The sequence below is a fragment of the Elgaria multicarinata genome, chromosome 10, assembly GCF_023053635.1.
Source record: "Elgaria multicarinata webbii isolate HBS135686 ecotype San Diego chromosome 10, rElgMul1.1.pri, whole genome shotgun sequence".
Lineage (NCBI taxonomy): Eukaryota > Metazoa > Chordata > Lepidosauria > Squamata > Anguidae > Elgaria > Elgaria multicarinata.
In genome coordinates, this window is record NC_086180.1 from 78,367,163 (window position 1) to 78,437,552 (window position 70,390).

At 47.6% G+C, this 70,390-nt stretch overlaps 1 protein-coding gene across 1 annotated transcript; it reads left to right on the plus strand.

Moving 5' to 3' along the window:
- The first annotated feature begins 870 nt into the window (after positions 1-870).
- RELL1 (RELT like 1) lies at positions 871-26,021 on the plus strand. The gene is made up of 7 exons (XM_063135532.1): positions 871-1,004; positions 13,249-13,473; positions 15,472-15,543; positions 17,070-17,127; positions 18,309-18,557; positions 21,663-21,919; positions 23,181-26,021. Exons 1-6 carry the CDS (start codon positions 911-913, stop codon positions 21,880-21,882), a joined length of 918 nt encoding a protein of 305 aa, XP_062991602.1. The 5' UTR covers positions 871-910; the 3' UTR covers positions 21,883-21,919; positions 23,181-26,021.
- Positions 26,022-70,390: the final 44,369 nt, after the last annotated feature.

The window sequence follows — 70,390 nt, forward strand, 5'->3', positions numbered from 1 at the left end:
TGTATGTGCATGCAAGAAGAGAAGCATAAGCTGTTGTGACTGGAGAGTATATAGGATATACTCCAGGATATATTTTAGAGCCATTATAGCTTGGAATATTAATCAAGATCATTGAATGCAGAGAAAATTAAGGAAGTCCATAAATGTAATTCTGTGTGAAACAGGAGCGGATGGGGTGACTGAGTGGCATAAGAGTTTTGTGGCACCTCATAAGACCAGCAGATTGAACTGAAACTAACTCTCCTCAGATGCATCCGATGACTAGAAAGCATCTGAGGAAGTGGTCTCCAGTCCACGGAAGGTTATGTAAGTCAATGTTGATAGTCTTGAAGGCGTCGCCAGACTTTTCGTGGTTGTTTTTAAATACACCGAGGGAAAGAAAAGGCAGCTGTTTCACAAGTTACAAAAGCAAACGCTTTACTGTCAGCCGGTTTCTCTTGGGTGTGTGTGGGGGAGAGCATTTCCCAGGGGCTGGCTGGTGGCTCAGATGCCAACGGGGCTGTGAATCCGTTCTGGGTTTCAGTCAGAACGAGTCAGAACTCTAAAGGAGCTATCCAAAAAGTGGTGAAATGTATCCCCAAAATGAGTCCAGCACCTTGAATAACGCCTTTAGAGTTCGGACTGAAAGGCAGCATGGATTCACAGCCCCACTGGAATCGGAGCCACCAGCCTCCACTGCATCGCCTTCTCCCCCCGCCCCCAAACCTATCTAAGTTTCGTCGGGAAATGTGCCTCGGGCTGCACAACAGCCCCGTCGCCGGGCATGCTCAGTCGGCCTCTGGAGGCGAGACCAGGAGCCGGGAGGAGGAGGAGCCTTGCAGAACCGCGCCCGGCTGAAGCGGCTGCGTGTGCCAAAGTGTCCGCGGACCGACGGCGGGTGCGAGGCCCCCCTTTCTCTCTCCGACTAGCGATGGCTCCTCAAGGACCAGCCGCGACGCCCGGCGCGACCTCGGCTGCGTTCCTTCCCGCGACGTCCGCCCGGGCCAGCAACCCCTTGGCTCTCGGTGGGTGCGTGGGAAAAGGGTTCTCTGTGCAGACAGTTTGTGGGCGGGAAAGGCTGGAAACGTGGGGTGCAACTGCCCCGCTGCGCCCCTTTGCCGGTCGCGGTGCTTCCCTCCCCCTCGAGAGCCTCCCCGGCTGCTTGCTTCCTCTCACTTCTCAACTTCCCCCAGTCGCTTGGGCTTCTGCAGCCGCTTTCCCCGCGCTTCCAAACTTGCCCCCTTTCCGTGCTGACCCCAGCTGCCTTCGAGGCCTCCTGCCCCGAAGCCCCTTCTGTCTTCGAGCCCGGACCCCACCTCTTCTCCAGCTCCTGCCCCTCATGGACCTGGTCTAGCGGTGCCACTTCCTTATTATTACTTTTTACTGGCCTAGCCTGCTGTGCAGAAACTAAGCTTTTTCTGGCACAGAGCTCAAGAGATGGGATAAGCATTACTTGATAAATAAATGACTGTATGTCAGGCTGCTGTTAAGCCCACAGGAATAGGGGCTGGGTGTGGGTTTTAAATGCCAATCCTATTCCTGTCTAACCTTTTCTTTCGTTTTTGTATTTGCTTCCCAGTCCAGGCAGGATAATTAAAAACTCCTCTTAAAAAATCGCTAACGGCTGGGTTTCTTGTTATTTCACTTGCATAACGGGCAATTTCTTAGTCATCTCCAACCCAGTGCCCTCCAAATGGGTTGGACTACACGTCCCATGCTATCTGATGAACATTGCAGTCCAGCACATCTAGAGGGCAGTAGATAAAATAGAATAACATAAAATAGAATAACAGCAATAAATAAAAGTTTTTAAAACTATCAAAACGAAGCAGATATAACAGCACTAAAAACATTAAAAGCAACCAGCTAAAAGCAGTTTCAACATATTTACAAATCACCTTACAGACTAAAGGATGTGTTATATATTGTTGAGCTCCAGAAGCTATTTTTGAATATGTTTCTACTGCGAAACATGTGGAACTGTACTTCACAGCATGTCCAAAGAGTGCTCTCCTAGAACCGGATAGCCACAGCTGTTCTCACGCTTGTAGTATTAAGATTTTCAGATTAGTTGGCTATGACTCCCAGGCAGATATAAACCTTGATATCTCTTTAAAAAAGAAGAATTTAACTTCTGGCCTTATGTAGATTGAATCTTGTTCAGTACACTCTTCATCTAGAAATCATACTTCAGTGTCTTCTTTTCCCATCCATATTTTTCTCTTCATTCTTCCCTGCCATTATAATCCCTTTTCTCTTTCTTGCTGTGTAATTACTTCAGAGCATTTTCAGTTATTGTCAGGCTTACTGTGAAGTATTGTCAGATTCTGCTGTTTACTGCTCTGAGCTCTCATGTTATAGTGATCTGAGAAGATTTCACATATTTTGAACGGAAGAGCATATTTATTTATTTATACATATGCCCACATTTCATAACTGGTGAAATAGGCAAATATTTTGTGGCAAAGTGTGTATTTAAGTCTTTTGGATTTGAAACAATTGTTAAAAACTGGCTTTTATTTATATACAACTATGACCTGCTACATAGCTTGGAGTGCTTCTGTTCAGCATTCCAGCCAGCCATGCATTTTTTTAGGATATTCAATACTGTTCATTCCTTCACACACCCGTCTCCATTTTCTGTTTTTAATTCTCCAGTAGACACGCTGCATTCTGTGGCAACTGAGTATTTATTGTGTTTTGTGTTGTGCTTTTTTGCCCCATTACTTTTTCCTCTCTAAGACCTTTTTTTCTTCCTCTACAAACCTTGGGGTTTCCCCAAGCAAGCTGATACCTCCATCTTGTTTCTCGGTAGCCCCATTTTGTCTATATAGCAATCATCAGTTATAACTCAGCACATGAATTCGCTGTTAGTGTATACAAGTATATATTCCGTTCCATTCCATCCTCCCTCCCCCCTTTCCTCCATATTTCTGTAGTCAATCAACATTCCATGCCATGGAATATGCTCAGCTCTCATTGACCTGTTTTGTCGTCAACCCCCCCCCCCCCCGTTTTTTTTTTTCTTATGCGTGTTTTTTTCTTCTTGTGCAAATCCCAGCTACATCCAGTTATTTCATTTCTCCAATGATATCTATGGACAGTTCAGTCTTAGGGATGTTTTAGAATAGCTTTTCAATGTGAGCCCAAAATTGACCAATCCAACCAATGAGATCATTCTTTCAACCCCTGCATATCTCTTGACTATTACTCCAGTTTAATATGGAGTTAAAAGATGTGATTGCCATGTCTGACCCTCCATTTCCCCCCTAAACTACTTTTCTGGATCAACTGGATCCATTTCAGTCAGGGTTCAGCTGGGATTTTAGCATAGAAACAGCCATGGTTGCTCTATGTCAGGAGAGAGACAGGGTAGGTAGTTGACCTTGTTGATTCTCCCTGAACTCTCAGCAGCTTTCGGTACTGTTGTCCATGGTATCTTTCTGGATAATTGACTGAGTTGGGAGTGGGAGGTTCTGTATTGGTTGGCTTCAGAAGTTGGTGCTTGGAAAATATTGCTTGGCGCTGTGGATTCTCCAGTATGGGCTTCGCAGGGGTCAGTTTTGTCCCCCATGCTATTTAACTTCTGCATGAAATCTTTGAGTGTGGTCATCTGGAGTTTGGAGTATGCTGTCATAAATAGGCTGATGACATGCAGCTCTATTTCTCCTTTTCATTTCCATCAGGTGAGGCTGTGTATGTGCTAGATCACTGCTTGATTTCGACAGTGAACTGGATGAGGGCTAGTAAACTGAAAATCAATTTATACAAAATTGAGATGCTGTTAGTGGATGGTTCTTCTTACTGAATGGAGGGTACTTAGCCTGTTCTGGATAGTGTTGCACTCACCTTGAAGGAGCAAGTTTGTATCTTAGGTGTTCTCTTGTAGCCATCTTTGTCACTTGAGGCTCAGGTGGCCTCAGTGGCATAGAGTGCCTTCTGCAAACTTCAGTTGGTATCCCAGCTACATCCCTATCTGGGCAGGGATAATCTGGCTTCAGTTGTCTATACTCTGGTAACCTCCAAGTTAGATTACTGCAACACACTCTACGTGGGGCTGCCTTTGAAGACGGTTCCGAAGCTTCAGCTTGTGCAAAATGTGTTGGCCAGATTGATAACAAGGACAAGAAGAACATATAACACGGATTCTGGGCGTCTTGCACTAACTGCCTGTATGTTTCTAAGTCTTTTTCCAAGTGCTGTTTCAGACTTATGCAGCTTTATGTGGCTTGGGACTGCAATACTTGACAGAGTATGTCTCCTGGCATAAACCTACCTATACACTATGTTCATCATCTAATGCCCACTCCTGGTGTCTGTAATCCTATGGGCAGTTACTTGCGAGTAAGTTATAGGAATAAAGGAAACTACCTTATACTAGATCATTTGTCAATCTAGCTGAGTAGTATCTGCTGTTATTGGCGGCGGGTCTCCAGGGTCTCAGGCTAAGGGCTTTCTCAACACCTGCTACCACATCCTTCTTTAAATTGAAAATGCTGGAGGTTAAACCTGGTAACTTCTGCACACAAAACAAATGCTTTGCTCCTGAGCTTTGATGCCCCCTGCCTCTCCTGAATCACATTTGTAATGTGCAGGTCAGGCAGTTCTGTGGGGTTTTTTTTGGGAAAAAGTCACCTCTCCTAAATTATTGGGGATCTATGTAAACAACATTTAAAGAGCTAAATTTAGTTGCTGTAAGAGTTTTCTAATGGACAGATGTAGTTGAACTGAATTATTTGATTGGGAAATTCAGTAAAGTGCACTTAGTGTGGTTTAATGTTATATTCAAAGCTTTACATAGTAATTATTTTTATTGGAATACTCTTAAGTATTTTAAGACATGAAAATTCAATAGCATATACTGGCCTTACATTATTTATCTTTTAAGAAAAAAAATGAAGACATTTTACATTGCTAACGTAATGTAATGTTTAACTATGCTATACATTGCTAGCATAGTTAAACAATGGAATTTGCTACGACAAGACAAAACTTCCTGACTGTAACAGCAGTACGACAATGGAATCAGTTATCTAGGGAGGTTGTGGGCTCTCCCACACTAGAGGCATTCAAGAGGCAGCTGGACAAGCATCTGCCAGGGATGCTTTAAGGTAGATTCCTCCATTGAACAGGGTGTTGGACTCGCTGGCCTTGTAGGCCCCTTCCAACTCTGCTATTCTATGACTCTAAGAGGAAGGGATGCCCATCAACCTGGATTAGGCAAACTTTAAAGAGGCTATCAGTGGCTACTAGTCATGATGGCTGTGTATTACCGCCAATAAGCTAGACAGTATGCTTCCAAATATCTGTTGTTGGGGAACACGAATGGGAGGGTGTTATTTGTGCTCACATCCAGCCAGGTTGGGGAAGGCAGATCTGTTGGTTGGGGGGGATCTTACTGTAATTTTGCTAAGATTTTGAAACCATCTCCCTGCATACATTAAACTCTAATTTACTTTTGTTGTTTTTAACTGTATTTTATTGTTCATTTTTTCTGACATGCTGGCTGTTTGCTGTAATAAACTTGATTGATTGATCATGATCAAACTTGCCTTGAAATGTTTTCTTTTGTTACTAAAGATAGTACTATCAGTATGCTGTTACATTTTGTTTTCGTTTTTAAACCGGCCTTCAGTGCCAAATTTAAATTTAGAAATCTGAACTTTTGTTTGCAGAGCTGATGGTATAAATATTCAGAATTATCTGAATATTTCAGTAAATTACTCAGGATTGGTAAAAGGATGACCATCCACCCCTTGTGACATGAACTTATAAGTCAGAGGGACTTGAAAGGGGCAGGGATTGTGGAAAGTCAGTCAGGAGAGCTTATTCTGTTTTGATTCCCTAGCCTAATTAAAGTTGATTTGGAGCAAATATTGAATTTTTAGTTAGAACAGGAAGGACAGAACTTCTTGTTTGTCCCCCACCCCCTGGCCACACACACTGGGTCTTCTGACCATGGATTAGAAACGTTCCTTGAGTTTGTAAGGTTGAATGAGAAGCACTTGACAGTTGGGCCGTAGCTAGACCTAAGGTTTATCCCAGGATCATCCCTGGTTCGTCCCTGCCTGAGCGCTGGATGCCCTGTGTGGACAATCCTGGGATAAACCTTAGGTCTAGCTATGGCCTTGGTGATGTTGAGGAGGAAGAGCCAGGCTTTTTTCCACCACATCAGGCAAGAAATCCACGTAACTGACTGGTTTGCTGGATGCCAAAATGGAGTTTTGCCCTTTGAAAGTGAAAGGTAGTCATTTCCAGCAGACCAATAACAAGGCTCAAGTTCATCACAGGGATAGTATCCTTTTATGATATTATTATTATTATTATTATTATTATTTATTTATTTATTTATTTATATAGCACCATCAATGTACATGGTGCTGTACAGAGTAAAACAGTAAATAGCAAGACCCTGCCGCATAGGCTTACATTCTAATAAAATCATAATAAAACAATAAGGAGGGGAAGAGAATGCAAACAGGCACTGGGTAGGGTAAACAGGCACTGGGTAGGGTAAAACTAACAGTATAAAGTCAGAACAAAATCAAGTTTTAAAAGCTTTAGGAAAAAGAAAAGTTTTTAGCTGAGCTTTAAAAGCTGCGATTGAACTTGTAGTTCTCAAATGTTCTGGAAGAGCGTTCCAGGCATAAGGGGCAGCAGAAGAAAATGGACGAAGCCGAGCAAGGGAAGTAGAGACCCTTGGGCAGGCGAGAAACATGGCATCAGAGGAGCGAAGAGCACGAGCGGGGCAACAGTGTGAGATGAGAGAGGAGAGATAGGAAGGAGCTAGACAGTGAAAAGCTTTGTAGGTCAACAGGAGAAGATGATTATTATTATTATTATTATTATTATTATTATTATTATTGTTTTAGCCTGGTTATAGCCTCTTTTTGAAGGATTTTAAACAAAGATGTAAATAATCTTGACTCTTGGTAGCCTCTGTGTGGCTGTTGAAACTAAACTGTTTCCATTTGTATTAATTTACAATGTTCACATTAATTCATTTTTCATATGGGTTTGCAAATGAGTGCAGTTCAAAATGAAAAAAAAATGTAAGAAAAATGTGCTTTCCATTCTCTTTGCAATTGTAGAAAGCCCCCTTGTTTCTTTTAACACTTTTGTGAAGAATGCTTTTCACAGACAATTTTATTTTTGAATCCATTAATTGGTGTGTGTGTGTGTGTGAGAGAGAGAGATTTATGTGCTTTGCTGGAACTACTGATGTAGGTATTTTCCATTTTGAAGCTCACGTTATCTGAAGCTAACGTTATCTGACATTTGCTTTTTAATCTTTTGCCAAAGAACAATACTTTTTAATTTCTTTTTGAGGCATCCTTCGAATAATACCTGGAAAATTAGGGACAGGTTAGTAGTCAGGATTATTAATACTGGATTATGCTGCAATCTCACACTGTTTAAAATTATTTTTTGAGTGAGGATCCTGCATATATGGGAGAAATCCTGGAAAATATGCAACAGCGTTTACATTACCACTTTACATTGTAATTATACAAAAAGTTTAGTGACTTTTTGGTTGTGCAGGGTGCCCATGATCTGAAATTCCATGTAAGTTTCTGAGCTGTGTAATTGTTTACTAATATTTTGACAAGCAGTGAGTTGTATCTAAGGTTTTCTCTTTACATTCTGCCCAATAACATCTTCCGGGCAGCTTACGGTATCTATAAAATATTAAAGTGCAGAAGAATGCCCACCACGTCAGGGCATTTAAACAGAAGGTTATTTCATATAACTGTCAGAATCAAATGATAAAGTTTTTCCTGCCCTAAACTATAGCATATTAGGTAATAGTGGTTGATTTTGTGTTTAAATGTTCTCCCATTGCCCATCTCACTCCTTTTCTCTCTTCCTCCTCCCCCCTCTCCCCATTCATTCTTAGTATATTGTGAAGAGCTACAATGCTGGAAAAACTCTGTTTGATTCTGTTCAACTCAACCAATGACTGTCATACTTCATAATTTTTTTTAGGGAAACTGCTCTCAAAAACTGTTGCCTTGGCTTATCATATGTAGTGCTTTGTTTATGCCAATAGACTCTGAATAATAATAATAATAATAATAATAATAATAATAATAATAATAATAATAATAATTTATTACCTGCCTCTTCCTCTGGATCAAGACAGGGAACAAAACTAAATAAAACATAATACATAAAATTAATTAAAAGAGCATATAAAACCAATACAATATTAAAATAACAATCACAATATCTTAAAATTCTTAGGTTTAAAATTCATCTGGGTAGGCCCACCTCTATCCCGGTGTTTGCTCCTCGGTGGTGTCTGTGGGAAGGCTAACATTGATTCTTCCATAGTACTGTTTTCACTACTACTTCCTGTTATGTCTACTTCCATTGCCATCAGGAATTACTAGAGTGACTTGGTTCGGACGGAGTGACCCATGGGTAAATTAACCCATAGTTGGTCAGGGCCATGAGGAAGCATCTTGCCTTTTGCCTCTTCTGCTTTGTATCCAGTTTAGCAAATAACCCTATGATTTGTTGTTGGGTTACAACTCGTGTGGCGCAGAGCGGTAAAGCAGCAGTTTCTGCAGCTGAAACTCTCCCCACGGCCTGAGTTCGATCCCAGCAGAAGCTGGTTTTAGGCAGCAGGCTTGGGTCGACTCAGCCTTCCATCCTCCCGAGGTCGGTAAAATGAGTACCCAGTTAGCTGGGGGAAAGGTAATAACGCCCGGGGAAGGCAACGGCAAACCACCCTGCTATAAGGCCTGCCAAGAAAACGTCAGCGAAATCTGGCGTCCCTCCAAGAGTCAGTAATGACTCAGTGCTTGCACGAGAGGTTCCTTTCCTTTCCTTACAACTCTGGGCTGTTTCTCCCTCAACAACCAAGAGTATTTGGTTCAGATATCAAGGCGAACAACTCAGGAACGGGGCAGGGAGCATTCCTGAGGCTGGACCACCCATGGGTTTTCATCATGTGTGAACCAGGTCTGTGACTTCAGACGTAATAGCTTTCTTTTCAATTATGTAATGCATTTCGATTTTCCAAAGTGCTTTGTTATCTCAGTAATCCTTACAACATTCCTGTAAAATAGCTTTATACTCACATACTTTTGTCCCATTGATTATAAGTAAAAGGTGGATCAAAGTAATTCAACAATAGGAATCTGAGCTGAAGTGTAGATTCTGTTGCCTTCTATTGTAGTCTTTTTCCGTTGGAGTTTTGTTACATTTTAGGAAGTAAAAGTAAGCTTTTCCTATGTTTTCTAGCTTTGAATAGCAAATTCAGAAGAAACAGAAGAAGTGTTGAGTAAATTGATCTCATCTATTCCCATCTCTGCAAAGTCCAAATGTAACAATAGAGTCATCACCTTTATCGGGGTCAGCTTAAAAAGTCAGAAGTGAAATCTTTCAAGTTCATCAAAACTCTTCATCCAGAAATCAAAACTTTTTCACTATTCCCTGATTTCTTAATTACTCTTAATGAAAATATTGTCTACACTGAATTAATATAAACACAGTTATGCATATATTAATTAAAGCATATATACACCACCTTTTTTCTGAAGTGTTCAAGGTTGCTTACAAAAAGGATCAAAATTAAAAATGTAACAATTAAAAACAGCCTTTCAATTTGCATCTTAAGCACTAAATAAAACACAAAGCTAACAGAAAATAAATGCAACAGCAAGGCTTAATTGCTGCTCTTAGTTCAACCAGTGCAAAAATGACCCTTCTTAATATCTCTTGAATTGATGAAGAGTTTCCAGGGAGGCTGTAGATTAGCAAAGCACACTGATTCTAGCTAACTTGGAGACTCTCTAGTATTTAAATCTATTTATGAAGGGAAGATCTAGTCCTTAAGGTGTATAGACTGTGCCCCAATTTGGGCACATAGTGGTTGTGTCATAACACCATGTAAGATATAAGTACATATCTGATGGAATGCCTAAACTATTAAGAAATAGGGAAAACCCATTGTTTCTGTCCCAGTTTTTACCCAGGCGTCTTTGAGGCAGCATATTTGATATTTGCCTAGAATAACAAGTTATCTGGATTTATTTCTGTTGCATTAGCCCATTTAATAAACAGTGCATTGAAAAGTTATTTGGCAAGAAATCAAAATAACTAAGTAACATATTCATGATTGAATATGCAAGCTTTAATAATAACAATAACAATAACAACAACAACATTTCTATACCGCCCAATAGCTGAAGCTGTCTGGATGGTTTAGATAAGATTAAAAACAATTAAAAGCAATATACAAAATTTAAAACCACAAAAACATGCAACATCACTGAAACATATATCTATAAATAACTATAAACAGCCATAAAAACAGATCCAGGATCAATGAAGCTCATCACATATTGCTAAATGCATGGGAAAAGAGAAAAGTTTTAACGTGCCGAATTTTTTTAACCTGGTGGGCTTCATTAGGGAGATCATTCCATAATTGGGGGCCACCACAGAGAAGGCCCTCTCCCTTGCTGCCATCCTCCGAGCTTCCCTCGGAGTAGATGTTGAATGTAGTGTATGGGTAGGTTCATGTTGGGAAAGGCGTTCCATCAGGTATTGTGGTCCTGAGCCATGTAAGTCTTTATAGGTTTGGAGTTCTGACCATTGGAAGGCTGAATATAACCCTAAAGCTTTAGTTCGTTAATTATGTGAAGCTAAGTTTAATTGGCAGGGGTTTATTTTTAAGGGTACACTTAATATTTGGGGTTAAAAATACGTATTTATTGTAATCACTTTTCCCTGCTGTCTTAGTGATGGAATTTTCTGACCTAGATCACATGTAGCAACAAACCATGCTTTAATTAACCATAGTTTTTTGAATTGTGATTATGTACAAACTTGGAACTGCAGGTTAATCATGAGTTGTTAATCACGAGCTGGTTTGCACTACACAACAGTCCACTGTGGGTTAATTACTTGTAGGGGCTGTTGCGCTGTGCTGGGCGCCATGGGTGTCACTTTTGCATGGTGCCCAGCTTGCCGTGAGTTGTTATGTCATGCAAATCCAGACGGCAGGGGCTATTTGAGGGTTAGATAACGCTCAAATAACCCTAAAAAAGGTCATAGATTATTTGAGGATTGTAGAAATGGTGCCTACAGGTGTTGCACAATACAACAGCCTCCATGGGTAAATTAATACACATTGGTCTGTCATGTCATGTGAACCATGTCATGGTTTGTTGTTGTGATGTGAACAGTGGGTTGTTTAAATCATGGCAGCAGCACCTCCACCCCCCCCCCCCCCATGGCAGCCTTTTAACATACTAACACTGCAGTGCCACAAAGACATTTGGCATACAGAAAGGCAGCGGGTGCAGGAGGAAGGAAACAACCCAGGTATTGAGAAAATAACCATGGTTTGTTCAATTATCTGCCAGATAAATCCTGGGTAGGGCAAAAAGTCATGGTTTAAATGAACTATGGGTTAGCATTACGTGTGAGTATCTTATTAGGACTATTTTCTCTTAACTTGCAGGAAATGATTCTTGCCATTTGTCTGTCAATCAACTTCCTCACTATTCATTGTGTATATTTGCTTGCAGCTTCCTAACATGGTAGTCTAGGGAAATGAAATGAGACTGATACTTCTGTTAAAGAAGGGAAAGCCTTGTGACAACTCAGTGTGGCACTTCCTTCTGATGGAAGAAGCTAATTTTAGCCATTTCAGAACAGCTGTGCAGATATGCTTGTGGTTTGCAGCATGAAAATCAGGCTAGTTTTAATCATCTGTCTTGGTTAGTTTAGTTGACCGCTAGCCACATTTGCACTGAGCTAATTAAGAGTGGTTTCTATGTACAGTAAAGCCATGAAGTGCTGTGCAAGGCCTCATTTTGACAGCTTTAATCGTGGTTGAATTGTTTAGTGTGATCTGTCCAACAAAAAAGGATGACAACTGTAAAGGTTGAGCAAGTCTTTCTGTGACCTGTACCACCGGATTTAGTGTGGACCCAAGCCAAGACAAAAGGGTAGGGTGACCATATGAAAAGGAGGACAGGGCTCCTGTTTCTTTAACAGTTGTATTGAAAAGGGACTTTCAGCAGGTGTCATTTGTATATATGGAGAACCTGGTGAAATTCCCTCTTCATCACAACAGTTAAAGTCCAGGAGCTATACTAGAGTGACCAGATTTAAAAGAGGGCAGGGCACCTGCAGCTTTAACTGGTGTGATGAAGAGGGAATTTCACCAGGTTCTCCATATATACAAATGACACCAGCTGAAATTCCCTTTTCTATGCAACTGTTAAAAAGATACAGGAGCCCTGTCCTCCTTTTCATATGGTCACTAGGTGGCAAACCTAGTAAGTGCTGTGAAATGGGGTAGCGATCAGAGTGGAGAGGGAGCTAGGAAAGTTTTCCACTGTAGACAAGATGGGCTGCCATGCAAAGGTCAATGGGATACATGTGTGGAGCGTGCTGGACAACTGAGGGGGAAAGAAGCCCCACCAAACCACTGTGTGTCCAATCGTCTGCTGGAAGTAACGTGGGTTGGCAAGTGAACAACCAACTCACAGTGCTCATTACCTGTAGGATATTTATAATAACCTTGTGTTGTTGCAAAACTTAGCTAGATGGGGCAAAATCACATGACGCACTGGGGATCCCGGGATCAGGGAAGGATGATCCCTCCCTTGCCCCGGGATCTCGCCCTACCCTTTGAGCCCGGTTTTTCTGCGGTCCCGGGCTGAGCCCTAGACCGCAGAATGTGTGTCCGGGTGTTGCAATTTGTCCTGGTTCCTCCCGGTTCCTTGCGAGGAGCCAGGATCCGTGCATGGGGCGCAGAGTTCCTCAGGAGCACTGCGCCCATCGGAGGTGGGGTGGGGGGAGCGGGGAAATAGTGTTTTTTTTAAAAAAAAGCTTACCTTTTGCACACGAGCGCTTGTGCGCATCTTCCCCTTTAAGAAAAAACCCAAAATGGCGGGCGTGACATCTCTCCCTCTGAGGTCGTTGCGCACCACGTGTAAGCAGAGGGGGGATCTCGCGATAAAAACATCATGAGATCTTCACCCCTCAGTCGTGCAATAACAGGTAGGTCTAGCTAAGGCCTAGGTCCGTAACTCGAAATTAAGACCCTAAAAAAGAAAACAAAAAAGGATTAAATACTTAGCTACATTGTCCAGATGTGACCAGACGGATGAGTTGATCTGTGTTCTTGCTAGCTGATGGCTTTTACTTTCTATACTGAACAATGCTGTTAGAAGTATATAATATTGTGACTGTACAAATCTGACTAATAAGATAGCCTTCCTCTCCCCACCTTTGTTTTCATAGAGAGTCCTGAAGTTTTGGCAAGCCACAGCATTCAAAATAAGACAAACCCTGGTAATGGATTTCCAGGAGATACTGCACACCCTGAATATATTGCTTATTTCCTGATTCCTGTATTCTTCCTCATGGGGCTCCTGGGGATATTCATCTGCCATATACTAAAGAAGAAAGGGTATCGTTGTAGAACAGAAGCCGAGCAAGAAGAGGAGAAACTTCAAGAAAAGATAGGTAGGCAAGGATTCGCTTCTGTACCAATATGATAATGTGTTGGCTCCATTTTATGCGTTGACACCAGCCTTTCCCAACCTGGTGCCTTCCAGATATTTTGGACGACAATTCCCACGTTCCTGACCATTGCTGGAAATCTGTTCCTGTGCTCAGCTGCGCTTTGTGGGAAGTCAAGTGCAGTGACAATTCCTCACTTCTGTTTCTTTGGTGAGGGTGGTCATCATTTTGGGACTATGTCAGGCTGTGCATGGGGCAAGGAAGGTGAACAATGCCACTTCCGTAGCTTGACATCTGGCCAGGACAGAGATGGCTCTCCTGATCCCTTTCAGGAAGTGAAAGTGTGCTGCTGGATCATGGCCTTTGTCTTGCCCAGCCCAGCCTGTCTGCTTCGCAGGGCAAATTTCCCCCTGCTCGACTTCAGCTCCTAGTTACCATCAGTTAACTTTGGTGCAAATATAATCCTAGATTGGGGTGGGGATTTGCCTTGGAAAGTCTCTGGGGAAATAACGAGACGTTCTTAACTCATTCCTGCTCCCTTAGCCATAGTTAAGAGGTTAAGAGATGGTGTTGGCCTTTAATAGTGGTTGTCTTGATTCTTCCTCTAGTTGTGTGTGCAAGTGGTTCAGCATTAGAGCACTGCAGAGGTTACACACTTTGCTTTGCTTCTCAGAGAGTCATCAGACAGGGGAAAATCACGTTTCCTTACTGTCACTTTTCCTCCATTTCTGTCCCACGATACGTCCTCTTTCTTCACATGGGGGAAGAAAGAGGAAGTAAACAATGACCACGTAGCCCATTCAGTGGACATTTTTATTGTGCTGCCTTTGCTGCACACAGCAGGAAATGGTGGCGCATTTCACTCCCCCCCCCAACAAAAAATGATTTATTGGGGTCTTACTTGTTGTGGAAAAAAGACGTAAAGTAGTGGGAAATGTGCAGGAGCTGTACGGCATCATCAAATGGACTCGTGAAAAATTGTGAGTGGCCAGTAATGAGTGTTCAATAAAACATTTGTGTGATGACGCACTCACTGTTGTAGAGGAGCATCGCAAAGCATGGAGCTATTGTAGCTGTGCATATTCTTCTACTGGGGTGCTTGCTCAGGGGCCAGTTTCCACTCTTGCCACATGGGAGGTGGTTAGTCACAAGGCTGCAGTAGGTTTTCTTTCATTTTTAAAACGAAAAGGTTCAGGACTATCTGATAAGAAGAACTGTTGCCAAGTGCAGCTTGGTCCCCTTGTGAAGAGATGCAGTGACCTCCAATTTAATAGCAGAGGCAGATGGAGTCCAAAGTCAGAATATCATTTTAGAATAAATAAAGGTAGTCTTTAAATAATAGGATGCATCATGTGAACACACAGGGCTGTTATCAAGGATTATGTTCTCTTAGGTTAGGGTATCATTTTAGAAGCAACGAAGCAGAATCTAGGAGCAAGTCATGGTCAAGAATGTCAGGGGGTCTGAGGCTTGAACCAGGAAACCCACAGTCTGTGACTTTGACCTAACCTAGTGATCTTCCTGGGATCAAGGATTGCAGTGTCAGCTTCTGTGATTTGGCAAGCAGCATGACACCTCTGGATTGGCCAAGCCTTGTAGTAGAAGAACAGCAGCTTTTGCCAGGCTCCGGCTATATCCAGCTTGTCTAGCTCAGGTTCCCAGCTCCACTTGCAGTGGCTAATTTCAGGCACACTGAGATTTTTAAGAACCTTCCCTTCTAGCCGTAGTCTACCTCTGGAAAAACGGCAGAGACTTGTGGCAGGTAGGGAAGTATGAGCTGCATGTATTGTACATCTGTTTTGTCTTTTATTTTTAATATAAAACCTTCATGTGGAAATTCAGCCTGCATTCAGACTGGAACTCTCCTCTTTGTAGTGTTTCTAATATGTACAAAGAAGATCATTGCTTCACATAATACTTTTTGTGGAATTCTTTTATCACTTCACATAGTTTCTTTCCAAGAATATACAAGAATTGTCAAATTTTTCTTTTCATTCTCAGAGTTAAATGACAGTACAAATGATAATGGTGACACTGTGGGACAAATCGTTGACTACATTATGAAAAACGAAGGTGTGTATTTTTTTTTTTTTTAAAAAAAATGAACGTACATATTTAACTGCTAGAAATTTTAATCCTTTGCAGCTCCTTTGGAACTGTATTGGGAGCTTTTAAGGCATTCATTATAGCTCTTAATTCATGACATGCATGCTATTTTTCATTTTCATATACGAGAACAAAAACTTACTTTTGCAAATCCATTGTGTTTCTACAATAATTTGCATATGTATAGCTGGTTACAAGATCACAATGAAGAGTGTTCACTGAAGAGTAAATGGAAAGTTAAAATCCTATATATACTAACAATGAACTTATTCTCTGACTGGATTCTTACCTAGCTAGAACAGCATCATCCACACACAAGAGGAGGACTAAAACCAGGCTGGCTTGAAACCAAGAATAGCCCCTTGACAAGCTAGCTTTCTCTTTGCAATGAGATTTGATGTGGAAATTTAATCTCTGCAGAATTCTGAATCCGTATGTATCCCAGATGGTTGTTCTGAACTCTTGAATCTGCTTCAGAGTAGTTGTTCTGGCCCCCGTCTTTATGGAGGTGCCTTGGCGCTGGGAGGTGCCTTGCACCCACACTTGCCTTCCTTCCTGGCATCTGCCCAGGAAGGAAGGCAAGTGCAATTTTTCCTGCCTGGCGCCTCTTGAAAAGTTTTTTAAAAAAGAAACTAGGTGGGGGAAGAAAGGAGCGGGGCCATTCTTCCCCCCCTTTTAAAAAATTTATTGAGCCCTATTTGCAGAGCTCCGCAGATTCGTATAGGGAGGAAAATGTTTCCTCTATCTGGTTGCCCATTCTTCCGCATTTGTTTAAATTCAATAAGCTCTATATATGTGGACCTCCGCAGATTCATATAATTAAAAATACGCGAGAAGGCGTGCAGACTGAGCAGCATTGGAGGTTGCCTGGTCCTCCTCATCCATCCGCATTTATATTATTTGTTTCTGCGGAGCTCTGCAGATAAACATCATAAAATTAAAAATAAAGGAGGCGGGGGGGAGGAACAGCACTGTTCCTCTGTGCTCCTCCCTCCCATTTTTATGTATTTTTACTTTTTTAGGGCCGTGGAGCCGCCTCCGCTGTCAAAAAAGTCGGGGTAAGTGCCTGACTATTTTGGAGCGGAGTTTCCAAGGTTTGCCCCCGAATGGTTTCACATTGGCGGCTGTGTCATGTAAATGACTTGCCGCTTCTGTGAAGCAACCCCGGGGCAAACCCTTCATGTAGACCTGCCCCAGAACTCTTGAATCTGCATCAAAGATGCTGGGGAGTACCAGCTTTCATATGTCAGTTATGAATTGTTTAATTACAATACAGTTTTCCATACAGTTCAATAGAATTTATGTAAGAGGTGTGCATAGGATTACACCCAGACATATTTTTCGTTATTCAGACAGTTTCTGGGCCATGCGTAGAAATATTTTTTCCTATGGTTTGTTATCTTATTGCTTGCAATATTGTTTAACATCCAAGTTAAGCCAACCAGGTACAAAGAGATTGAACCCCAAAATGTTAAATATTATAATCTTTGCAGCTAATGCTGATGTGCTGAAGGCCATGGTGGCAGATAACTCTGTGTATGATCCAGAAAGGTAAAGCCTTTTTTCATTTTAAAGCTTTATCTCAGGCGTGGGGACGGGTTCGGGTCGTGGGGCAGGGATGGATTACCTTCTGGCTTTGCACTGAGGCTGGATGGTGCCAGGGGGTGGCCCCTTCCTCCAGAAGCCCCTCCCCCAAACCCTCCCCCCTGGCATCATAGTGGTGCTTTTCTCCGTGCAGAGGTCCTTTCACTCTTTTCTCTCTTTGCACAGAGAAAGTGTAATCCCTCTTCTTGAGGTTGTTGCAAAAGGCAATTTGTTTGAAGTTCACTGATATTTAGGATTTCACAGAAAGAGTGTACTGTGACAGTGATTCCACCCCACCCCACCCAACGTTCATGAATACATGTTAAAGAGGTTGGTAATACCACACTCATGGCTCATTATGGTAGAAATACCAGTATGGCCTTTCAAGAATATCTGTCTTCATATACTCAAGTACAGAGAAAGATAAGCAACACACAAGCCCCTTCCCAGAGGAACTTAGAATCTAAATTTTGGAAGAGGGGAAGACAAGAGGGGGAAGGGAGAGGCAGAAAGATAGTGGCAAGGCTAACGGGGAAGAATATGCATGAATGAAGTTACACATACTTGGGTGTAGGGTGTGTACAGACACAATGTTATTTTGAGTGGTGGGGCTGTTTTGGAAGCACAGTCACTAGTATTCAAGCAAGCCTTTGGCAAGAGCTAGCTGTTGACACTGGATTGGCTGGTGTCTGTGATGTCAGAACCCCCCTCCCCCATTGCTAGCGTTTTTCAGCTCTTTTTTATTTTTATAATAGGATATAAAATTTAAAGTATGTGTATGATAGATAGATAGAGAGTTAGAGAGATAGAGAGATTAGATTAAAGGGCAGGCATGTGGAGGAATAGCAAGACTGCCTACTGAACCAGCAATCAGTTCACTGGAATGAATGTATCTCATTTACATTGCAAAGGGAGAAGCTGGGTTCACCTTGTGAAAAAGAAAAAAAAGCCCACTGTAATTCTTCTTTAAAAGTTAAATGGTTAACCCAAAGGTTTTGTGAAAATGGTGGGTTTTGAAGAGAGAAAAATGGTATCGCATAGATGTTCTGGAGAGTGTTCCAGCAGCAAGGGAGGAAAGGCAGAGGTGCTTAATTCATTAACTGCCTTAACTCTAACATATTCTTATTGTATTTTATCCTTAAAAATAGCCCTACTAGTCCAGGCAGTCCAACCACTCCAGGCAGTCCAACAAGTCCAGGTTCTCCTTTGTCACCTGGAGGTCCTCAGTCAAAACATACTTGCCGAGGCCATCACTTGCATACCGTTGGTGGAATTGCAGGGACAGGTGCTTGTTCTCGCTGCAGTCACAAAAGATGGCATCTGTTTAGTCCAAATAAGAAATCTAAAGAAGCAAGAAGAGCCCGGCATGGAGAAGTCACAGTGTTGTCTGTGGGAAGGTGCGTTCATCTCGTTTCGTTTTAGATCGCCTGTTGTGCTGTGTGTCTCCCGTCTTCAGCCAACGTCCTTTTAAATGTTGCAGCTGCTGGACTCTATATGAAATCTGCCCGGTTGTGGTTGTGTGATGTAATTAGCAGGCGAAGAAGTGGAATAGAAAAGTGGACTGAAGCGTATTTTCATTATAGATAAAGGATTTTCTGATTCCCTATGCTAGCCTTGTCGGGTAGCTAAGTTTCTCTCTGGCTAGAGAGAAGACAGCTGGAAGATTTGAAGTGCGGAGACACAACCAGAGGCAGACCACAGCATACAAGAATTCTTCAATAACTTTTACTGAGGCTTTTAAACTTAGGTTGATCAAAGATATATACAGCATACACGGCACGTAACATAATACTCACAGCAACAGCATATACACAGGAGAGAAGTGAAGAATACATTTTTAACACTGGACTTATATACATTATATTATCTGTACAATCAATTTAGCCACTGATTGGCAATTAGATCACTCCTGCCAATGCTCAAGCAACTGGCCTTGACATTTAAGTTGTCTCACGCAATCTTCTGCAACTTTTTCAGGCAGTGGGTGAGTCTAAAACTGTGGACAATGGAAATCCAATCCCGGACAAGCCTTCCCCAACATGGAGCCCTCCAGATGCAACTCCCATTATTCCTAGCCAGACATTGGCAATGCTGGCTGGGAATGATGGGAGCTGAAGTCCAACACTTCTGGAAGGCTGTCATAAGAACATAAGAAGTGCCCTGATGCTAGATCAGACCGAGGGTCCATCTAGCCCAGCACTCTGTGCGCACAGTGGCCAACCAGCTGTTGACCAGGGACCAACAAAACAGGACATAGTGCAACAGCACCCTCCCACCTATGTTCCCCAGCAACTGGTACACATAGGCTTACTGCCTTGGATACTGGAGGTAACACATAACCATCAGAGCTAGTAGCCACTGATAGCCATTGTCCTACATGTGCAGTCAGTTTCGAGCTGTCAGCAATGCTAAGGAACAAAACATTTCACTTGTCACTTCTGTGTGATTTCTGAAATGGTACTATTCTCTTGAGTTACACATTATATTTCTTTAGCACTAGTATTTCCGCTTTAAGTCAGTGTTAAAAATGTATTGAATTAAAGGAAGCATGTGATTTGTACAACTGATTTAATTTTATTTTGCTTAAACTAAGCATAGGGTCTCCCCTTCAAACATCGATACCCAGCTTCTTTGCTGCGGGCCCTCTGGGCCTTCTGAGCCAGCTTGAAGATCTCCCCTTGTCTGTAGCGCTCGCCAGGATGAGCGGGCACACAAATCGATAGTGTGTTTGTGAAGCTCCCTGTGAAATGAGAAGATTGCCCAATAGTTTCTGTGAGAGTGCAGAGGACACAGAGGCACCCCCTGTTATCGTGCAGGCTTTGAAGCTGGGCTCTCAGACTGATGCTTATAACTGATTTAGAGAAAAATATAAAAATGGTTCGTGTTTTAAAGCTAACTCACTTAATTGAATGATGATAAGCTCAACCTTGCTTTATCAGATGTACTAAGCTTGTAGGTCGTGTGTGTGTGTGTGTATATGTATTTCTGTGTTTGTGTGAGATAGGAGGCTAAAGGGCAAAAGAAAACACAGGGGAAGTAAGATTCAGAGGGATCACAGCTGATTTGTTTTCATGTTGGTAGACTAACATAGGGAGACTTCTGGAATTTTTCCTTCTGGAGCAGTGATTCTGAAACATTCTACCTGCTGGGAAACTTCCTCCCTCCCCCAACATCGTTTTGTTTGCTGGTAGTTATTGTTTCATGACAGTGAACCACAGTATCTCAAATTATCTGTGTTACATCTTTCGGCGTAATCTTTTTTATTATTTCCAAACATCAGTAAATAAAAAACACTAACAAAACAAACACGTCCACGAAAATAAGACAAAACCAAACAAAACACCAAATAAAATGTTCTTCCAATATTCTCCTCAGCAAAAATATATAATAATGTTGTCATTATTATTGTTTTTCTTTATCACTGTCAAATCCAAATCTCTAATTTCTCTCTCCACATTTTCTACACTATTGGTTGAATCCACAGATATACAAGTCATTTTTTCCTCGTCCCTTCATAAAGTTTACAAAAGGTTCCCATTCAGTTATAAATCTTACAGTCGATTTTTCCCTCATTATTGCCGTGAGTTTCGCCATCTCTGCTAGCTCAAACATCTTCAGTAGCCATTCCTCTGTTGTGGGCACTATTTTCCCCTTCCATCTTTGTGCATATATCAGTCTTGCAGCTGTCGTCATATATAAGAATATAGTCCCATGATTCTTTTTCATCTGCTCATCCATAAATCCCAAAAGAAAGTATTCTGGTTTCAGTTGGATATTAATTTTTAGGATTTTTTGGATTACAGAATGGATTTGTATCCAGAAAGTCTTTGCTTTTTTGCAGGTCCACCATGCATGGTAATATGTCCCTTCTTGCACTTCGCATTTCCAGCACAGTCCTGATGCCCCTTTATATATTTTGGCCAATTTTGCTGGTGGCATATGCCACCTATACATCATTTTGTAAAAAAATTCTTTAAGATTGGTACTTAACGTAAATTTTAGCCCTCTTGTCCACATATTTTCCCATTGTGCCATTGGTATACTATGTCCCATATTCTGGCCCCATTTTATCAAACATTCTTTCATTTGTTCTTCTTCCTCCATCTCAAACCTCAATAAGAGTTTATAAATTTTAGCAATAACATGTTCGTCGTTCATACATAATGCTCTTTCAAATTCTGACTTTGTTGTTTCAAAACCACAGACTTTTTTTTATCAATTTTAAACCTTTCTGACATTTGCATATATTCAAAGCATTGACATGGGTACCCTTCTTTTGTCAACCCTTCTCTTGACTTTAATTGATAATCCCCTTGCCATGGTTCTAAAATATCACGGTATGTCCACCAATTGTAATTGCCTTTCAATGTGTTAAGTCTTCTTGTCACTTTCAATTAAAAAACAGATTTAGAGAAAGCATGCCTCATTTTGGGAGGGTGTGTAAATTTATTCTTCTGGAAAAAGAGCTGGGATCCTATTAATAGTTCAATTCCCCCCTCCAGATTTAGAGTCACAAAGGTGGAACATAAATCTTCTTCAAAGGAACATAGAAACTTGGTGTCTGTGAGTGGTGTAGACGGTGTCAATGGTGAGATGCCAGCCACGCCTGTCAAAGAAGGCTCTAAAGAGGTGGCAGTTTCACCTGCTGCCAAACATGACTCAAAAGAACTGAATTACACTCCTACGAAGCAAGGAATCAGAGTGAGGTCTGGTTCAGAATAACGGTTGGTTATAGCAAGTTATGGAAACCCCATGTGCGGTCAGTATATTGTTGTTTTTAATCATAGGGCTTTAAAGTTATTATAAATCCTTTAAAGACTAAAGATGGTTGCATGCATTTCTTCGAAATTAAATGATATAAGATGAAGAACATTACATCTTTCATTAACCTGCAAATGCTGCTTTCTATATGTTTCCCTGTATCTAGGTATTTTAGTATAGACAATGTCCCTTGAAAGAATCAATGTTAGGGTAGTATCCAATGCGACCCTTGTGTGGGCAACCCAGGGCTGCTGGCGGTGACTCATGTACGGGTGGCCTTGCCAACAGAGTGTCCTGTCTAACCCTACTGCCCCTGTTTTGGGAGAAGAGGTTTCAGGGAATCAATCAGAATCAGATTCAGAACTAGAAGACGCAGCGCCAGACACCAGCCAGCCTGTACCAGCGGGGCAGGAAGCTTTCACGGGCGATTCCCCAGCTGGGAGTCAGCCCTCTCCAGAGCTTATCTCCTCAAGGCCAAATCCTACACACTCAGTGGGAAGTGAACTTTCTTCCGGAGGTGAGCATCCCAACAAGCTAGCTGATGCTAGGGTCTGCCAGAAGCTCAAATGCACGGGGTGGAAGGAAGGCGTGAGAAAGTCGGTTTGATTACACCAGAACCTGCCTCCGCACCAGGCGCTCTGAAGTTACGGGCGTTTGGGAAGTGGCTTCCTATTCTTCTTGAACCAACAGTTGTCTTTTAGTTTGCATAGTTTTGCCTAGGGGGACGTTTCCAAGAGGTTAGACTATTCAGGTAGAAGAGACGTTTGTTGCTTAATAAAAGCTTTGTGGATTACTTAGCAAGCCTCGTCATTTGCCTCCCATCGAAAGCAGGAGTGTTCTGAGAAACACGACAGATGCATAAGTGTGGCCCATGCTGCTGGTGGCCGTGATATAGGAGGGGAAGTGCCACAATGAATGGAAATTATTGTTTCCAAAAGGGGCAGGTCGTACCCCTTCCAGAAACAAGCATTTCAACTTGTTTCTGTGCTTCCCTGCAGAAGAGCTACATGATGGCTGCCAGTGGTAGGGGCCATGCACACGTTCTGCCATGCGCACACTGAGGCTACATGTGGTGACCCTGGGCTGCCTGCGCAAGGCCCATGTTGGATATGACCCTTAAATTGCAGAATTTAGATGTTTTCTATAACGATCAGGATTTTCTGCCAGCTTTAATATTAATATTGTAGCGAGGAATTGCTGCACAGTGAAAATTAGCAATTTGTTAGTAATGCATACTTTTTCTTTCTCTTTTCTTGCAGATGGATGCTTTTAGAAAAAGCACACAAAGATATTTGGAAAAATTGAAATTTGGGACACTAATGTCTGTTGTGCATAGTTTCTGTGACTGAATCTCCGCAGGGTTTGGTCCCAGGTATTTAACATTTTTAGTAACTCAGAATGTAATGACATTTTAATAATTTGACGACTACTGGGACATATGGTCAGCAGTTTTATATTTAAAATATTATGTATTTTTTACTTCTAATAAAGCAAAACCTGGTGAAATCATTCATGGAATGGACAAAACAAAAATCAGTTTGCCAAAATGTTTACTGCTATATTGCAATGTAAATGCGTCACATTGCATTAGATTTTTAGAGGAGTAAAGTCTGTGCTGAATGGCATAGGAGAGGACCAAAGTTGTGAGCCATTTTTAATTTATTGCTAGAATACCAATGACGGCTATATTAAGCACTGCCTAATTAATTTTTTTTCTGTATATTTACCATAATTACTATTTTTGTGCTCAAAGCAATCTCTACAATCTCTTAAGAAAATGTAAGTGCAAGTACACACATACATGTACATGTGATGACAAATAGAGTCATTTCATGGGTCTTGATAGATGCTATATTAAATCCTGAAAGAATCTCAAAGCACCTTATCCTACCTTACAGATTTGTAAATCAGTGAATATAGAACCTGTTTGTGACTTTGTCCTTGTGTGTGCATTGATCTTAAGAAGTTGCTTTTTTTGGTGGGGTTTGTGTGCTGCTTCTCCAGGCAAACTGTGAAGGCTAAGATCCTTCTGAGCTCTTTAATATATGCTGCCAATAGTGGAGAATTTTATAGGCTATTATTGCTGAACGGTCTCTAGACAACTGAGAAACACTTTTCATGACACTAATTTGGCATTACTGAGGAAAATATCAGCTCTGTCAAGGCCCGTTGACTTCCAAAGTAAAAAAAGAATTTTTTCACAATGAATTCCAGGTCTGTCCATGGCTAAATATATAAGACACACAGATCAGGGCGCTGTTTAGTATTATAATAAATTAAAGCATCATGTCACTAGAGAGCCAGTGTGGTATAGTGGTTAGAGTGTTGGACTGGGAGTCAGGAGATCTGGGTTCTAGTCCCCACTCAGCCATCAGCCCAGCCTACCTCACAGAGTTGTTGTAAGGATAAAATGAGAGGAGGATCATGTATGCCGCCTTGGGTTTCTTGGAGGAAAAAAAGGCAGGATATAAATGCAATAATAATAATAATAAAAATAAATAAATAAATAATCTAGAAACCAAGCAAAACTCTTTGGTTCAGACGTGTTTGTACTTGGGGACTCTTCCTCTACCTTTTGAATTTAGCAGAAATTGAACACTCAGGCATTTTGAAATGTATTTTGAAATTCAGTTTGGTATAGCAAAATGGAAATATCCTAATAATAAAATGTGTGAAAGAATATTTTACAAAAACATATTTTGATATCCATCCTTTGTCCAATATCCACTACATTTAACTAGGGAAAGGCTGAACAGTGAAGTGGGGAGTGGGAAGCACTCATTGCAAATACGTTTGTCCTGCAAAAAGCAACTCTCGGGTCATCTTTAAGGGGAGAGGATTTAAAAGGATGAAAATGTTTCCCCGTTCAGAGTGAGCTCTCTCCAAATTGGCTTTCAGATATTATCACATCATCAAATTTAACCATGTGGCACCTTAGTCATCTTATGATATCATAATGGCTATAGCCCAAACCCAACAAAAGTTAGTCTTATGAGTGGGACTTGCAATCCCCATGTTGCAGTGGGGATTGCTCCTGCTGGGTGCTCCAGTCATACCCACCTCCACAATACTCCATTCCATTCCCCCTGATTTTATGTGCTTCTCACCAACAGTCGGCACGTTGTGGCAATTGAGCACACTGAGTTCTCATTGGGCTGTTTTGGGGGGGTTCCACTTTAGAGTTTTTCTAAATACTTACGTGAAGTTTGTACTTATGCGAAGTTCCCCAAAGCTGCTGAAACTTCCCTTTTTGGATAGTGCCATTTTGGCTATGTAAGGATCTACAGACACTTCTGAACTTTGGAAAGAGAGAGAATGCTAAATTAGTCACAACTAACATGTTCTATTAACTTCACTGGGACTTAGGTCCAACTTCTACTCATGCATTGCTTTTGTGATCCCTGATTGGCTAGAATCACGTACTGCAAAATCCCTTTAAATATATTACCAAAATTGCTGCAATTCTAAAATAGGGTTGAAAGATGAAAGGGCAGTTAGGGAACATGATCCTGTATTTAATAAAGAATATTTTAAAATGCTGTTGTGCTTGTACAAAAGCCTACGGGATGCAAAAAATGTGAACCTGGATTCTAGAGGCCAGTCTACATGTGGAAACAGGATTGTTCCATATGCAGTCCCACTTGTACAGGGGAATGAATGGGTTAAGGGGGAATTCTGCATCTAGCACCTGATTTATCCAGCTCGGCATTCAATACCTTGCGAAGAAAGACTGATTCCAGGCAATCCACCAAATGTATGATCACCTGCACCAGAGCAGATTGCACTGACCATCTATTTGGTGAAGAAATCTTCAACCACAAATTCATGTATATAGAGTCTTCTGCTGTTGACAAAATTCTTTGGATTGTAGAAGTGGTGTTTATATCTGCTTGAGTATAAGAGAGTATATCACAACCTTCTTAGCACACAAGATACTGTATCAGCATGACTGTATGATTGATATATATGGATTGCCATAGTAAAGCATAGAAAAGCTCACTTTTCACATGTGTGTGCATTAAATGTATTTTAACAGTATGGTTTGTATAAATATTTTATACTACTTGAACAATAAAAAATACAAAATCCTTTTTTTAAAATTCTGTTTATGTGAAGCCATTGAAGATACTGGTGGGGGAAGTACTGGCAGGTGAAGCCATTCAAGTAACTGGTGGGGGAAGTACTGGCAGGTGAAGCCATTGAAGCTACTGGCAGGTGAAGCTGTTGAAGATACTAGCAGGGGAAGTACTGACAGGCGAAGCTAGTGAAGCAGTTTCACCTTCCAGGAGGTTTTCTTGCCAGCAGCTTCCCATGCCAGCAGCTTTTGTTGCCAAGGGGGAAAGCTGGCAAAGCTACTGGCTTGCAAAGCTACCGGCAAAGCTAGTGGCATGGGAAGTAATGGCAGGCAAAGCTTAATTATATATAATGTCTTTTGTAAAGATAGTCAGGGCCCTCCTTTCTCCGTGGTAACAAAAATGCTTACATCTGTGTCATTTTTAAGGATAAAAAGATCAAACTTGGCATTGTAATAGCTCTTAAGGAGGCCTTTAGCCACACTAAGATTGAATCAGATCTGTTCATGCCTAGATTTTAGGGGTTTATTAGAAGGGAAATAAAAATACTTACATCTGAGTAATTTTTACGGATGAAGAGATCAAACTGGGCAAAGTGATAGCACTAAAGAAGGGCTTTAGTCCCACTGTGTTTAAATCAAATCAGTTTATCCCTTGATTTTTTAAGGAATTTTTAAATTTCCCCACTAAACCTTTCACAGTAGTCCGCTAATATGAAAGTCCATCTGGTTGCATTAGTGGTAGGTTGAATGATGTCCCTAAGGAATTAAGTGATTAGGGAAAGTATACTGGCAGAGCAAGTACTGGCAGGTGAAGCCATTGAAGCTACTGGCAGGGGAAGTACTGGCAGGGGAAGCTATTGGAGGTGGAAGTACTGGCAGGTGAAGCCATTGAAGGTACTGGCAGGTGAAGCCATTGAAGCTACTAGCATGGGAAATAGTGGCTGTTGAAGCTACTTGTGGTAGAAGTACTGCTAGGCGACGTTGCAGAAGCTACTAGCAGATCCAGTACTGGCAGGTGAAGCTGTTGAAGCTACTGGCAGATCAGGTACTGGCAGGTGAAGCCCTTGAAGCTACTGGCAGAGGAAGTACTGGCAGATGAAGCCCTTGAAGCTACTGGCAGAGGAAGTACTGGCAGATGAAGCCGTTGAAGCTACTAGCAGATCAGGTACTGGCAGGTGAAGCCATTGAAGCTACTGGCAGAGGAAGTAAAGGTAGGTGAAGCCATTGAAGCTACTGGCAGAGGAAGTACTGGCACGTGAAGCCGTTGAAGCTAATGGCTGTGGAAGTACTGGCAAGTGAAGCTATTGAAGCTACTGGCATTGGAAATAGTGGCAGTTGAAGCTACTTGTGGCAGAAGTACTCCTAGGCGACGTTGCAGAAGCTACTGGAAGATCCAGTACTGGCAGGTGAAGCCGTTGAAGCTACTGGCAGATCAGGTACTGGCAGGTGAATTGAAGGTACTGGCAGAGGAAGTACTGGCAGGTGAAGCTGTTGAAGATACTGGCAGATCAGGTACTGGCAGGTGAAGCCATTGAAGCTACTGGCAGATGAGGTACTGGCAGGTGAAGCCATTGAAGCTCCTGGCAGAGGAAGTACTGGCACGTGAAGCCGTTGAAGCTACTAGCATGGGAAATAGTGGCTGTTGAAGCTACTTGTGGTAGAAGTACTGCTAGGCGACGTTGCAGAAGCTACTAGCAGATCCAGTACTGGCAGGTGAAGCTGTTGAAGCTACTGGCAGATCAGGTACTGTCAGGTGAAGCCGTTGAAGCTACTGGCAGAGGAAGTACAGGTAGGTGAAGCCATTGAAGCTACTGGCAGAGGAAGTACTGGCACGTGAAGCCGTTGAAGCTAATGGCTGTGGAAGTACTGGCAAGTGAAGCTATTGAAGCTACTGGTAGGTCAGGTACTGGCAGGTGAAGCCATTGAAGCTACTGGCAGATCAGGTAGCGGCAGGTGAAGCCGTTGAAGCTACTAGCAGAAGAGGTACTGGCAGGTGAAGCCATTGAAGCTACTGGCATGGGAAATAGTGGCAGGTGAAGCTGTTGAAGCTACTGGTGGTGGAAGTACTGCTAGGCAACATTGCAGAAGCTACTGGCAGATCAGGTACTGGCAGGTGTAGCCTTAGAAGCTACTGGCAGAGGAATTACTGGCAGGTGAAGCCGCTCAAGCTACTGGTAGAGGAAGTACTGGCAGGTGAAGCCGTTGAAGCTACTAGCAGATCAGGTAATGGCAGGCGAAGCCATTGAAGCTACTGGCAGAGGAAGTACAGGTAGGTGAAGCCATTGAAGCTACTGTCAGAGGAAGTACTGGCACGTGAAGCCGTTGAAGCTAATGGCTGTGGAAGTACTGGCAAGTGAAGCTATTGAAGCTACTGGCATTGGAAATAGTGGCAGTTGAAGCTACTTGTGGTAGAAGTACTGCTAGGTGACGTTGCAGAAGCTACTGGAAGATCCAGTACTGGCAGGTGAAGCCATTGAAGCTACTGGCAGATCAGGTACTGGCAGGTGAATTGAAGGTACTGGCAGAGGAAGTACTGGCAGGTGAAGCTGTTGAAGCTACTGGCAGATCAGGTACTGGCAGGTGAAGCCATTGAAGCTACTGGCAGATGAGGTACTGGCAGGTGAAGCTGTTGAAGCTACTGGCAGATCAGGTACTGTCAGGTGAAGCCGTTGAAGCTACTGGCAGAGGAAGTACAGGTAGGTGAAGCCATTGAAGCTACTGGCAGATCAGGTACTGGCAGGTGAAGCCGTTGAAGCTACTAGCAGATCAGGTACTGTCAGGTGAAGCCGTTGAAGGTACTGGCAGATCAGGTACTGGCAGGTGAAGCCATTGAAGCTACTGGCAGAGGAAGTACTGGCAGGTGAAGCCGCTCAAGCTACTGGTAGAGGAAGTACTGGCAGGTGAAGCCGTTGAAGGTACTGGCAGATCCAGTAGTGGCAGGTGAAGCTCTTGAAGCTACTGGCAGGTCCAGTAGTGGCAGGTGAAGCTGTCGAAGCTACTGGCAGAACAGGTACTGGCAGGTGAAGCCGTCAAAGCTACTGGTAGAGGAAGTACTGGTAGATGAAGCCGTTGAAGCTACTGGCAGATCAGGTACTGGCAGGTGAAGCCATTGAAGCTACTGTTGGTGGAAGTACTGGTAGGCAACGTTGCAGAAGCTACTGGCAGATCCAGTAGTGGCAGGTGAAGCTGTTGAAGCTACTGGCAGACCCAGTAACAGCAGGTGAAGCCGTTGAAGCTACTGGTAGAGGAAGTACTGATAGGTGAAGCCGTTGAAGCTACTGGCAGAGGAAGTACTGGCACGTGAAGCCGTTGAAGCTAATGGCTGTGGAAGTACTGGCAAGTGAAGCTATTGAAGGTACTGGCATTGGAAATAGTGGCAGTTGAAGCTACTGGTGGTGGAAGTACTGCTAGGCGACATTGCAAAAGATACTGGCAGATCAGGTACTGGCAGGTGTAGCCTTAGAAGCTACTGGCAGAGGAAGTACTGGCAGGTGAAGCCGCTCAAGCTACTGGTAGAGGAAGTACTGGCAGGTGAAGCCGTTGAAGGTACTGGCAGATCCAGTAGTGACAGGTGAAGCTGTTGAAGCAGTAGCCTTAGAAGCTACTGGCAGAGGAAGTACTGGCAGGTGAAGCCGCTCAAGCTACTGTTAGAGGAAGTACTGGTAGATGAAGCCGTTGAAGCTACTGTTGGTGGAAGTACTGTTAGGCAACGTTGCAGAAGCTACTGGCAGACCCAGTAGTGGCAGGTGAAGCTGTTGAAGCTACTGGCAGATCCAGTACCGGCAGGTGAACCCGATGAAGCTACTGGTAGAGGAAGTACTGGTAGGTGAAGCCGCTGAAGCTACGGGCAGAGGAAGTACTGGCAGGTGAAGCCGTTGAAGCTACTGGCAGATCAGGTACTGGCAGGTGAAGCCGTTGAAGCTACTAGCAGATCAGGTACTGGCAGGTGAAGCCGTTGAAGCTACTGGCAGATCAGGTACTGGCAGGTGAAGCCATTAGAGCTACTGGCAGAGGAAGTACAGGTAGGTGAAGCCATTGAAGCTACTGGCAAAGGAAGTACTGGCACGTGAAGCCGTTGAAGCTAATGGCTGTGGAAGTACTGGCAAGTGAAGCTATTGAAGCTACTGGCATTGGAAATAGTGGCAGTTGAAGCTACTGGTGGTGGAAGTACTGCTAGGCGACATTGCAGAAGCTACTGGCAGATCAGGTACTGGCAGGTGTAGCCTTAGAAGCTACTGGCAGATCCAGTAGTGGCAGGTGAAGCTGTTGAATCTACTGGCAGATCAGGTACTGGCAGTTGAAGCCGTCGAAGCTACTGGTAGAGGAAATACTGGTAGATGAAGCCGTTGAAGCTACTGGCAGATCAGGTACTGGCAGGTGAAGCCATTGAAGCTACTGGCAGAGGAAGTAAAGGTAGGTGAAGCCATTGAAGCTACTGGCAGAGGAAGTACTGGCACGTGAATCCGTTGAAGCTAATGGCTGTGGAAGTACTGGCAAGTGAAGCTATTGAAGCTACTGGCATTGGAAATAGTGGCAGTTGAAGCTACTTGTGGCAGAAGTACTCCTAGGCGACGTTGCAGAAGCTACTGGAAGATCCAGTACTGGCAGGTGAAGCCGTTGAAGCTACTGGCAGATCAGGTACTGGCAGGTGAATTGAAGGTACTGGCAGAGGAAGTACTGGCAGGTGAAGCTGTTGAAGATACTGGCAGATCAGGTACTGGCAGGTGAAGCCATTGAAGCTACTGGCAGATGAGGTACTGGCAGGTGAAGCCATTGAAGCTCCTGGCAGAGGAAGTACTGGCACGTGAAGCCGTTGAAGCTACTAGCATGGGAAATAGTGGCTGTTGAAGCTACTTGTGGTAGAAGTACTGCTAGGCGACGTTGCAGAAGCTACTAGCAGATCCAGTACTGGCAGGTGAAGCTGTTGAAGCTACTGGCAGATCAGGTACTGTCAGGTGAAGCCGTTGAAGCTACTGGCAGAGGAAGTACAGGTAGGTGAAGCCATTGAAGCTACTGGCAGAGGAAGTACTGGCACGTGAAGCCGTTGAAGCTAATGGCTGTGGAAGTACTGGCAAGTGAAGCTATTGAAGCTACTGGTAGGTCAGGTACTGGCAGGTGAAGCCATTGAAGCTACTGGCAGATCAGGTAGCGGCAGGTGAAGCCGTTGAAGCTACTAGCAGAAGAGGTACTGGCAGGTGAAGCCATTGAAGCTACTGGCATTGGAAATAGTGGCAGGTGAAGCTGTTGAAGCTACTGGTGGTGGAAGTACTGCTAGGCAACATTGCAGAAGCTACTGGCAGATCAGGTACTGGCAGGTGTAGCCTTAGAAGCTACTGGCAGAGGAAGTACTGGCAGGTGAAGCCGCTCAAGCTACTGGTAGAGGAAGTACTGGCAGGTGAAGCCGTTGAAGCTACTAGCAGATCAGGTAATGGCAGGCGAAGCCATTGAAGCTACTGGCAGAGGAAGTACAGGTAGGTGAAGCCATTGAAGCTACTGTCAGAGGAAGTACTGGCACGTGAAGCCGTTGAAGCTAATGGCTGTGGAAGTACTGGCAAGTGAAGCTATTGAAGCTACTGGCATTGGAAATAGTGGCAGTTGAAGCTACTTGTGGTAGAAGTACTGCTAGGTGACGTTGCAGAAGCTACTGGAAGATCCAGTACTGGCAGGTGAAGCCATTGAAGCTACTGGCAGATCAGGTACTGGCAGGTGAATTGAAGGTACTGGCAGAGGAAGTACTGGCAGGTGAAGCTGTTGAAGCTACTGGCAGATCAGGTACTGGCAGGTGAAGCCATTGAAGCTACTGGCAGATGAGGTACTGGCAGGTGAAGCTGTTGAAGCTACTGGCAGATCAGGTACTGTCAGGTGAAGCCGTTGAAGCTACTGGCAGAGGAAGTACAGGTAGGTGAAGCCATTGAAGCTACTGGCAGATCAGGTACTGGCAGGTGAAGCCGTTGAAGCTACTAGCAGATCAGGTACTGTCAGGTGAAGCCGTTGAAGGTACTGGCAGATCAGGTACTGGCAGGTGAAGCCATTGAAGCTACTGGCAGAGGAAGTACTGGCAGGTGAAGCCGCTCAAGCTACTGGTAGAGGAAGTACTGGCAGGTGAAGCCGTTGAAGGTACTGGCAGATCCAGTAGTGGCAGGTGAAGCTCTTGAAGCTACTGGCAGGTCCAGTAGTGGCAGGTGAAGCTGTCGAAGCTACTGGCAGAACAGGTACTGGCACGTGAAGCCGTTGAAGCTAATGGCTGAGGAAGTAATGGCAAGTGAAGCTATTGAAGCTACTGGCATTGGAAATAGTGGCAGTTGAAGCTACTGGTGGTGGAAGTACTGCTAGGCGACATTGCAGAAGCTACTGGCAGATCAGGTACTGGCAGGTGTAGCCTTAGAAGCTACTGGCAGATCCAGTAGTGGCAGGTGAAGCTGTTGAATCTACTGGCAGATCAGGTACTGGCAGTTGAAGCCGTCGAAGCTACTGGTAGAGGAAATACTGGTAGATGAAGCCGTTGAAGCTACTGGCAGATCAGGTACTGGCAGGTGAAGCCATTGAAGCTACTGTTGGTGGAAGTACTGGCAGGCAACGTTGCAGAAGCTACTGGCAGATCCAGTAGTGGAAGGTGAAGCTGTTGAAGCTACTGGCAGATCCAGTACCGGCAGGTGAAGCCATTGAAGCTACTGGTAGAGGAAGTACTGGTAGGTGAAGCCGTTGAAGCTACTGGCAGAGGAAGTACTGGCAGGTGAAGCCGTTGAAGCTACTGGCAGATCAGGTACTGGCAGGTGAAGCCGTTGAAGCTACTGGCAGATCAGGTACTGGCAGGTGAAGCCGTTGAAGCTACTAGCAGATCAGGTACTGGCAGGTGAAGCCGTTGAAGCTACTGGCAGATCAGGTACTGGCAGGTGAAGCCATTGAAGCTACTGCCAGAGGAAGTACAGGTAGGTGAAGCCATTGAAGCTACTGGCAGAGGAAGTACTGGCACGTGAAGCCGTTGAAGCTAATGGCTGTGGAAGTACTGGCAAGTGAAGCTATTGAAGCTACTGGCATTGGAAATAGTGGCAGTTGAAGCTACTGGTGGTAGAAGTACTGCTAGGCGACATTGCAGAAGCTACTGGCAGATCAGGTACTGGTAGGTGTAGCCTTAGAAGCTACTGGCAGAGGAAGTACTGGCAGGTGAAGCCGCTCAAGCTACTGGCAGATTAGGTCCCGGCAGGTGAAGCCGTTGAAGCTACTAGCAGATGAGGTACTGGCAGGTGAAGCCGTTGAAACTACTGGCATGGGAAATTGTGGCAGGTGAAGCTGTTGAAGCTACTGGTGGTGGAAGTACTGCTAGGCGACATTGCAGAAGCTACTGGCAGATCAGGTACTGGCAGGTGTAGCCTTAGAAGCTACTGGCAGAGGAAGTACTGGCAGGTGAAGCCGCTCAAGCTACTGGTAGAGGAAGTACTGGCAGGTGAAGCCGTTGAAGGTACTGGCAGATCCAGTAGTGACAGGTGAAGCTGTTGAAGCTATTGGCAGGTCCAGCAGTGGCAGGTGAAGCTGTTGAAGCTGCTGGCAGAAAAGGTACTGGTAGGTGAAGCCGTCGAAGCTACTGGTAGAGGAAGTACTGGTAGGTGAAGCCGTTGAAGCTACGGGAAGAGGAAGTACTGGCAGGTGAAGCCGTTGAAACTACTGGCAGATCAGGTACTGGCAGGTGAAGCCGTTGAAGCTACTGGTATGGGAAATTGTGGCAGGTGAAGCTGTTGAAGCTACTGGTGGTGGAAGTACTGCTAGGCGACATTGCAGAAGCTACTGGCAGATCAGGTACTGGCAGGTGTAGCCTTAGAAGCTACTGGCAGAGGAAGTACTAGCAGGTGAAGCCGCTCAAGCTACTGGTAGAGGAAGTACTGGCAGGTGAAGCCGTTGAAGGTACTGGCAGATCCAGTAGTGGCAGATGAAGCTGTTGAAGCTACTCGCAGGTCCAGCAGTGGCAGGTGAAGCTGTTGAAGCTGCTGGCAGAAAAGGTACTGGTAGGTGAAGCCGTCGAAGCTACTGGTAGAGGAAGTACTGGTAGGTGAAGCCGTTGAAGCTACGGGAAGAGGAAGTACTGGCAGGTGAAGCCGTTGAAACTACTGGCAGATCAGGTACTGGCAGGTGAAGCCGTTGAAGCTACTGGCAGATCAGGTACTGGCAGGTGAAGCCGTTGAAGCTACTAGCAGATCAGGTACTGGCAGGTGAAGCCGTTGAAGCTACTGGCAGATCAGGTACTGGCAGGTGAAGCCATTGAAGCTACTGGCAGAGGAAGTACAGGTAGGTGAAGCCGTTGAAGCTACTGGCAGAGGAAGTACTGGCACGTGAAGCCGTTGAAGCTAATGGCTGTGGAAGTACTGGCAAGTGAAGCTATTGAAGCTACTGGCATTGGAAATAGTGGCAGTTGAAGCTACTTGTGGTAGAAGTACTCCTAGGCGACGTTGCAGAAGCTACTGGAAGATCCAGTACTGGCAGGTGAAGCCGTTGAAGCTACTGGCAGATCAGGTACTGTCAGGTGAAGCCGTTGAAGCTACTGGCAGAGGAAGTACAGGTTGGTGAAGCCATTGAAGCTACTGGCAGAGGAAGTACTGGCACGTGAAGCCGTTGAAGCTAATGGCTGTGGAAGTACTGGCAAGTGAAGCTATTGAAGCTACTGGCATGGGAAATAGTGGCAGGTGAAGCTGTTGAAGCGACATTGCAGAAGCCGTTGAAGGTACTGGCAGATCCAGTAGTGGCAGGTGAAGCTGTTGAAACTACTGGCAGGTCAAGTAGTGGCAGGTGATGCTGTTGAAGCTACTGGCAGAACAGGTACTGGCAGGTGAAGCTGTCGAAGCTACTGGTAGAGGAAGTACTGGTAGATGAAGCCGTTGAAGCTACTGGCAGATCAGGTACTGGCAGGTGAAGCCATTGAAGCTACTGTTGGTGGAAGTACTGGTAAGCAACGTTGCAGAAGCTACTGGCAGATCCAGTAGTGGCAGGTGAAGCTGTTGAAGTTACTGGCAGATCCAGTACCGGCAGGTGAAGCTGATGAAGCTACTGGTAGAGGAAGTACTGGTAGGTGAAACCGCTGAAGCTACGGGCAGAGGAAGTACTGGCAGGTGAAGTCGTTGAAGCTACTGGCAGATCAGGTACTGGCAGGTGAAGCCGTTGAAGCTACTAGCAGATCAGGTACGGCAGGTGAAGCCGTTGAAGCTACTGGCAGATCAAGTACTGGCAGGTGAAACCATTGAAGCTACTGGCAGAGGAAGTACTGGCACGTGAAGCCGTTGAAGCTAATGGCTGTGGAAGTACAGGCAAGTGAAGCTATTGAAGCTACTGGCATTGGAAATAGTGGCAGTTGAAGCTACTGGTGGTGGAAGTCCTGCTAGGCGACATTGCAGAAGCTACTGGCAGATCAGGTACTGTCAGGTGTAGCCTAGAAACTACTGGCAGATCCAGTAGTGGCAGGTGAACCTGTTGAATCAACTGGCAGATCAGGTACTGGCAGGTGAAGCCGTTGAAGCTACTGGCAGATCAGGTACTGGCAGGTGAAGCCGTCGAAGCTACTGGTAGAGGAAATACTGGTAGATGAAGCCGTTGAAGCTACTGGCAGATCAGGTACTGGCAGGTGAAGCCATTGAAGCTACTGTTGGTGGAAGTACTGCTAGGCGACATTGCAGAAGCTACTGGTAGATCAGGTACTGGCAGGTGTAGCCTTAGAAGCTACTGGCAGAGGAAGTACTGGCAGGTAAAGCCGCTCTAGCTACTGGTAGACGAAGTACTGGCAGTTGAAGCCGTTGAAGCTACTGGCAGGTCCAGTAGTGGCAGGTGAAGCTGTTGAAGCTACTGGCAGGTCAAGTAGTGGCAGGTGATGCTGTTGAAGCTACTGGCAGAACAGGTACTGGCAGGTGAAGCTGTCGAAGCTACTGGTAGAGGAAGTACTGGTAGATGAAGCCGTTGAAGCTACTGGCAGATCAGGTACTGGCAGGTGAAGCCATTGAAGCTACTGTTGGTGGAAGTACTGGTAAGCAACGTTGCAGAAGCTACTGGCAGATCCAGTAGTGGCAGGTGAAGCTGTTGAAGCTACTGGCAGATCCAGTACCGGCAGGTGAAGCTGATGAAGCTACTGGTAGAGGAAGTACTGGTAGGTGAAACCGCTGAAGCTACGGGCAGAGGAAGTACTGGCAGGTGAAGTCGTTGAAGCTACTGGCAGATCAGGTACTGGCAGGTGAAGCCGTTGAAGCTACTAGCAGATCAGGTACGGCAGGTGAAGCCGTTGAAGCTACTGGCAGATCAAGTACTGGCAGGTGAAACCATTGAAGCTACTGGCAGAGGAAGTACTGGCACGTGAAGCCGTTGAAGCTAATGGCTGTGGAAGTACAGGCAAGTGAAGCTATTGAAGCTACTGGCATTGGAAATAGTGGCAGTTGAAGCTACTGGTGGTGGAAGTCCTGCTAGGCGACATTGCAGAAGCTACTGGCAGATCAGGTACTGGCAGGTGTAGCCTAGAAACTACTGGCAGATCCAGTAGTGGCAGGTGAACCTGTTGAATCAACTGGCAGATCAGGTACTGGCAGGTGAAGCCGTTGAAGCTACTGGCAGATCAGGTACTGGCAGGTGAAGCCGTCGAAGCTACTGGTAGAGGAAATACTGGTAGATGAAGCCGTTGAAGCTACTGGCAGATCAGGTACTGGCAGGTGAAGCCATTGAAGCTACTGTTGGTGGAAGTACTGCTAGGCGACATTGCAGAAGCTACTGGTAGATCAGGTACTGGCAGGTGTAGCCTTAGAAGCTACTGGCAGAGGAAGTACTGGCAGGTAAAGCCGCTCTAGCTACTGGTAGACGAAGTACTGGCAGTTGAAGCCGTTGAAGCTACTGGCAGGTCCAGTAGTGGCAGGTGAAGCTGTTGAAGCTACTGGCAGATCCAGTACCGGCAGGTGAAGCCGTTGAAGCTACTGGTAGAGGAAGTACTGGTAGGTGAAGCCGTTGAAGCTACGGGCAGAGGAAGTACTGGCAGGTGAAGCCGTTGAAACTACTGGCAGATCAGGTACTGGCAGGTGAAGCCGTTGAAGCTACTGGCAGATCAGGTACTGGCAGGTGAAGCCGTTGAAGCTACTGGCAGAACAGGTACCGGCAGGTGAAGCCGTTGAAGCTACTGGTAGAGGAAGTACTGGCAGGTGAAGCCGTTGAAGCTACGGGCAGAGGAAGTCCTGGCAGGTGAAGCCGTTGAAGCTACTAGCAGATCAGGTACTGGCAGGTGAAGCCGTTGAAGCTACTGGCAGATCAGGTACTGGCAGGTGAAGCCATTGAAGCTACTGGCAGTGGAAGTACAGGTAGGTGAAGCCATTGAAGCTACTGGCAGAGGAAGTACTGGCACGTGAAGCCGTTGAAGCTAATGGCTGTGGAAGTACTGGCAAGTGAAGCTATTGAAGCTACTGGCATTGGAAATAGTGGCAGTTGAAGCTACTTGTGGTAGAAGTACTCCTAGGCGACGTTGCAGAAGCTACTGGAAGATCCAGTACTGGCAGGTGAAGCCGTTGAAGCTACTGGCAGATCAGGTACTGTCAGGTGAAGCCGTTGAAGCTACTGGCAGAGGAAGTACAGGTTGGTGAAGCCATTGAAGCTACTGGCAGAGGAAGTACTGGCACGTGAAGCCGTTGAAGCTAATGGCTGTGGAAGTACTGGCAAGTGAAGCTATTGAAGCTACTGGCATGGGAAATAGTGGCAGGTGAAGCTGTTGAAGCGACATTGCAGAAGCCGTTGAAGGTACTGGGAGATCCAGTAATGGCAGGTGAAGCTGTTGAAACTACTGGCAGGTCAAGTAGTGGCAGGTGATGCTGTTGAAGCTACTGGCAGAACAGGTACTGGCAGGTGAAGCTGTCGAAGCTACTGGTAGAGGAAGTACTGGTAGATGAAGCCGTTGAAGCTACTGGCAGATCAGGTACTGGCAGGTGAAGCCATTGAAGCTACTGTTGGTGGAAGTACTGGTAGGCAACGTTGCAGAAGCTACTGGCAGATCCAGTAGTGGCAGGGGAAGCTGTTGAAGCTACTGGCAGATCCAGTACCGGCAGGTGAAGCCGATGAAGCTACTGGTAGAGGAAGTACTGGTAGGTGAAACCGCTGAAGCTACGGGCAGAGGAAGTACTGGCAGGTGAAGTCGTTGAAGCTACTGGCAGATCAGGTACTGGCAGGTGAAGCTGTTGAAGCTACCAGCAGATCAGGTACGGCAGGTGAAGCCGTTGAAGCTACTGGCAGATCAAGTACTGGCAGGTGAAACCATTGAAGCTAATGGCTGTGGAAGTACAGGCAAGTGAAGCTATTGAAGCTACTGGCATTGGAAATAGTGGCAGTTGAAGCTACTGGTGGTGGAAGTACTGCTAGGCGACATTGCAGAAGCTACTGGCAGATCAGGTACTGGCAGGTGTAGCCTAGAAACTACTGGCAGATCCAGTAGTGGCAGGTGAACCTGTTGAATCAACTGGCAGATCAGGTACTGGCAGGTGAAGCCGTTGAAGCTACTGGCAGATCAGGTACTGGCATGTGAAGCCGTCGAAGCTACTGGTAGAGGAAATACTGGTAGATGAAGCCGTTGAAGCTACTGGCAAATCAGGTACTGGCAGGTGAAGCCATTGAAGCTACTGTTGGTGGAAGTACTGCTTGGCGACATTGCAGAAGCTACTGGTAGATCAGGTACTGGCAGGTGTAGCCTTAGAAGCTACTGGCAGAGGAAGTACTGGCAGGTAAAGCCGCTCTAGCTACTGGTAGACGAAGTACTGGCAGTTGAAGCCGTTGAAGCTACTGGCAGGTCCAGTAGTGGCAGGTGAAGCTGTTGAAGCTACTGGCAGATCCAGTACCGGCAGGTGAAGCCGTTGAAGCTACTGGTAGAGGAAGTACTGGTAGGTGAAGCCGTTGAAGCTACGGGCAGAGGAAGTACTGGCAGGTGAAGCCGTTGAAACTACTGGCAGATCAGGTACTGGCAGGTGAAGCCGTTGAAGCTACTGGCAGATCAGGTACTGGCAGGTGAAGCCGTTGAAGCTACTGGCAGAACAGGTACCGGCAGGTGAAGCCGTTGAAGCTACTGGTAGAGGAAGTACTCGTAGTTGAAGCCGTTGAAGCTACGGGTAGAGGAAGTACTGGCAGGTGAAGCCGTTGAAGCTACTAGCAGATCAGGTACTGGCAGGTGAAGCTGTTGAAGCTACTGGCAGATCAGGTACTGGCAGGTGAAGCCATTGAAGCTACTGGCAGAGGAAGTACAGGTAGGTGAAGCCATTGAAGCTACTGGCAGAGGAAGTACTGGCACGTGAAGCCGTTGAAGCTAATGGCTGTGGAAGTACTGGCAAGTGAAGCTATTGAAGCTACTGGCATTGGAAATAGTGGCAGTTGAAGCTACTTGTGGTAGAAGTACTCCTAGGCGACGTTGCAGAAGCTACTGGAAGATCCAGTACTGGCAGGTGAAGCCATTGAAGCTACTGGCAGATCAGGTACTGGCAGGTGAAGCCGTTGAAGCTACTGTCATGGGAAATAGTGGCAGGTGAAGCTGTTGAAGCTACTGGCAGATCAGGTACTGGCAGGTGAAGCCGTTGAAGCTACTGGCAGAGGAAGTACAGGTTGGTGAAGCCATTGAAGCTACTGGCAGAGGAAGTACTGGTACATGAAGCCGTTGAAGCTAATGGCTGTGGAAGTACTGGCAAGTGAAGCTATTGAAGCTACTGGCATGGGAAATAGTGGCAGGTGAAGCTGTTGAAGCTACTGGTGGTGGAAGTACTGCTAGGCGACATTGCAGAAGCTACTGGCAGATCAGGTACTGGCAGGTGTAGCCTTATAAGCTACTGGCAGAGGAAGTACTGGCAGGTGAAGCCGCTCAAGCTACTGGTAGAGGAAGTACTGGCAGGTGAAGCTGTTGAAGGTACTGGCAGATCCAGTAGTGGCAGGTGAAGCTGTTGAAACTACTGGCAGGTCAAGTAGTGGCAGGTGATGCTGTTGAAGCTACTGGCAGAACAGGTACTGGCAGGTGAAGCTGTCGAAGCTACTGGTAGAGGAAGTACTGGTAGATGAAGCCGTTGAAGCTACTGGCAGATCAGAGACTGGCAGGTGAAGCCATTGAAGCTACTGTTGGTGGAAGTACTGGTAGGCAACGTTGCAGAAGCTACTGGCAGATCCAGCAGTGGCAGGTGAAGCTGTTGAAGCTACTGGCAGATCCAGTACCGGCAGGTGAAGCCGATGAAGCTACTGGTAGAGGAAGTACTGGTAGGTGAAGCCGCTGAAGCTACGGGCAGAGGAAGTACTGGCAGGTGAAGTCGTTGAAGCTACTGGCAGATCAGGTACTGGCAGGTGAAGCCTTTGAAGCTACTAGCAGATCAGGTACTGGCAGGTGAAGCCATTGAAGCTACTGGCAGATCAGGTACTGGCAGGTGAAGCCGTTGAAGCTACTGGCAGATCAGGTACTGGCAGGTGAAGCCGTTGAAGCTACTAGCAGATCAGGTACTGGCAGGTGAAGCCGTTGAAGCTACTGGCAGATCAGGTACTGGCAGGTGAAGCCATTGAAGCTACTGGCAGAGGAAGTTCAGGTAGGTGAAGCCATTGAAGCTACTGGCAGAGGAAGTACTGGTACGTGAAGCCATTGAAGCTAATGGCTGTGGAAGTACAGGCAAGTGAAGCTATTGAAGCTACTGGCATTGGAAATAGTGGCAGTTGAAGCTACTGGTGGTGGAAGTACTGCTAGGCGACATTGCAGAAGCTACTGGCAGATCAGGTACTGGCAGGTGTAGCCTTAGAAGCTACTGGCACATCCAGTAGTGGCAGGTGAAGCTGTTGAATCAACTGGCAGATCAGGTACTGGCAGGTGAAGCCGTCGAAGCTACTGGTAGAGGAAATACTGGTAGATGAAACTGTTGAAGCTACTGGCAGATCAGGTACTGGCAGGAGAAGCCATTGAAGCTACTGTTGGTGGAAGTACTGCTAGGCGACATTGCAGAAGCTACTGGCAGATCAGGTACTGGCAGGTGTAGCCTTAGAAGCTACTGGCAGAGGAAGTACTTGCAGGTAAAGCCGCTCTAGCTACTGGTAGACGAAGTACTGGCAGTTAAAGCCGTTGAAGGTACTGGCAGATCCAGTAGTGGCAGTTGAAACTGTTGAAGATACTGGCAGATCCAGTAGTGGCAGGTGAAGCTGTTGAGGCTACTGGCAGAACAGGTACTGGCAGGTGAAGCCGTCGAAGCTACTGGTAGAGGAAGTACTGGTAGATGAAGCCGTTGAAGTTACTGGCAGATCAGGTACTGGCAGGTGAAGCCATTGAAGCTACTGTTGGTGGAAGTACTGGTAGGCAACGTTGCAGAAGCTACTGGCAGATCCAGTAGTGGCAGGTGAAGCTGTTGAAGCTACTGGCAGAACCAGTACCGGCAGGTGAAGCCGTTGTAGGTACTGGCAGATCAGGTACTGGCAGGTGAAGCCGTTGAAGCTACTGGCAGATCAGGTACTGGCAGGTGAAGCCGTTGAAGCTACTAGCAGATCAGGTACTGGCAGGTGAAGCCGTTGAAGCTACTGGCAGATCAGGTACTGGCAGGTGAAGCCATTGAAGCTACTGGCAGAGTAAGTACAGGTAGGTGAAGCCATTGAAGCTACTGGCAGAGGAAGTACTGGCACGTGAAGCCGTTGAAGGTACTGGCAGATCCAGTAGTGGCAGGTGAAGCTGTTGAAGCTACTCGCAGGTCCAGCAGTGGCAGGTGAAGCTGTTGAAGCTGCTGGCAGAAAAGGTACTGGTAGGTGAAGCCGTCGAAGCTACTGGTAGAGGAAGTACTGGTAGGTGAAGCCGTTGAAGCTACGGGAAGAGGAAGTACTGGCAGGTGAAGCCGTTGAAACTACTGGCAGATCAGGTACTGGCAGGTGAAGCCGTTGAAGCTACTGGCAGATCAGGTACTGGCAGGTGAAGCCGTTGAAGCTACTAGCAGATCAGGTACTGGCAGGTGAAGCCGTTGAAGCTACTGGCAGATCAGGTACTGGCAGGTGAAGCCATTGAAGCTACTGGCAGAGGAAATACAGGTAGGTGAAGCCGTTGAAGCTACTGGCAGAGGAAGTACTGGCACGTGAAGCCGTTGAAGCTAATGGCTGTGGAAGTACTGGCAAGTGAAGCTATTGAAGCTACTGGCATTGGAAATAGTGGCAGTTGAAGCTACTTGTGGTAGAAGTACTCCTAGGCGACGTTGCAGAAGCTACTGGAAGATCCAGTACTGGCAGGTGAAGCCGTTGAAGCTACTGGCAGATCAGGTACTGTCAGGTGAAGCCGTTGAAGCTACTGGCAGAGGAAGTACAGGTTGGTGAAGCCATTGAAGCTACTGGCAGAGGAAGTACTGGCACGTGAAGCCGTTGAAGCTAATGGCTGTGGAAGTACTGGCAAGTGAAGCTATTGAAGCTACTGGCATGGGAAATAGTGGCAGGTGAAGCTGTTGAAGCGACATTGCAGAAGCCGTTGAAGGTACTGGCAGATCCAGTAGTGGCAGGTGAAGCCGTTGAAGCTACTGGCAGAGGAAGTACAGGTAGGTGAAGCCATTGAAGCTACTGGCAGAGGAAGTACTGGCACGTGAAGCCGTTGAAGCTAATGGCTGTGGAAGTACTGGCAAGTGAAGCTATTGAAGCTACTGGTATGGGAAATAGTGGCAGGTGAAGCTGTTGAAGCGACATTGCAGAAGCCGTTGAAGGTACTGGCAGATCCAGTAGTGGCAGGTGAAGCTGTTGAAACTACTGGCAGGTCAAGTAGTGGCAGGTGATGCTGTTGAAGCTACTGGCAGAACAGGTACTGGCAGGTGAAGCTGTCGAAGCTACTGGTAGGGGAAGTACTGGTAGATGAAGCCGTTGAAGCTACTGGCAGATCAGGTACTGGCAGGTGAAGCCATTGAAGCTACTGTTGGTGGAAGTACTGGTAGGCAACGTTGCAGAAGCTACTGGCAGATCCAGTAGTGGCAGGTGAAGCTGTTGAAGCTACTGGCAGATCCAGTACCGGCAGGTGAAGCTGATGAAGCTACTGGTAGAGGAAGTACTGGTAGGTGAAACCGCTGAAGCTACGGGCAGAGGAAGTACTGGCAGGTGAAGTCGTTGAAGCTACTGGCAGATCAGGTACTGGCAGGTGAAGCCGTTGAAGCTACTAGCAGATCAGGTACGGCAGGTGAAGCCGTTGAAGCTACTGGCAGATCAAGTACTGGCAGGTGAAACCATTGAAGCTACTGGCAGAGGAAGTACTGGCACGTGAAGCCGTTGAAGCTAATGGCTGTGGAAGTACAGGCAAGTGAAGCTATTGAAGCTACTGGCATTGGAAATAGTGGCAGTTGAAGCTACTGGTGGTGGAAGTACTGCTAGGCGACATTGCAGAAGCTACTGGCAGATCAGGTACTGGCAGGTGTAGCCTAGAAATTACTGGCAGATCCAGTAGTGGCAGGTGAACCTGTTGAATCAACTGGCAGATCAGGTACTGGCAGGTGAAGCCGTTGAAGCTACTGGCAGATCAGGTACTGGCAGGTGAAGCCGTCGAAGCTACTGGTAGAGGAAATACTGGTAGATGAAGCCGTTGAAGCTACTGGCAGATCAGGTACTGGCAGGTGAAGCCATTGAAGCTACTGTTGGTGGAAGTACTGCTAGGCGACATTGCAGAAGCTACTGGTAGATCAGGTACTGGCAGGTGTAGCCTTAGAAGCTACTGGCAGAGGAAGTACTGGCAGGTAAAGCCGCTCTAGCTACTGGTAGACGAAGTACTGGCAGTTGAAGCCGTTGAAGCTACTGGCAGGTCCAGTAGTGGCAGGTGAAGCTGTTGAAGCTACTGCCAGATCCAGTACCGGCAGGTGAAGCCGTTGAAGCTACTGGTAGAGGAAGTACTGGTAGGTGAAGCCGTTGAAGCTACGGGCAGAGGAAGTACTGGCAGGTGAAGCCGTTGAAACTACTGGCAGATCAGGTACTGGTAGGTGAAGCCGTTGAAGCTACGGGCAGAGGAAGTCCTGGCAGGTGAAGCCGTTGAAGCTACTAGCAGATCAGGTACTGGCAGGTGAAGCCGTTGAAGCTACTGGCAGATCAGGTACTGGCAGGTGAAGCCATTGAAGCTACTGGCAGAGGAAGTACAGGTAGGTGAAGCCATTGAAGCTACTGGCAGAGGAAGTACTGGCACGTGAAGCCGTTGAAGCTAATGGCTGTGGAAGTACTGGCAAGTGAAGCTATTGAAGCTACTGGCATTGGAAATAGTGGCAGTTGAAGCTACTTGTTGTAGAAGTACTCCTAGGCGACGTTGCAGAAGCTACTGGAAGATCCAGTACTGGCAGGTGAAGCCGTTGAAGCTACTGGCAGATCAGGTACTGTCAGGTGAAGCCGTTGAAGCTACTGGCAGAGGAAGTACAGGTTGGTGAAGCCATTGAAGCTACTGGCAGAGGAAGTACTGGCAAGTGAAGCCGTTGAAGCTAATGGCTGTGGAAGTACTGGCAAGTGAAGCTATTGAAGCTACTGGCATGGGAAATAGTGGCAGGTGAAGCTGTTGAAGCGACATTGCAGAAGCCGTTGAAGGTACTGGCAGATCCAGTAGTGGCAGGTGAAGCCGTTGAAGCTACTGGCAGAGGAAGTACAGGTTGGTGAAGCCATTGAAGCTACTGGCAGAGGAAGTACTGGCACGTGAAGCCGTTGAAGCTAATGGCTGTGGAAGTACTGGCAAGTGAAGCTATTGAAGCTACTGGTATGGGAAATAGTGGCAGGTGAAGCTGTTGAAGCGACATTGCAGAAGCCGTTGAAGGTACTGGCAGATCCAGTAGTGGCAGGTGAAGCTGTTGAAACTACTGGCAGGTCAAGTAGTGGCAGGTGATGCTGTTGAAGCTACTGGCAGAACAGGTACTGGCAGGTGAAGCTGTCGAAGCTACTGGTAGAGGAAGTACTGGTAGATGAAGCCGTTGAAGCTACTGGCAGATCAGAGACTGGCAGGTGAAGCCATTGAAGCTACTGTTGGTGGAAGTACTGGTAGGCAACGTTGCAGAAGCTACTGGCAGATCCAGCAGTGGCAGGTGAAGCTGTTGAAGCTACTGGCAGATCCAGTACCGGCAGGTGAAGCCGATGAAGCTACTGGTAGAGGAAGTACTGGTAGGTGAAGCCGCTGAAGCTACGGGCAGAGGAAGTACTGGCAGGTGAAGTCGTTGAAGCTACTGGCAGATCAGGTACTGGCAGGTGAAGCCTTTGAAGCTACTAGCAGATCAGGTACTGGCAGGTGAAGCCATTGAAGCTACTGGCAGATCAGGTACTGGCAGGTGAAGCCGTTGAAGCTACTGGCAGATCAGGTACTGGCAGGTGAAGCCGTTGAAGCTACTAGCAGATCAGGTACTGGCAGGTGAAGCCGTTGAAGCTACTGGCAGATCAGGTACTGGCAGGTGAAGCCATTGAAGCTACTGGCAGAGGAAGTTCAGGTAGGTGAAGCCATTGAAGCTACTGGCAGAGGAAGTACTGGTACGTGAAGCCATTGAAGCTAATGGCTGTGGAAGTACAGGCAAGTGAAGCTATTGAAGCTACTGGCATTGGAAATAGTGGCAGTTGAAGCTACTGGTGGTGGAAGTACTGCTAGGCGACATTGCAGAAGCTACTGGCAGATCAGGTACTGGCAGGTGTAGCCTTAGAAGCTACTGGCACATCCAGTAGTGGCAGGTGAAGCTGTTGAATCAACTGGCAGATCAGGTACTGGCAGGTGAAGCCGTCGAAGCTACTGGTAGAGGAAATACTGGTAGATGAAACTGTTGAAGCTACTGGCAGATCAGGTACTGGCAGGAGAAGCCATTGAAGCTACTGTTGGTGGAAGTACTGCTAGGCGACATTGCAGAAGCTACTGGCAGATCAGGTACTGGCAGGTGTAGCCTTAGAAGCTACTGGCAGAGGAAGTACTTGCAGGTAAAGCCGCTCTAGCTACTGGTAGACGAAGTACTGGCAGTTAAAGCCGTTGAAGGTACTGGCAGATCCAGTAGTGGCAGTTGAAACTGTTGAAGATACTGGCAGATCCAGTAGTGGCAGGTGAAGCTGTTGAGGCTACTGGCAGAACAGGTACTGGCAGGTGAAGCCGTCGAAGCTACTGGTAGAGGAAGTACTGGTAGATGAAGCCGTTGAAGTTACTGGCAGATCAGGTACTGGCAGGTGAAGCCATTGAAGCTACTGTTGGTGGAAGTACTGGTAGGCAACGTTGCAGAAGCTACTGGCAGATCCAGTAGTGGCAGGTGAAGCTGTTGAAGCTACTGGCAGAACCAGTACCGGCAGGTGAAGCCGTTGTAGGTACTGGCAGATCAGGTACTGGCAGGTGAAGCCGTTGAAGCTACTGGCAGATCAGGTACTGGCAGGTGAAGCCGTTGAAGCTACTAGCAGATCAGGTACTGGCAGGTGAAGCCGTTGAAGCTACTGGCAGATCAGGTACTGGCAGGTGAAGCCATTGAAGCTACTGGCAGAGTAAGTACAGGTAGGTGAAGCCATTGAAGCTACTGGCAGAGGAAGTACTGGCACGTGAAGCCGTTGAAGGTACTGGCAGATCCAGTAGTGGCAGGTGAAGCTGTTGAAGCTACTCGCAGGTCCAGCAGTGGCAGGTGAAGCTGTTGAAGCTGCTGGCAGAAAAGGTACTGGTAGGTGAAGCCGTCGAAGCTACTGGTAGAGGAAGTACTGGTAGGTGAAGCCGTTGAAGCTACGGGAAGAGGAAGTACTGGCAGGTGAAGCCGTTGAAACTACTGGCAGATCAGGTACTGGCAGGTGAAGCCGTTGAAGCTACTGGCAGATCAGGTACTGGCAGGTGAAGCCGTTGAAGCTACTAGCAGATCAGGTACTGGCAGGTGAAGCCGTTGAAGCTACTGGCAGATCAGGTACTGGCAGGTGAAGCCATTGAAGCTACTGGCAGAGGAAATACAGGTAGGTGAAGCCGTTGAAGCTACTGGCAGAGGAAGTACTGGCACGTGAAGCCGTTGAAGCTAATGGCTGTGGAAGTACTGGCAAGTGAAGCTATTGAAGCTACTGGCATTGGAAATAGTGGCAGTTGAAGCTACTTGTGGTAGAAGTACTCCTAGGCGACGTTGCAGAAGCTACTGGAAGATCCAGTACTGGCAGGTGAAGCCGTTGAAGCTACTGGCAGATCAGGTACTGTCAGGTGAAGCCGTTGAAGCTACTGGCAGAGGAAGTACAGGTTGGTGAAGCCATTGAAGCTACTGGCAGAGGAAGTACTGGCACGTGAAGCCGTTGAAGCTAATGGCTGTGGAAGTACTGGCAAGTGAAGCTATTGAAGCTACTGGCATGGGAAATAGTGGCAGGTGAAGCTGTTGAAGCGACATTGCAGAAGCCGTTGAAGGTACTGGCAGATCCAGTAGTGGCAGGTGAAGCCGTTGAAGCTACTGGCAGAGGAAGTACAGGTAGGTGAAGCCATTGAAGCTACTGGCAGAGGAAGTACTGGCACGTGAAGCCGTTGAAGCTAATGGCTGTGGAAGTACTGGCAAGTGAAGCTATTGAAGCTACTGGTATGGGAAATAGTGGCAGGTGAAGCTGTTGAAGCGACATTGCAGAAGCCGTTGAAGGTACTGGCAGATCCAGTAGTGGCAGGTGAAGCTGTTGAAACTACTGGCAGGTCAAGTAGTGGCAGGTGATGCTGTTGAAGCTACTGGCAGAACAGGTACTGGCAGGTGAAGCTGTCGAAGCTACTGGTAGGGGAAGTACTGGTAGATGAAGCCGTTGAAGCTACTGGCAGATCAGGTACTGGCAGGTGAAGCCATTGAAGCTACTGTTGGTGGAAGTACTGGTAGGCAACGTTGCAGAAGCTACTGGCAGATCCAGTAGTGGCAGGTGAAGCTGTTGAAGCTACTGGCAGATCCAGTACCGGCAGGTGAAGCTGATGAAGCTACTGGTAGAGGAAGTACTGGTAGGTGAAACCGCTGAAGCTACGGGCAGAGGAAGTACTGGCAGGTGAAGTCGTTGAAGCTACTGGCAGATCAGGTACTGGCAGGTGAAGCCGTTGAAGCTACTAGCAGATCAGGTACGGCAGGTGAAGCCGTTGAAGCTACTGGCAGATCAAGTACTGGCAGGTGAAACCATTGAAGCTACTGGCAGAGGAAGTACTGGCACGTGAAGCCGTTGAAGCTAATGGCTGTGGAAGTACAGGCAAGTGAAGCTATTGAAGCTACTGGCATTGGAAATAGTGGCAGTTGAAGCTACTGGTGGTGGAAGTACTGCTAGGCGACATTGCAGAAGCTACTGGCAGATCAGGTACTGGCAGGTGTAGCCTAGAAATTACTGGCAGATCCAGTAGTGGCAGGTGAACCTGTTGAATCAACTGGCAGATCAGGTACTGGCAGGTGAAGCCGTTGAAGCTACTGGCAGATCAGGTACTGGCAGGTGAAGCCGTCGAAGCTACTGGTAGAGGAAATACTGGTAGATGAAGCCGTTGAAGCTACTGGCAGATCAGGTACTGGCAGGTGAAGCCATTGAAGCTACTGTTGGTGGAAGTACTGCTAGGCGACATTGCAGAAGCTACTGGTAGATCAGGTACTGGCAGGTGTAGCCTTAGAAGCTACTGGCAGAGGAAGTACTGGCAGGTAAAGCCGCTCTAGCTACTGGTAGACGAAGTACTGGCAGTTGAAGCCGTTGAAGCTACTGGCAGGTCCAGTAGTGGCAGGTGAAGCTGTTGAAGCTACTGCCAGATCCAGTACCGGCAGGTGAAGCCGTTGAAGCTACTGGTAGAGGAAGTACTGGTAGGTGAAGCCGTTGAAGCTACGGGCAGAGGAAGTACTGGCAGGTGAAGCCGTTGAAACTACTGGCAGATCAGGTACTGGTAGGTGAAGCCGTTGAAGCTACGGGCAGAGGAAGTCCTGGCAGGTGAAGCCGTTGAAGCTACTAGCAGATCAGGTACTGGCAGGTGAAGCCGTTGAAGCTACTGGCAGATCAGGTACTGGCAGGTGAAGCCATTGAAGCTACTGGCAGAGGAAGTACAGGTAGGTGAAGCCATTGAAGCTACTGGCAGAGGAAGTACTGGCACGTGAAGCCGTTGAAGCTAATGGCTGTGGAAGTACTGGCAAGTGAAGCTATTGAAGCTACTGGCATTGGAAATAGTGGCAGTTGAAGCTACTTGTTGTAGAAGTACTCCTAGGCGACGTTGCAGAAGCTACTGGAAGATCCAGTACTGGCAGGTGAAGCCGTTGAAGCTACTGGCAGATCAGGTACTGTCAGGTGAAGCCGTTGAAGCTACTGGCAGAGGAAGTACAGGTTGGTGAAGCCATTGAAGCTACTGGCAGAGGAAGTACTGGCAAGTGAAGCCGTTGAAGCTAATGGCTGTGGAAGTACTGGCAAGTGAAGCTATTGAAGCTACTGGCATGGGAAATAGTGGCAGGTGAAGCTGTTGAAGCGACATTGCAGAAGCCGTTGAAGGTACTGGCAGATCCAGTAGTGGCAGGTGAAGCCGTTGAAGCTACTGGCAGAGGAAGTACAGGTTGGTGAAGCCATTGAAGCTACTGGCAGAGGAAGTACTGGCACGTGAAGCCGTTGAAGCTAATGGCTGTGGAAGTACTGGCAAGTGAAGCTATTGAAGCTACTGGTATGGGAAATAGTGGCAGGTGAAGCTGTTGAAGCGACATTGCAGAAGCCGTTGAAGGTACTGGCAGATCCAGTAGTGGCAGGTGAAGCTGTTGAAACTACTGGCAGGTCAAGTAGTGGCAGGTGATGCTGTTGAAGCTACTGGCAGAACAGGTACTGGCAGGTGAAGCTGTCGAAGCTACTGGTAGGGGAAGTACTGGTAGATGAAGCCGTTGAAGCTACTGGCAGATCAGGTACTGGCAGGTGAAGCCATTGAAGCTACTGTTGGTGGAAGTACTGGTAGGCAACGTTGCAGAAGCTACTGGCAGATCCAGTAGTGGCAGGTGAAGCTGTTGAAGCTACTGGCAGATCCAGTACCGGCAGGTGAAGCTGATGAAGCTACTGGTAGAGGAAGTACTGGTAGGTGAAACCGCTGAAGCTACGGGCAGAGGAAGTACTGGCAGGTGAAGTCGTTGAAGCTACTGGCAGATCAGGTACTGGCAGGTGAAGCCGTTGAAGCTACTAGCAGATCAGGTACGGCAGGTGAAGCCGTTGAAGCTACTGGCAGATCAAGTACTGGCAGGTGAAACCATTGAAGCTACTGGCAGAGGAAGTACTGGCACGTGAAGCCGTTGAAGCTAATGGCTGTGGAAGTACAGGCAAGTGAAGCTATTGAAGCTACTGGCATTGGAAATAGTGGCAGTTGAAGCTACTGGTGGTGGAAGTACTGCTAGGCGACATTGCAGAAGCTACTGGCAGATCAGGTACTGGCAGGTGTAGCCTAGAAATTACTGGCAGATCCAGTAGTGGCAGGTGAACCTGTTGAATCAACAGGCAGATCAGGTACTGGCAGGTGAAGCCGTTGAAGCTACTGGCAGATCAGGTACTGGCAGGTGAAGCCGTCGAAGCTACTGGTAGAGGAAATACTGGTAGATGAAGCCGTTGAAGCTACTGGCAGATCAGGTACTGGCAGGTGAAGCCATTGAAGCTACTGTTGGTGGAAGTACTGCTAGGCGACATTGCAGAAGCTACTGGTAGATCAGGTACTGGCAGGTGTAGCCTTAGAAGCTACTGGCAGAGGAAGTACTGGCAGGTAAAGCCGCTCTAGCTACTGGTAGACGAAGTACTGGCAGTTGAAGCCGTTGAAGCTACTGGCAGGTCCAGTAGTGGCAGGTGAAGCTGTTGAAGCTACTGCCAGATCCAGTACCGGCAGGTGAAGCCGTTGAAGCTACTGGTAGAGGAAGTACTGGTAGGTGAAGCCGTTGAAGCTACGGGCAGAGGAAGTACTGGCAGGTGAAGCCGTTGAAACTACTGGCAGATCAGGTACTGGTAGGTGAAGCCGTTGAAGCTACGGGCAGAGGAAGTCCTGGCAGGTGAAGCCGTTGAAGCTACTAGCAGATCAGGTACTGGCAGGTGAAGCCGTTGAAGCTACTGGCAGATCAGGTACTGGCAGGTGAAGCCATTGAAGCTACTGGCTGAGGAAGTACAGGTAGGTGAAGCCATTGAAGCTACTGGCAGAGGAAGTACTGGCACGTGAAGCCGTTGAAGCTAATGGCTGTGGAAGTACTGGCAAGTGAAGCTATTGAAGCTACTGGCATTGGAAATAGTGGCAGTTGAAGCTACTTGTGGTAGAAGTACTCCTAGGCGACGTTGCAGAAGCTACTGGAAGATCCAGTACTGGCAGGTGAAGCCGTTGAAGCTACTGGCAGATCAGGTACTGTCAGGTGAAGCCGTTGAAGCTACTGGCAGAGGAAGTACAGGTTGGTGAAGCCATTGAAGCTACTGGCAGAGGAAGTACTGGCACGTGAAGCCGTTGAAGCTAATGGCTGTGGAAGTACTGGCAAGTGAAGCTATTGAAGCTACTGGCATGGGAAATAGTGGCAGGTGAAGCTGTTGAAGCGACATTGCAGAAGCCGTTGAAGGTACTGGCAGATCCAGTAGTGGCAGGTGAAGCTGTTGAAACTACTGGCAGGTCAAGTAGTGGCAGGTGATGCTGTTGAAGCTACTGGCAGAACAGGTACTGGCAGGTGAAGCTGTCGAAGCTACTGGTAGAGGAAGTACTGGTAGATGAAGCCGTTGAAGCTACTGGCAGATCAGGTACTGGCAGGTGAAGCCATTGAAGCTACTGTTGGTGGAAGTACTGGTAGGCAACGTTGCAGAAGCTACTGGCAGATCCAGTAGTGGCAGGGGAAGCTGTTGAAGCTACTGGCAGATCCAGTACCGGCAGGTGAAGCCGATGAAGCTACTGGTAGAGGAAGTACTGGTAGGTGAAACCGCTGAAGCTACGGGCAGAGGAAGTACTGGCAGGTGAAGTCGTTGAAGCTACTGGCAGATCAGGTACTGGCAGGTGAAGCTGTTGAAGCTACCAGCAGATCAGGTACGGCAGGTGAAGCCGTTGAAGCTACTGGCAGATCAAGTACTGGCAGGTGAAACCATTGAAGCTAATGGCTGTGGAAGTACAGGCAAGTGAAGCTATTGAAGCTACTGGCATTGGAAATAGTGGCAGTTGAAGCTACTGGTGGTGGAAGTACTGCTAGGCGACATTGCAGAAGCTACTGGCAGATCAGGTACTGGCAGGTGTAGCCTAGAAACTACTGGCAGATCCAGTAGTGGCAGGTGAACCTGTTGAATCAACTGGCAGATCAGGTACTGGCAGGTGAAGCCGTTGAAGCTACTGGCAGATCAGGTACTGGCAGGTGAAGCCGTCGAAGCTACTGGTAGAGGAAATACTGGTAGATGAAGCCGTTGAAGCTACTGGCAGATCAGGTACTGGCAGGTGAAGCCATTGAAGCTACTGTTGGTGGAAGTACTGCTTGGCGACATTGCAGAAGCTACTGGTAGATCAGGTACTGGCAGGTGTAGCCTTAGAAGCTACTGGCAGAGGAAGTACTGGCAGGTAAAGCCGCTCTAGCTACTGGTAGACGAAGTACTGGCAGTTGAAGCCGTTGAAGCTACTGGCAGGTCCAGTAGTGGCAGGTGAAGCTGTTGAAGCTACTGGCAGATCCAGTACCGGCAGGTGAAGCCATTGAAGCTACTGGTAGAGGAAGTACTGGTAGGTGAAGCCGTTGAAGCTACGGGCAGAGGAAGTACTGGCAGGTGAAGCCGTTGAAACTACTGGCAGATCAGGTACTGGCAGGTGAAGCCGTTGAAGCTACTGGCAGATCAGGTACTGGCAGGTGAAGCCGTTGAAGCTACTGGCAGAACAGGTACCGGCAGGTGAAGCCGTTGAAGCTACTGGTAGAGGAAGTACTGGTAGGTGAAGCCGTTGAAGCTACGGGCAGAGGAAGTACTGGCAGGTGAAGCCGTTGAAGCTACTAGCAGATCAGGTACTGGCAGGTGAAGCTGTTGAAGCTACTGGCAGATCAGGTACTGGCAGGTGAAGCCATTGAAGCTACTGGCAGAGGAAGTACAGGTAGGTGAAGCCATTGAAGCTACTGGCAGAGGAAGTACAGGTAGGTGAAGCCATTGAAGCTAGTGGCAGAGGAAGTACTGGCACGTGAAGACGTTGAAGCTAATGGCTGTTGAAGTACTGGCAAGTGAAACTATTGAAGCTACTGGTAGGTCAGGTACTGGCAGGTGAAACCATTGAAGCTACTGGCAGATCAGGTAGCGGTAGAAGAAGCCGTTGAAGCTAGTAGCAGATGAGGTAATGGCAGGTGAAGCCATTGAAGCTACTGGCATGGGAAATGTGGCAGGTGAAGCTGTTGAAGCTACTAGCAGATAAGGTACTGGCAGGTGAAGCCGTTGAAGCTACTGGCAGATCCAGTACTGGCAGGTGAAGCCATTGAAGCTACTGGCAGAGGAAGTACAGGTAGGTGAAGCCATTGAAGCTACTGGCAGAGGAAGTACTGGCACGTGAAGCCGTTGAAGCTAATGGCTGTGGAAGTACTGGCAAGTGAAGCTATTGAAGCTACTGGCATTGGAAATAGTGGCAGTTGAATCTACTGGTGTTGGAAGTACTGCTAGGCGACATTGCAGAAGCTACTGGCAGATCAGGTACTGGCAGGTGAAGCTGTTGAATCTACTGGCAGATCAGGTACTGGCAGGTCAAGCCGTTGAAGCTACTGGCAGATCAGGTACTGGCTGGTGAATCCGTCGAAGCTACTGGAAGAGGAAATACTGGTAGATGAAGCCGTTGAAGCTACTGGCAGATCAGGTACTGGCAGGTGAAGACATTGAAGCTACTGTTGGTCGAAGTACTGGTAGGCAACGTTGCAGAAGCTACTGGCAGATCCAGTAGTGGAAAGTGAAGCTGTTGAAGCTACTGGCAGATCCAGTACCGGCAGGTGAAGCCGATGAAGCTACTGGTAGAGGAAGTACTGGTAGGTGAAGCCGTTGAAGCTACGGGCAGAGGAAGTACTGGCACATGAAGCCGTTGAAGCTAATGGCTGTGGAAGTACTGGCAAGTGAAGCTATTGAAGCTACTGGTAGGTCAGGTATTGGCAGGTGAAGCCATTGAAGCTACTGGCAGAACCAGTAGTGGCAGGTGAAGCTGTTGAAGCTACTGGCAGGTCTAGTAGTGGCAGGTGAAGCTGTTGAAGCTACTGGCAGAACAGGTACTGGCAGGTGAAGCCGTCGAAGCTACTGTTAGAGGAAGTACTGGTAGATGAAGCCGTTGAAGCTACTGGCAGATCAGGTACTGGCAGGTGAAGCCATTGAAGCTACTGTTGGTGGAAGTACTGGTAAGCAACGTTGCAGAAGCTACTGGCTGATCCAGTAGTGGCAAGTGAAGCTGTTGAAGCTACTGGCAGATCCAGTACCGGCAGGTGAAGCCGATGAAGCTACTGGTAGAGGAAGTACTGGTAGGTGAAGCCGCTGAAGCTACGGGCAGAGGAAGTACTGGCAGGTGAAGCCGTTGAAGCTACTGGCAGATCAGGTACTGGCAGGTGAAACCGTTGAAGCTACTAGCAGATCAGGTACTGGCAGGTGAAGCCATTGAAGCTACTGGCAGAGTAAGTACAGGTAGGTGAAGCCATTGAAGCTACTGGCAAAGGAAGTACTGGCACGTGAAGCCGTTGAAGCTAATGGCTGTGGAAGTACTGGCAAGTGAAGCTATTGAAGCTACTGGCATTGGAAATAGTGGCAGTTGAAGCTACTGGTGGTGGAAGTACTGCTAGGCGACACAACAGAAGCTACTGGCAGATCAGGTACTGGCAGGTGGAGCCTTAGAAGCTACTGGCAGATACAGTAGTGGCAGGTGAAGCTGTTGAATCTACTGGCAGATCAGGTACTGGCAGGTGAAGCCGTTGAAGCTACTGGCAGATCAGGTACTGGCAGTTGAAGCCGTCGAAGCTACTGGTAGAGGAAATACTGGTAGATGAAGCCGTTGAAGCTACTGGCAGATCAGGTACTGGCAGGTGAAGCCATTGAAGCTACTGGCAGAGGAAGTACAGGTAGGTGAAGCCATTGAAGCTAATGGCAGAGGAAGTACTGGCACGTGAAGCCGTTGAAGCTAATGGCTGTTGAAGTACTGGCAAGTGAAGCTATTGAAGCTACTGGCATTGGAAATAGTGGCAGTTGAAGCTACTTGTGGTAGAAGTACTCCTAGGCGACTTTGCAGAAGCTACTGGAAGATCCAGTACTGGAAGGTGAAGCCGTTGAAGCTACTGGCATATCAGGTACTGTCAGGTGAAGCCGTTGAAGCTACTGTCATGGGAAATAGTGGCAGGTGAAGCTGTTGAAGCTACTGGCAGATCAGGTACTGGCAGGTGAAGCCGTTGAAGCTACTGGCAGAGGAAGTACAGGTTGGTGAAGCCATTGAAGCTACTGGCAGAGGAAGTACTGGTACGTGAAGCCGTTGAAGCTAATGGCTGTGGAAGTACTGGCAAGTGAAGCTATTGAAGCTACTGGCTTGGGAAATAGTGGTAGGTGAAGCTGTTGAAGCTACTGGTGGTGGAAGTACTGCTAGGCGACATTGCAGAAGCTACTGGCAGATCAGGTACTGGCAGGTGTAGCCTTAGAAGCTACTGGCAGAGGAAGTACTGGCAGGTGAAGCCGCTCAAGCTAGTGGTATAGGAAGTACTGGTAGGTGAAGCCGCTGAAGCTACGGGCAGAGGAAGTACTGGCAGGTGAAGTCGTTGAAGCTACTGGCAGATCAGGTACTGGCAGGTGAAGCCGTTGAAGCTACTAGCAGATCAGGTACTGGCAGGTGAAGCCGTTGAAGCTACTGGCAGATCAGGTACTGGCAGGTGAAGCCGTTGAAGCTACTGGCAGATCAGGTACTGGCAGGTGAAGCCATTGAAGCTACTGGCAGAGGAAGTACAGGTAGGTGAAGACATTGAAGCTACTGGCAGAGGAAGTACTGGTACGTGAAGCCGTTGAAGCTAATGGCTGTGGAAGTACAGGCAAGTGAAGCTATTGAATCTACTGGCATTGGAAATAGTGGCAGTTGAAGCTACTGGTGGTGGAAGTACTGCTAGGCGACATTGCAGAAGCTACTGGCAGATCAGGTACTGGCAGGTGTAGCCTTAGAAGCTACTGGCAGATCCAGTAGTGGCAGGTGAAGCTGTTGAATCAACTGGCAGATCAGGTACTGGCAGGTGAAGCCGTCGAAGCTACTGGTAGAGGAAATACTGGTAGATGAAGCTGTTGAAGCTACTGGCAGATCAGGTACTGGCAGGAGAAGCCATTGAAGCTACTGTTGGTGGAAGTACTGCTAGGCGAAATTGCAGAAGCTACTGGCAGATCAGGTACTGGCAGGTGTAGCCTTAGAAGCTACTGGCAGAGGAAGTACTGGCAGGTAAAGCCGCTCTAGCTACTGGTAGACGAAGTACTGGCAGTTGAAGCCGTTGAAGGTACTGGCAGATCCAGTAGTGGCAGATGAAACTGTTGAAGCTACTGGCAGGTCCAGTAGTGGAAGGTGAAGCTGTTGACGCTACTGGCAGAACAGGTACTGGCAGGTGAAGCCGTCGAAGCTACTGGTAGAGGAAGTACTGGTAGATGAAGCCGTTGAAGCTACTGGCAGATCAGGTACTGACAGGTGAAGCCATTGAAGCTACTGTTGGTGGAAGTACTGGTAAGCAACGTTGCAGAAGCTACTGGCTGATCCAGTAGTGGCAGGTGAAGCTGTTGAAGCTACTGGCAGATCCAGTACCGGCAGGTGAAGCCGATGAAGCTACTGGTAGAGGAAGTACTGGTAGGTGAAGCCGCTGAAGGTACGGGCAGAGGAAGTACTGGCAGGTGAAGCCGTTGAAGCTACTGGCAGATCAGGTACTGGCAGGTGAAACCGTTGAAGCTACTAGCAGATCAGGTACTGGCAGGTGAAGCCATTGAAGCTACTGGCAGAGGAAGTACAGGTAGGTGAAGCCATTGAAGCTACTGGCAAAGGAAGTACTGGCACTGAAGCCGTTGAAGCTAATGGCTGTGGAAGTACTGGCAAGTGAAGCTATTGAAGCTACTGGCATTGGAAATAGTGGCAGTTGAAGCTACTGGTGGTGGAAGTACTGCTAGGCGACACAACAGAAGCTACTGGCAGATCAGGTACTGGCAGGTGGAGCCTTAGAAGCTACTGGCAGATACAGTAGTGGCAGGTGAAGCTGTTGAATCTACTGGCAGATCAGGTACTGGCAGGTGAAGCCGTTGAAGCTACTGGCAGATCAGGTACTGGCAGTTGAAGCCGTCGAAGCTACTGGTAGAGGAAATACTGGTAGATGAAGCCGTTGAAGCTACTGGCAGATCAGGTACTGGCAGGTGAAGCCATTGAAGCTACTGGCAGAGGAAGTACAGGTAGGTGAAGCCATTGAAGCTAATGGCAGAGGAAGTACTGGCACGTGAAGCCGTTGAAGCTAATGGCTGTTGAAGTACTGGCAAGTGAAGCTATTGAAGCTACTGGCATTGGAAATAGTGGCAGTTGAAGCTACTTGTGGTAGAAGTACTCCTAGGCGACTTTGCAGAAGCTACTGGAAGATCCAGTACTGGAAGGTGAAGCCGTTGAAGCTACTGGCAGATCAGGTACTGGCAGGTGAAGCCATTGAAGCTACTGGCAGAGGAAGTACAGGTAGGTGAAGCCATTGAAGCTAATGGCAGAGGAAGTACTGGCACGTGAAGCCGTTGAAGCTAATGGCTGTTGAAGTACTGGCAAGTGAAGCTATTGAAGCTACTGGCATTGGAAATAGTGGCAGTTGAAGCTACTTGTGGTAGAAGTACTCCTAGGCGACTTTGCAGAAGCTACTGGAAGATCCAGTACTGGAAGGTGAAGCCGTTGAAGCTACTGGCAGATCAGGTACTGGCAGGAGAAGCCATTGAAGCTACTGTTGGTGGAAGTACTGCTAGGCGAAATTGCAGAAGCTACTGGCAGATCAGGTACTGGCAGGTGTAGCCTTAGAAGCTACTGGCAGAGGAAGTACTGGCAGGTAAAGCCGCTCTAGCTACTGGTAGACGAAGTACTGGCAGTTGAAGCCGTTGAATGTACTGGCAGATCCAGTAGTGGCAGATGAAACTGTTGAAGCTACTGGCAGGTCCAGTAGTGGAAGGTGAAGCTGTTGACGCTACTGGCAGAACAGGTACTGGCAGGTGAAGCCGTCGAAGCTACTGGTAGAGGAAGTACTGGTAGATGAAGCCGTTGAAGCTACTGGCAGATCAGGTACTGGCAGGTGAAGCCATTGAAGCTACTGTTGGTGGAAGTACTGGTAGGCAACGTTGCAGAAGCTACTAGCAGATCAGGTACTGGCAGGTGAAGCCGTTGAAGCTACTGGCAGATCAGGTACTGGCAGGTGAAGCCATTGAAGCTACTGGGAGAGGAAGTACAGGTAGGTGAAGCCATTGAAGCTACTGGCAGAGGAAGTACTGGCACGTGAAGCCGTTGAAGCTAATGGCTGTGGATGTACTGGCAAGTGAAGCTATTGAAGCTACTGGCATTGGAAATAGTGGCAGTTGAAGCTACTTGTTGTAGAAGTACTGCTAGGCGACGTTGCAGAAGCTTCTGGAAGATCCAGTACTGGCAGGTGAAGCCGTTGAAGTTACTGGCAGATCAGGTACTGTCAGGTGAAGCCGTTGAAGCTACTGGCATGGGAAATAGTGGCAGGTGAAGCTGTTGAAGCTACCGGCAGATCAGGTACTGTCAGGTGAAGCCGTTGAAGCTACTGGCAGAGGAGGTACAGGTAGGTGAAGCCATTGAAGCTACTGGCAGAGGAAGTACTGGCACGTGAAGCCGTTGAAGCTAATGGCTGTTGAAGTACTGGCAAGTGAAACTATTGAAGCTACTGGTAGGTCAGGTACTGGCAGGTGAAACCATTGAAGCTACTGGCAGATCAGGTAGCAGTAGGTGAAGCCGTTGAAGCTACTAGCAGATGAGGTAATGGCAGGTGAAGCCATTGAAGCTACTGGCATGGGAAATGTGGCAGGTGAAGCTGTTGAAGATACTGGTGGTGGAAGTACTGCTAGGCGACATTGCAGAAGCTACTGGCAGATCAGGTACTGGGAGGTGTAGCCTTAGAAGCTACTGGCAGAGGAAGTACTGGCAGGTGAAGCCGCTCAAGCTACTGTTAGAGGAAGTACTGGCAGGTGAAGCCGCTGAAGCTACGGGCAGAGGAAGTACTGGCAGGTGAAGCCGTTGAAGCTACTGGCAGATCAGGTACTGGCAGGTGAAGCCGTTGAAGCTACTGGCAGATGAGGTACTGGCAGGTGAAGCCATTGAAGCTACTGGCAGATCAGGTACTGGCAGGTGAAGCCGTTGAAGCTACTGTCATGGGAAATAGTGGCAGGTGAAGCTGTTGAAGCTACTGGCAGATCAGGTACTGGCAGGTGAAGCCGTTGAAGCTACTGGCAGATCAGGTACTGGCAGGTGAAGCCATTGAAGCTACTGGCAGAGGAAGTACAGGTAGGTGAAGCCATTGAAGCTACTGGCAGAGGAAGTACTGGTACGTGAAGCCGTTGAAGCTAATGGCTGTGGAAGTACAGGCAAGTGAAGCTATTGAAGCTACTGGCATTGGAAATAGTGGCAGTTGAAGCTACTGGTGGTGGAAGTACTGCTAGGCGGCATTGCAGAAGCTACTGGCAGATCAGGTACTGGCAGGTGTAGCCTTAGAAGCTACTGGAAGATCCAGTAGTGGCAGGTGAAGCTGTTGAATCAACTGGCAGATCAGGTACTGGCAGGTGAAGCCGTCGAAGCTACTGGTAGAGGAAATACTGGTAGATGAAGTTGTTGAAGCTACTGGCAGATCAGGTACTGGCAGGAGAAGCCATTGAAGCTACTGTTGGTGGAAGTACTGCTAGGCGACATTGCAGAAGCTACTGGCAGATCAGGTACTGGCAGGTGTAGCCTTAGAAGCTACTGGCAGAGGAAGTACTGGCAGGTAAAGCCGCTCTAGCTACTGGTAGACGAAGTACTGGCAGTTGAAGCCGTTGAAGGTACTGGCAGATCCAGTAGTGGCAGGTGAAACTGTTGAAGCTACTGGCAGGTCCAGTAGTGGCAGGTGAAGCTGTTGAGGCTACTGGAAGAACAGGTACTGGCAGGTGAAGCCGTCGAAGCTACTGGTAGAGGAAGTACTGGTAGATGAAGCCGTTGAAGCTACTGGCAGATCAGGTACTGGCAGGTGAATCAATTGAAGCTACTGTTGGTGGAAGTACTGGTAGGCAACGTTGCAGAAGCTACTGGCAGATCCAGTAGTGGCAGGTGAAGCTGTTGAAGCTACTGGCAGAACCAGTACCGGCAGGTGAAGCCGTTGAAGCTACTGGCAGATCAGGTACTGGCAGGTGAAGCCGTTGAAGCTACTGGCAGATCAGGTACTGGCATGTGAACCCGTTGAAGCTAATGGCTGTGGATGTACTTGCAAGTGAAGCTATTGAAGCTACTGGCATTTGAAATAGTGGCAGTTGAAGCTACTTGTTGTAGAAGTACTGCTAGGTGACGTTGCAGAAGCTTCTGGAAGATCCAGTACTGGCAGGTGAAGCCGTTGAAGCTACTGGCAGATCAGGTACTGTCAGGTGAAGCCGTTGAAGCTACTGGCATGGGAAATAGTGGCAGGTGAAGCTGTTGAAGCTACTGGCAGATCAGGTACTGTCAGGTGAAGCCGTTGAAGCTACTGGCAGAGGAAGTACAGGTAGGTGAAGCCATTGAACCTACTGGCAGAGGAAGTACTGGCACGTGAAGCCGTTGAAGCTAATGGCTGTTGAAGTACTGGCAAGTGAAACTATTGAAGCTACTGGTAGGTCAGGTACTGGCAGGTGAAACGATTGAAGCTACTGGCAGATCAGGTAGCGGTAGGTGAAGCCGTTGAAGCTACTAGCAGATGAGGTAATGGCAGGTGAAGCCATTGAAGCTACTGGCATGGGAAATGTGGCAGGTGAAGCTGTTGAAGATACTGGTGGTGGAAGTACTGCTAGGCGACATTGCAGAAGCTACTGGCAGATCAGGTACTGGCAGGTGTAGCCTTAGAAGCTACTGGCAGAGGAAGTACTGGCAGGTGAAGCCGCTCAAGCTACTGTTAGAGGAAGTACTGGCAGGTGAAGCCGCTGAAGCTACTGGCAGATCAGGTACTGGCAGGTGAAGCCGTTGAAGCTACTAGCAGATAAGGTACTGGCAGATGAAGCCGTTGAAGCTACTGGCAGATCAGGTACTGGCAGGTGAAGCCATTGAAGCTACTGGCAGAGGAAGTACAGGTAGGTGAAGCCATTGAAGCTACTGGCAGAGGAAGTACTGGCACGTGAAGCCGTTGAAGCTAATGGCTGTGGAAGTACAGGCAAGTGAAGCTATTGAAGCTACTGGCATTGGAAATAGTGGCAGTTGAAGCTACTGGTGGTGGAAGTACTGCTAGGCGACATTGCAGAAGCTACTGGCAGATCAGGTACTGGCAGGTGAAGCTGTTGAATCTACTGGCAGATCAGGTACTGGCAGGTGAAGCCGTTGAAGCTACTGGCAGATCAGGTACTGGCAGGTGAAGCCGTCGAAGCTACTGGTAGAGGAAATACTGGTAGATGAAGCCGTTGAAGCTACTGGCAGATCAGGTACTGGCAGGTGAAGACATTGAAGCTACTGTTGGTGGAAGTACTGGTAGGCAACGTTGCAGAAGCTACTGGCAGATCCAGTAGTGGAAAGTGAAGCTGTTGAAGCTACTGGCAGATCCAGTACCGGCAGGTGAAGCCGATGAAGCTACTGGTAGAGGAAGTACTGGTAGGTGAAGCCGTTGAAGCTACGGGCAGAGGAAGTACTGGCAGGTGAAGCCGTTGAAGCTACTGGCAGATCATGTACTGGCAGGTGAAGCCGTTGAAGCTACTGGCAGATCAGGTACAGGCAGGTGAAGCCGTTGAAGCTACTAGCAGATCAGGTACTGGCAGGTGAAGCCGTTGAAGCTACTGGCAGATCAGGTACTGGCAGGTGAAGCCATTGAAGCTACTGGCAGAGGAAGTACTGGCACGTGAAGCCGTTGAAGCTAATGGCTTTGGAAGTACTGGCAAGTGAAGCTATTGAAGCTACTGGCATTGGAAATAGTGGCAGTTGAAGCTACTTGTGGTAGAAGTACTGCTAGGCGACGTTGCAGAAGCTACTGGTAGATCCAGTACTGGCAGGTGAAACCGTTGAAGCTACTGGCAGATCAGGTACTGGCAGGTGAATTGAAGGTACTGGCAGAGGAAGTACTGGCAGGTGAAGCTGTTGAAGCTACTGGCAGATTAGGTACTGGCAGGTGAAGCCATTGAAGCTACTGGCAGATGAGGTACTGGCAGGTGAAGCTGTTGAAGCTACTGGTAGATCCAGTACTGGCAGGTGAAGCCGTTGAAGCTACTGGCAGAGGAAGTACAGGTAGGTGAAGCCATTGAAGCTCCTGGCAGAGGAAGTACTGGCACGTGAAGCCGTTGAAGCTAATGGCTGTGGAAGTACTGGCAAGTGAAGCTATTGAAGCTATTGGTAGGTCAGGTACTGGCAGGTGAAGCCATTGAAGCTACTGGCAGATCCAGTAGTGGCAGGTGATGCTGTTGAAGCTACTGGCAGAACAGGTACTGTCAGGTGAAGCCGTCGAAGCTACTGGTTGAGGAAGTACTGGCAGGTGAAGCCTCTCAAGCTACTTGCAGATTAGGTACCGGCAGGTGAAGCCGTTGAATCTACTAGCAGATGAGGTACCGGCAGTTGAAGCTGTTGAAGCTACTGGCAGATCAGGTACTGGCAGGTGAAGCCATTGAAGCTACTGTTGGTGGAAGTACTCCTAGGCGACGTTGCAGAAGCTACTGGAAGATCCAGTACTGGCAGGTGAAGCCGTTGAAGCTACTGGCAGATCAGGTACTGTCAGGTGAAGCCGTTGAAGCTACTGGCAGAGGAAGTACAGGTTGGTGAAGCCATTGAAGCTACTGGCAGAGGAAGTACTGGCACGTGAAGCCGTTGAAGCTAATGGCTGTGGAAGTACTGGCAAGTGAAGCTATTGAAGCTACTGGCATGGGAAATAGTGGCAGGTGAAGCTGTTGAAGCGACATTGCAGAAGCCGTTGAAGGTACTGGCAGATCCAGTACTGGCAGGTGAAGCTGTTGAAACTACTGGCAGGTCAAGTAGTGGCAGGTGATGCTGTTGAAGCTACTGGCAGAACAGGTACTGGCAGGTGAAGCTGTCGAAGCTACTGGTAGAGGAAGTACTGGTAGATGAAGCCGTTGAAGCTACTGGCAGATCAGGTACTGGCAGGTGAAGCCATTGAAGCTACTGTTGGTGGAAGTACTGGTAGGCAATGTTGCAGAAGCTACTGGCAGATCCAGTAGTGGCAGGTGAAGCTGTAGAAGCTACTGGCAGATCAGGTACTGGCAGGTGAAGCCATTGAAGCTACTGTTGGTTGAAGTACTGGTAGGCAATGTTGCAGAAGCTACTGGCAGATCCAGTAGCGGCAGGTGAAGCTGTTGAAGCTACTGGCAGATCCAGTACCGGCAGGTGAAGCCGTTGAAGCTACTGGTAGAGGAAGTACTGGTAGGTGAAGCCGTTGAAGCTACGGGCAGAGGAAGTACTGGCAGGTGAAGCCGTTGAAGCTACTGGCAGATCAGGTACTGGCAGGTGAAGCCGTTGAAGCTACTGGCAGATCAGGTACTGGTAGGTGAAGCCGTTGAAGCTACTAGCAGATCAGGTACTGGCAGGTGAAGCCGTTGAAGCTACTGGCATATCAGGTACTGGCAGGTGAAGCCGTTGAAGCTACTGGCATGGGAAATAGTGGCAGGTGAAGCTGTTGAAGCTACTGGCAGATCAGGTACTGGCAGGTGAAGCCGTTGAAGCTAATGGCAGAGGAAGTACAGGTAGGTGAAGCCATTGAAGCTACTGGCAGAGGAAGTACTGGCACGTGAAGCCGTTGAAGCTAATGGCTGTTGAAGTACTGGCAAGTGAAACTATTGAAGCTACTGGTAGGTCAGGTACTGGCAGGTGAAACAATTGAAGCTACTGGCAGATCAGGTAGCGGTAGGTGAAGCCGTTGAAGCTACTAGCAGATGAGGTAATGGCAGGTGAAGCCATTGAAGCTACTGGCATGGGAAATGTGGCAGGTGAAGCTGTTGAAGATACTGGTGGTGGAAGTACTGCTAGGCGACATTGCAGAAGCTACTGGCAGATCAGGTACTGGCAGGTGTAGCCTTAGAAGCTACTGGCAGAGGAAGTACTGGCAGGTGAAGCCGCTCAAGCTACTGTTAGAGGAAGTACTGGCAGGTGAAGCCGCTGAAGCTACGGGCAGATGAAGTACTGGCAGGTGAAGCCGTTGAAACTACTGGCAGATCAGGTACCGGCAGGTGAAGCCGTTGAAGCTACTGGCAGATCAGGTACTGGCAGGTGAAGCCGTTGAAGCTACTGTCAGATCAGGTACTGGCAGGTGAAGCCGTTGAAGCTACTAGCAGATCAGGTACTGGCAGGTGAAGCCGTTGAAGCTACTGGCAGATCAGGTACTGGCAGGTGAAGCCATTGAAGCTACCGGCAGAGGAAGTACAGGTAGGTGAAGCCGTTGAAGCTACTGGCAGAGGAAGTACTGGCACATGAAGCCGTTGAAGCTAATGGCTGTGGAAGTACTGGCAAGTGAAGCTATTGAAGCTACTGGCATTGGAAATAGTTGCAGTTGAAGCTACTTGTGGTAGAAGTACTCCTAGGTGACGTTGCAGAAGCTACTGGAAGATCCAGTACTGGCCGGTGAAGCCGTTGAAGCTACTGGCAGATCAGGTACTGTCAGGTGAAGCCGTTGAAGCTACTGGCAGAGGAAGTACAGGTTGTTGAAGCCATTGAAGCTACTGGCAGAGGAAGTACTGGCACGTGAAGCCGTTGAAACTAATGGCTGTGGAAGTACTGGCAAGTGAAGCTATTGAAGCTACTGGCATGGGAAATAGTGGCAGGTGAAGCTATTGAAGCGACATTGCAGAAGCCGTTGAAGGTACTGGCAGATCCAGTACTGGCAGGTGAAGCTGTTGAAACTACTGGCAGGTCAAGTAGTGGCAGGTGATGCTGTTGAAGCTACTGGCAGAACAGGTACTGGCAGGTGAAGCTGTCGAAGCTACTGGTAGAGGAAGTACTGGTAGATGAAGCCATTGAAGCTACTGGCAGATCAGGTACTGGCAGGTGAAGACATTGAAGCTACTGTTGGTGGAAGTACTGGTAGGCAACGTTGCAGAAGCTACTGGCAGATCCAGTAGTGGCAGGTGAAGCTGTTGAAGCTACTGGCAGATCCAGTACCGGCAGGTGAAGCCGATGAAGCTACTGGTAGAGGAAGTACTGGTAGGTGAAACCGCTGAAGCTACGGGCAGAGGAAGTACTGGCAGGTGAAGTCGTTGAAGCTACTGGCAGATCAGGTACTGGCAGGTGAAGCCGTTGAAGCTACTAGCAGATCAGGTACGGCAGGTGAAGTCGTTGAAGCTACTGGCAGATCAAGTACTGGCAGGTGAAACCATTGAAGGTACTGACAGAGGAAGTACTGGCACGTGAAGCCGTTGAAGCTAATGGCTGGGGAAGTTCAGGCAAGTGAAGCTATTGAAGCTACTGGCATTGGAAATAGTGGCAGTTGAAGCTACTGGTGTTGGAAGTACTGCTAGGCGACATTGCAGAAGCTACTGGCAGATCAGGTACTGGCAGGTGTAGCCTAGAAACTACTGGCAGATCCAGTAGTGGCAGGTGAACCTGTTGAATCAACTGGCAGATCAGGTACTGGCAGGTGAAGCCGTTGAAGCTACTGGCAGATCAGGTACTGGCAGGTGAAGCCGTCGAAGCTACTGGTAGAGGAAATACTGGTAGATGAAGCCGTTGAAGCTACTGGCAGATCAGGTACTGGCAGGTGAAGTCATTGAAGCTACTGTTGGTGGAAGTACTGCTAGGCGACATTGCAGAAGCTACTGGCAGATCAGGTACTGGCAGGTGTAGCCTTAGAAGCTACTGGCAGAGGAAGTACTGGCAGGTGAAGCCGCTCAAGTTACTGGTAGAGGAACTACTGGCAGGTGAAGCCGTTGAAGGTACTGGCAGATCCAGTAGTGGCAGGTGAAGCTGTTGAAACTACTGGCAGGTCAAGTAGTGGCAGGTGATGCTGTTGAAGCTACTGGCAGAACAGGTACTGGCAGGTGAAGCTGTCGAAGCTACTGGTAGAGGAAGTACTGGTAGATGAAGCTGTTGAAGCTACTGGCAGATCAGAGACTGGCAGGTGAAGCCATTGAAGTTACTGTTGGTGGAAGTACTGGTAGGCAATGTTGCAGAAGCTACTGGCAGATCCAGTACCGGCAGGTGAAGCCGATGAAGCTACTGGTATAGGAAGTACTGGTAGGTGAAGCCGCTGAAGCTACGGGCAGAGGAAGTACTGGCAGGTGAAGTCGTTGAAGCTACTGGCAGATCAGGTACTGGCAGGTGAAGCCGTTGAAGCTACTAGCAGATCAGGTACTGGCAGGTGAAGCCGTTGAAGCTACTGGCAGATCAGGTACTGGCAGGTGAAGCCGTTGAAGCTACTGGCAGATCAGGTACTGGCAGGTGAAGCCGTTGAAGCTACTAGCAGATCAGGTACTGGCAGGTGAAGCCGTTGAAGCTACTGGCAGATCAGGTACTGGCAGGTGAAGCCGTTGAAGCTACTGGCAGATCAGGTACTGGCAGGTGAAGCCATTGAAGCTACTGGCAGAGGAAGTACAGGTAGGTGAAGCCATTGAAGCTACTGGCAGAGGAAGTACTGGTACGTGAAGCCGTTGAAGCTAATGGCTGTGGAAGTACAGGCAAGTGAAGCTATTGAAGCTACTGGCATTGGAAATAGTGGCAGTTAAAGCTACTGGTGGTGGAAGTACTGCTAGGCGACATTGCAGAAGCTACTGGCAGATCAGGTACTGGCAGGTGTAGCCTTATAAGCTACTGGCAGATCCAGTAGTGGCAGGTGAAGCTGTTGAATCAACTGGCAGATCAGGTACTGGCAGGTGAAGCCGTCGAAGCTACTGGTAGAGGAAATACTGGTAGATGAAGCTGTTGAAGCTACTGGCAGATCAGGTACTGGCAGGAGAAGCCATTGAAGCTACTGTTGGTGGAAGTACTGCTAGGCGACATTGCAGAAGCTACTGGCAGATCAGGTACTGGCAGGTGTAGCCTTAGAAGCTACTGGCAGAGGAAGTACTGGCAGGTAAAGCCGCTCTAGCTACTGGTAGACGAATAACTGGCAGTTGAAGCCGTTGAAGGTACTGGCAGATCCAGTAGTGGCAGGTGAAACTGTTGAAGCTACTGGCAGGTCAAGTAGTGGCAGGTGATGCTGTTGAAGCTACTGGCAGAACAGGTACTGGCAGGTGAAGCTGTCGAAGCTATTGGTAGAGGAAGTACTGGTAGATGAAGCTGTTGAAGCTACTGGCAGATCAGAGACTGGCAGGTGAAGCCATTGAAGTTACTGTTGGTGGAAGTACTGGTAGGCAATGTTGCAGAAGCTACTGGCAGATCCAGTAGCGGCAGGTGAAGCTGTTGAAGCTACTGGAAGATCCAGTACCGGCAGGTGAAGCCGATGAAGCTACTGGTATAGGAAGTACTGGTAGGAGAAGCCGCTGAAGCTACGGGCAGAGGAAGTACTGGCAGGTGAAGTCGTTGAAGCTACTGGCAGATCAGGTACTGGCAGGTGAAGCCGTTGAAGCTACTAGCAGATCAGGTACTGGCAGGTGAAGCCGTTGAAGCTACTGGCAGTTCAGGTACTGGCAGGTGAAGCCGTTGAAGCTACTGGCAGATCAGGTACTGGCAGGTGAAGCCGTTGAAGCTACTAGCAGATCAGGTACTGGCAGGTGAAGCCGTTGAAGCTACTGGCAGGTCAAGTAGTGGCAGGTGATGCTGTTGAAGCTACTGGCAGAACAGGTACTGGCAGGTGAAGCTGTCGAAGCTACTGGTAGAGGAAGTACTGGTAGATGAAGCTGTTGAAGCTACTGGCAGATCAGAGACTGGCAGGTGAAGCCATTGAAGTTACTGTTGGTGGAAGTACTGGTAGGCAATGTTGCAGAAGCTACTGGCAGATCCAGTAGCGGCAGGTGAAGCTGTTGAAGCTACTGGAAGATCCAGTACCGGCAGGTGAAGCCGATGAAGCTACTGGTATAGGAAGTACTGGTAGGTGAAGCCGCTGAAGCTACGGGCAGAGGAAGTACTGGCAGGTGAAGTCGTTGAAGCTACTGGCAGATCAGGTACTGGCAGGTGAAGCCGTTGAAGCTACTAGCAGATCAGGTACTGGCAGGTGAAGCCGTTGAAGCTACTGGCAGATCAGGTACTGGCAGGTGAAGCCGTTGAAGCTACTGGCAGATCAGGTACTGGCAGGTGAAGCCGTTGAAGCTACTAGCAGATCAGGTACTGGCAGGTGAAGCCGTTGAAGCTACTGGCAGATCAGGTACTGGCAGGTGAAGCCGTTGAAGCTACTGGCAGATCAGGTACTGGCAGGTGAAGCCATTGAAGCTACTGGCAGAGGAAGTACAGGTAGGTGAAGCCATTGAAGCTACTGGCAGAGGAAGTACTGGTACGTGAAGCCGTTGAAGCTAATGGCTGTGGAAGTACAGGCAAGTGAAGCTATTGAAGCTACTGGCATTGGAAATAGTGGCAGTTAAAGCTACTGGTGGTGGAAGTACTGCTAGGCGACATTGCAGAAGCTACTGGCAGATCAGGTACTGGCAGGTGTAGCCTTATAAGCTACTGGCAGATCCAGTAGTGGCAGGTGAAGCTGTTGAATCAACTGGCAGATCAGGTACTGGGAGGTGAAGCCGTCGAAGCTACTGGTAGAGGAAATACTGGTAGATGAAGCTGTTGAAGCTACTGGCAGATCAGGTACTGGCAGGAGAAGCCATTGAAGCTACTGTTGGTGGAAGTACTGCTAGGCGACATTGCAGAAGCTACTGGCAGATCAGGTACTGGCAGGTGTAGCCTTAGAAGCTACTGGCAGAGGAAGTACTGGCAGGTAAAGCCGCTCTAGCTACTGGTAGACGAATAACTGGCAGTTGAAGCCGTTGAAGGTACTGGCAGATCCAGTAGTGGCAGGTGAAACTGTTGAAGCTACTGGCAGGTCCAGTAGTGGCAGGTGAAGCTGTTGAGGCTACTGGCAGAACAGGTACTGGCAGGTGAAGCCGTCGAAGCTACTGGTAGAGGAAGTACTGGTAGATGAAGCCGTTGAAGCTACTGGCAGATCAGGTACTGGCAGGTGAAGCCATTGAAGCTACTGTTGGTGGAAGTACTGGTAGGCAACGTTGCAGAAGCTACTGGCAGATCCAGTAGTGGCAGGTGAAGCTGTTGAAGCTACTGGCAGAACCAGGACCGGCAGGTGAAGCCGTTGAAGCTACTGGCAGATCAGGTACTGGCAGTTGAAGCCGTTGAAGCTACTGGCAGATCAGGTACTGGCAGGTGAAGCCGTTGAAGCTACTAGCAGATCGGGTACTGGCAGGTGAAGCCGTTGAAGCTACTGGCAGATCAGGTACTGGCAGGTGAAGCCATTGAAGCTACTGGCAGAGGAAGTACAGGTAGGTGAAGCCATTGAAGCTACTGGCAGAGGAAGTACTGGCACGCGAAGCCGTTGAAGCTAATGGCTGTGGATGTACTGGCAAGTGAAGCTATTGAAGCTACTGGCATTGGAAATAGTGGCAGTTGAAGCTACTTGTTGTAGAAGTACTGCTAGGCGACGTTGCAGAAGCTTCTGGAAGATCCAGTACTGGCAGGTGAAGCCGTTGAAGCTACTGGCAGATCAGGTACTGTCAGGTGAAGCCGTTGAAGCTACTGGGAGAGGAAGTACAGGTAGGTGAAGCCATTGAAGCTACTGGCAGAGGAAGTACTGGCACGTGAAGCCGTTGAAGCTAATGGCTGTTGAAGTACTGGCAAGTGAAGCTATTGAAGCTACTGGTAGGTCATGTACTGGCAGGTGAAGCCATTGAAGCTACTTGCAGATCAGGTAGCGGCAGGTGAAGCCGTTGAAGCTACTACCAGATGAGGTACTGGCAGGTGAAGCCATTGAAGCTACTGGCATGGGAAATAGTGGCAGGTGAAGCTGTTGAAGCCACTGGTGGTGGAAGTACTGCTAGGCGACATTGCAGAAGCTACTGGCAGATCAGGTACTGGCAGGTGTAGCCTTAGAAGCTACTGGCAGAGGAAGTACTGGCAGGTGAAGCCGCTCAAGCTACTGTTAGAGGAAGTACTGGCAGGTGAAGCCGCTGAAGCTACGGGCAGAGGAAGTACTGGTAGGTGAAGCCGTTGAAGCTACTGGCAGATCAGGTACTGGCAGGTGATGCCGTTGAAGCTACTAGCAGATCAGGTACTGGCAGGTGAAGCCGTTGAAGCTACTGGCAGATGAGGTACTGGCAGGTGAAGCCATTGAAGCTACTGGCAGATCAGGTACTGGCAGGTGAAGCCGTTGAAGCTACTGTCATGGGAAATAGTGGCAGGTGAAGCTGTTGAAGCTACTGGCAGATCAGGTACTGGCAGGTGAAGCCGTTGAAGCTACTGGCAGATCAGGTACTGGCAGGTGAAGCCATTGAAGCTACTGG

What these genes read in the sequence shown, in the direction of transcription:
- RELL1 (XM_063135532.1), top strand. Translation starts at nt 911, where the DNA reads ATGGCTCCTCAAGGACCAGCCGCGACGCCCGGCGCGACCTCGGCTGCG. An exon ending in TCTGTGTATGATCCAGAAAG is followed by an intron (nt 17,128 to 18,308) that starts GTAAAGCCTTTT and finishes CCTTAAAAATAG; the next exon opens with CCCTACTAGTCCAGGCAGTC. An exon ending in ACAGTGTTGTCTGTGGGAAG is followed by an intron (nt 18,558 to 21,662) that starts GTGCGTTCATCT and finishes TCCCCCCTCCAG; the next exon opens with ATTTAGAGTCACAAAGGTGG.